General features: G+C 34.7%; 1 protein-coding gene across 1 annotated transcript; it reads right to left on the bottom strand.

Annotated features, from left to right (window-relative positions):
* Nucleotides 1-27984: 27984 nt before the first annotated feature.
* LOC129073986 (peptidyl-prolyl cis-trans isomerase A-like) lies at nt 27985-50021 on the bottom strand. Its single transcript, XM_054577690.1, has 2 exons — nt 49850-50021; nt 27985-28304 (listed from the first exon to the last, which is right to left on the bottom strand). The coding sequence occupies exons 1-2, from the start codon at nt 50019-50021 to the stop codon at nt 27985-27987; spliced, it is 492 nt and encodes a 163-aa protein (XP_054433665.1).
* Nucleotides 50022-72089: the final 22068 nt, after the last annotated feature.

The following is a 72089-nucleotide window of genomic DNA, read 5'->3' as shown; positions in this document are numbered from 1 at the left end:
ATTTTCTAAAGTTGAGAAGAGGTGGATAATTTTCAGGAAAATTTAGATGACAAAAATGGTCACAAGGAAAGACCTGAATGTGTCATTAATCATGGGGAGGGGCATATAGAAGTTGCTCAAATATTTACCTTCCACTTAACACTAGACCCAGATGATTTTATTGATCATTTATATAAAATCCTGAAGAAAATGAGAATATCGAGGCTCTTTATGTTTTTTCAGATCATAGGAAACTGTTGGGGACCACTTTGTGTGGTATTGGGAATTGTAGCTCCTCGCAAGCTAGGCCTTGAAAAAGGGCCTGTAAGTCTTTGCCAGAAAACTGGAAATCCTGGATGGCAGACAGGACCCGATACTGGCACCAAGGGTACTCTGGGAAACCTGGCCTGAAGAAGCTAAAGAAACCTGGCATTCTATTTACTGAAGCCCGCTGTGTTTCACACTGTTCTGATAAGGAAAAATCATGTGTTTAGTTTCAAAGCAGAAAAGATTCCCGAGCCCCTGAACCTTGGCTTAATGATCATCTGACATCAGTATGTCTAACAGACCCTAACCCAAGGCTGATCTATGCATTCCTTTTGTTGTTAGCTATAGCTCTCTGACGTGGATTGATAAACTTTGCATGTATGCTGTATACCCCTGCACATATCATTCTCAATAAAAGCCATTTCAGAGAAGGGCTCGGGGCATTCCCCACTAGAGGGAACCACCACTCCCTTTCCTTATCAGGCAGTTGGTGTCTGGAAAAACTCATTATTTCAACCACGGCGAACCAGGGGACTTCACAGGACAGTGTCCCCCACAGGAGATAATGTAAAACTTAAAACTTCCTGATCTGTAACCTAATTCTAAAATAAAACTAAACTAAAATAACAATCATTTATACATGAAAACATTATTAAATATTAGTAAACTAATTCATGAACATATTGACAAATAATGCATTCCAACCAATTAAGATTTATTTTTACTTTGAAATATGAGGTTGGCTCAAATTTGGGATATCTATTAATGTAAAGTATTTTATTATTATGTTAAAAAATAAAATGAATATGAACCTCAGTGGGGGAAATTATATTTTAGAGATGAGAAAATTGAGACATAAAGTGCTTAAGAAAGCTGTTCAAAATAGAAGATAATATACATGTTACAGCTGTTTAATTGCAAATTGTCCAGACTTTGAAAAACCTTTTGTATTAGATAAAACAATTTAGTTGTTGCCTGGGTCTTAGATAATCCTGGGTGAAATACAAGTTTTCCCAATAAAATAAAAGGTTGAATCATTTACAATATAACAGAAAACCTGGAAAAGAGCTTTTCTCTGTTATCGAGAAGCTACACGTTTTTTTCCCAGAAAACCTCCAGCAAGCATCTTTTTATATCTCATTGACCCTAACTGGCTCAGAGGTACCCTTGTGGCTGCCAAAAGCTACTTTGGAAAATACTTGTAGGAGGCTACCAGAGTATGAGGGGCTGGGATTACGATCAGGAAACCAAATTATGTCTACTTCAGTGGCATTATTTTTTGATGGCTTTTAAGTAACTTCAAACCATTTTCCCCTTCTCCTTGGTGCAATCAGAAAAGCACAGTACATGGTGAGGGAGAGAGAGGAACCACTTGTTCTTTAGGCAATGAGTCACTTATTTCCAGTCATCTCTCTGTTCTGAATTGCTTCCACGAGACACCAACCTCCCTAATGCAGTCATGGATGCCAAAAGAGCTGCTGGTTTGGCAAATGTTTGAGAATAATTTATTTTGCAATGCAATCATTCATTAGAAGCCAAAGACAGTTTTACTGAATTAGATACATAAAATAGTTTATGGTCAGAGGACATTGGAGGGCAAATCACCAATAGTGGTGATTAGTCTCGAGTGATGTGCCTCACATGTCAGAAAATAAAATAATGTGAATATGGGAACAGCTAAAGTGATATATGGATGTTCTAAAGCCATTGTAGGCTACTTTTCTTTGCTTCATTCTAGAATGTCATACACTTAAAATAATATTTTATGGGTATGTGCCATGAAAGGAATGCCTTATGCTATAGGGCCCCTTCTGTACTCCTTCAATAGCTCACATTTGAACTATGTGACCACGGATCAATTTGGAAAATGCTCTCAGCCAAGTCCGTGTGCTCCACTGTCTTTCATCTAAGTGATCATCAAATCATCAGAATTAGCAAAGCCTGTTCCTGCCATTGTTGCATCAGCTGTATTTCAGTTTGCTGTGCCTTCTACTGAAAATAGATTTAGTTCAGGTCTTCTGACTTCATCTCATAACTATTAAACAGTCAGAAGTTGGGAAGCTCCTTTTCTTTCTTTAGCTATATCTTCGAGTTAATTCTGAATTGATCAAGCAGAGTTGACTTAGAGAGCTCCTACTAAATGTGCATTTCAGAGAAGAATGTCTTAGCTTCTTTCTGTAGGGGAGTGAGGGAGGCAGAGATATTAGGGTCTGTGGGGCAGAGAGAAATTTTAGTGGGGTAGTCAGAAGCTTCTTGCCTAATGGTAAATGTGCTGAATTTTTCTTCCTGGACTAATTTAAAACAGTTATTTTGTTACTGTGACTCAATACTGGTGTCATAATTCCAAGAGGGAAAGGGCAGAAAAGTTGAACCGTTTGCTTTTTTTTTTTTTTGACATGACTTAATTTCACTCTCTGTTCTATCATCCTCACACTCTGCTTCTTCACACTGGGGTGCTTCTCATTTCTATTCTGAGGTGACGGTTGTGCTGTGATTTGATAAAGATTTTTCTAACCACATTTTCAGTCTCCGGCAGGTGGTGACTGTCTTGTGGTCATAAGGGACATCAGTCAGAGGGATTGATTCCTTTAGGTAAACCTTCCCTCTTCTGCATCATCAGTTTTTCTCTGTTTTATTATTTTTATCAGAATACCACAATTCTGTAATAATCTGCTATTTAAAAACATCAGCAATGCCTTGGGTCATCACTTCTGACCCCCATGTCGCCAGACATGTCATCAGTTCCATTTCGTCACACCCTGATCAAGGCTCTACTATCATCACAGGAGTTGTATTAGCCTCTATACCCTTTTTACTCTCAACTCTCGACATTCTTGAAATTTATTTTCTACTCAACATTCTTAGTTACCCTTTGATAAATCAGACCCCATCATAAAAAAAATAAACTCCTTTCCCTCTAGAATGATAGCCAACTCCTTACACAGTATATAGAACCTTATATGCTTTGGCCCTTGATTCATTCCCCAGTGCTATCTCAAACCAGGCTGCCTCGCCATCCCTTTCCTCCAATGACAGGCACCTGGCTACATGTAAACTTCACTTGTTACTCTTCCATCCCTGGAATATTTCAAGATATTTCCCACATTAATTTCTTGTTCTTCCTTCTTGGATTGCCTTGTTTTCTGCTTTTTGGGTGCCATACCTCTCCTCATCCTTCCATTGAAACTAAGCTCAGCCATTATCTCCACATAGTAGGTTTACTTCCCCCTACCATATTAGAATTATATCCCTGCTTGATTACAACTACTCTCATGGGGCACATGTGAAATTATTTATGTTGCTCACCGATTTCTTAGTTTATGTTAGCTGCTGTGGCAGTCACAAAATACACACACAAACACATACATGCACACCTCCCACATATGTGAGGCGCCATGGGACAAGCACTTGGTCTGTTTGTTCATTTCCCCATCCCTTTAAACAAAGGAAAATATATAGCATATATTAAATGCCCAATAAATATTTTTTGAAATAAATCTACCTTAAAGTATGGAATTGGATAAAAAGAAGAAAATACTTTCAGAGAGCACTCAGATTAATAAACATACACAAGACACGCATATCATATCTCTCATATAAGATGTCTGTCTGGAAAAAGTCCAGCCATTGTTAATATAACAAGGATGGTTTTCATGACATCAATGTAACTTGGCAGCCAAGGAGAGTGGATTGGAACATGCATGCATGAACAATGACGGCTTCACTGTACTAGTCAGTAGGAGTGGTAGACGCCTTTGAGTGAGCAAGTGTACTGTGTGGCCATCACACTCAAAATGACTGAGCAAGTAAAACCACGAATCTGCATCAAATTTTACATTAAGCTTGAACATTCCTCCATGACAACTATTTGCATGATTCAGAAGGCCGCACCTATGGGAAAGTGGTGATTGGCAGCTTTATCACGACAACATGCCCTCTCATGCACACCGTCTCATGCAGAGGTTTTTAGCAAACCATGAAATCACTCAAGTGACTCAGGCCTTCTACAGCCCAGGTTTGGTGCCCTGTGACTTCTGGCTTTTTCCAAAACAAAAATCACCTTTGAAAGGGAAGAGACTTCAGAGCTTTGATGAGATTCATGAAAATACTATGGGGCAACTCATGGCGATTGAGAGAACTGTGGGAGGTCCCAAGATGCCTACTTAGAAGGGTGCTGAGCTTCATTTTCCTATGTACAATGTTTCTTGTATCTTGTATTTTCTTCAATAAATGTCTTTATTTTTCATAGTGCATGGCTGGATACTTTTTGGACAGTCTATAGCTATAGATACATAGATAAAGAGAGGGTTATAGTTATATGTTGTAAGACATTTTACAATGTCCTAAATACCTTCATGTAATAATACAGATGATCTTCAGAAAAACATTATATTATGGTGCTTCTAGCATCTCTCTTTTACAGAAGGTAGAGCAAGGACAAAAGAGGTCCATAAATCACCAAAGATTAATAATGAATGTGGCTGAAATTCCACATTAGAAAGTCATGAACTCCCCCTTGAATCTTAAGTTACATTCCAGTGCTTCTTTTTGATGGCCCTAGAATGACTGTCTCAAAGAGAAGATGCAGTAACTTCTCTTTTGGAATTTGGGGCATTTGAACATCGCTTAGAGGGTTTAACATGTACCAACACTAGCATTTGTAGGTCACTGGTCCATTGTTCAGTGAGGATAAAGAAATTAAAAGTTTTAAACAATAGTAAAAATAATAAATAAGTTTGCTCTGTCTCAATTTTGCCAACAGTAACTGCTGCAGCCAGTCAGAGGAAAAGGTGTCTAATGTCATTATATGCATTAGCAACTCCTTGGCAGAGATCCATTTTAGATGCAAATGTGGGAAGGAAGAAATAAAACATCTCATATACTTAGGTACAACCCATTCTAATCCATTTAAATTTAGTCCACTCGTCCTAAGCTTAACTCGTTCATCCCATTTTATCTCATTCCATCCCATTCTGTTTAGTTTTATTTATTTAATCACTGCTAAATACTTTCGAGATCCAAGGTTTTGCATTTAATGTTGAAAATAAAGGAACAGAGTAAGGATTGTAAAGGTAAACAAAGTGTAATGCCTATATTCAGGGATGTTAAACTCTAGAAGGGGAGTGATCATGTCTAGGAATCAGAAATCTCTGTATTCCAATCATAACTGTCAGATAGTCAATCTCTTTGAGCCTCAATTTTGTTCTTTAGGACATTAAAATTTGTATATGTATACTTTTATATATAATTATGTTTAATAGTAAGTAAATAAATTTGTTAGTATCCTCAAAGAACCTAACATAGTCAGTTGAAAGCAGGACTTTATTTTCTTCCTCTTCCAAAACTTGTACAATAATATAGCAAGTAATAAGTTATATAGGATGATGATAACAATTTCCAGAGCTTATGTCAGGAACTAAGTTTTTCTTTCAAAAAGTTAATTTGTTAAATATGATTTTACTACATTTTGGACTTCTCACCAAGTTAAATAAATTAGGAAAATCTCACACTTTAGAATGTCTGCACTAATATTAAAAAAAAATGCCAACCCTAAATACGCTACAAAGTAAAATAAATAAATGGAACACAAGGTTTAAATGGAAAAGAGAAGAGGAATTTAGAGGCTCTTTGGTTGGTTGCCAGCATTATACTTAATGAGAACTCTAAGGCTGAGAAAGTAAAAATGAATCGCCAAAAATTACATATTGATTTAACAATTAGTCCAGAAGCTTTATTCTGGTTTTTGTATCTTGCCCTTTGCTGTGTACCCCTTAAATTCCAATAAAACACATTTATTAGTAAGAACAATTTTATTTATTGTATCCTGTATAACAATACAAAATTTAGGAATTACCTATCAAAATTTTTCTAAAACATAGTTTATGTCTCTCAGTCTTCTAATTTCCTTACCTTGATCTTTCCTTGCTTCCTGCTTTTCTTTGCTTAATAAATATCTGTCAAGCACTTACTTTATGACTCTTTTTTCCAAGATGCTAGCTTGTTTTTGACACAGAAAGTTTACTAAGACCAAAACTAATACCACCACACCACGGTGGTGCAATTAATTCCATTATAAACTAACTAAACACATACCCAAAGACACGCACACACACTCCTTTACAAATTCCCTAAGGAACTCAGAAAGGTTTTAAAGCAAAATCTTGGACTTGTGGAATCAGTATTAATTTATTAATAACTAAGCTGAACCACACATGTTTTCAAAATGGAAATGAATGACCATAAAAGTTTCTTTATGGTAATGTTAATATATGCTTATTATAAGCCATTTGGATAGTACTGGAAAACTAAAGGAACAAAATAAATCATCCATAGATTCATTACTGAGGAGCAATAAATTTTAAAATTCCTTAATTTTTTGACATTGGTCATGCTTTCTTGAGAGATGGCTCAAATTACAGTGCATTCACAATTTTATAAACTTTTATAAAATTTAACTTTATGGTGAATCACTTATAAAAATTTTATATACATTTCAAAATAGTATTTTATTACCCAGATGTTCTATTATTTATTTAGCCATGTCCTTAACAAAATCTGGCTTTCACTCTGAACTGCAATTTTTTAACTCTTCAAACACCAATCAAAAAAGCTCTAGCTGGTGTGGTTCAGTGGATTGAGCACTGGCCTGTGAACCAAAAGGTAGCTGGTTCGGTTCCCAGTGTATGGCACATTCGTGGGTTGCAGGCCAAGTCTCCAGTAAGGGGAGTACGAGATGCAACCACACATATTGAAGTTTATCTCCATCTTTTTCTCCCTCCCTTCCCTTCTCTAAAAATAAATAAATAAAATCTTTTTAAAAAAAACACCCAAAATAAATATAAATCAATACTAAGAAACTGGTTATTGACTGTATAGTTTGGAGACATGGAAAAAGAAAAGCAAGAATTGTCATAAATTATGTAAGTTCTGACTCCTGGAATCATTACATCCTTACTCCTAAGCTAAGTCTCTCCATAGTGTTTAGCATCTATCTCTACCTTGGACAGGAAATTTCTACTAGACTTTAATCAAACATTCTAATATTGGTAATTGAGTTACTACTTAGATTCTGCTGTTTTCTCTCTGATCAAAATCCTGTATTAGTAAGTCGTGAAGCTCTTCATTTCTTTTCAGACATGGGTAAGTTCTGCCTTAGTCTCACCAGGCTCCCTTTAGGGGATGTTGATCAAATTTGATTATGCCAACAGTGTCTTGGCAAAACTTTTAATTATCCTTTCATTTACTAATTCATCCAAGCATGAATAAATTCATGCATTTATTCATTTGTACTTAAATGTATGCATTCATGCAGTAATTCTCCTAAAAAATGTCTAAGACACTTTAATGTACCAGTTACTGTGTTAGCTGCTGGGGACACACAGATGAATGAAACGCAATCTTAATCTTGCAAGGAAGAATAATGTCTGATGTGTTTTTGTTTTTGCTAACTTCTGTCCTCATGCTCTAACATCCTGTATCCTGAAAGGAAGTGCTTCACTGCTCTCTCAGTTCATAGGTGGATATGATTATCCCACCAAATTATGCTTTGTTCTTACACCTGCAGCTTTGTCTCTTCCAAAACCTTTCTCAATCTCAAACTCTCTGTGTCAGTCTTATATCATTGAAGGAAGCCTCATTATGCTCAGCCATGGTTTGTACCATGACAAGAGGAATTCAGGATTTTGTGATATTCTTCTTTTACTCCAGTAAGACTTAATTTAAGGGTGTTATCTGAAAAAGGAACCAAGTCTTTACTCCTACTATAGCCAAAAAGTTGCAATTTGCAAAAGCGAGAAAGAAACTATAAGTTTTATAAGCAGTTTTATCTCTTTCTTTTCTGCTGAAAAGCAGAAATGAATTCTCAAGGTTAAGTGGTAAAAAAAAAAAAAAGTTCAATAACTGTTTCTTAAATTTTCACATATGGAGCCTACAAAACTCCTCTGAACGTTCTCTGGTGTTGTGTTGAGAAGAAGCTATGGAGCAATGCCAAACTGCCACTTTCTGTCAAATTAGAATGAAAGGCAACATTATGAGGGGATGAACAGAGGGACATTTCACTAATCCACAGCTGGAAGATGAGGCGTGTTCTGTATGCCAAAGTCATTCTCTACCTGGATTTCTAGAAGTGCACAATTCTTCCTTTAATACAACAGAAGTATGTAGCTATCTCTACAACTAGTTAGAATTAGTGCAATTGTTATGCTATTGTATTACTCAGGATTGTCCGAACAGACAAATAGAAACTAGGAAATACCTAATTATCTGTATCTATCTATATCTGTATATATCATCTATATCTATATGTGTGTTTGTATCTATCTATATATCATCTATCTCTATATATATCTAACCCTATATATACATACATCTATATATATACACACAGGTATATACTTGTGTATATATAGATATAGATATAGATATAGATACAGATACAAATTTGTGTGCATATATATATAGAGTGTGAGTTATCACTGGATATCATCTTATGATGAGTCAGTGTTAAAAATCAACAACAAGAAATTCAAAAACACATGCAGATGTATAATTATCCATGGGAAAGCATTATCTCTGGACAAAAGTGGCTTAAATACTGAAGGTAGAGATTTAGCTAGGTCTTAAATCTCTCAAATGAGAATGATGAGACCAAAATGTTGTGTAGCACTTGCAAGGAAATCAGAGCACATTGGAGTTCTGGAATAAAAGTGTTCTCAAACTAGAGATTAAAAATAGAATTTGAGTCCTGTATAATTGTATATATAGGGCAGGCATGAGATCAGGAATCTGAGTTTAGGAACCTCTGTGTCAGAACAATGGCTTTTATTCATCTGTCTATTCATATATACTCATATATTCAGTCCTTCATTATTCAGTGTTTATTGATACAAAGGTAGATGGTCTTTACAATGTTAAAACTAAGAACATGGGAATGGTATGTAAAAAGTAAACTCACTGTTGAAGGGTTCCATGACACATGATACATGGATATTTAGGGAAAAGTGTTATATGAAGTTTATGACAGTTAGATCATGATATAACAGGGGCTTGGAAGTGGAAATCCATATTAAGATTTCAGGTGAGTTTTTACAGTACTTCATGAATAGTTTATAATCTACATGGGAAGATAATTTAAAATCCCTGGTCTTTGATATTTATTTATTTTTGGACAGGAATATCAAATATTTTATTGTAGTCCTATATATTGATCTATTTTAATTTTTAACTATTTCTTTATCATATGAAATGTCATGCTGTCACTGGTGTTATATAAAGATCAACTTATATTTTCTTTCACTTTACATAAAATTTTTTTTAAGTTTTTTTGTTCTTTACATTTCAAAACAGAAACATAATGCTTAGGGAACTATCAACTCATGTGTGTGCTTCCAGAGATTTTAGTAATTACTTTAAGTAGCTCTTTGTAGGGAAAATTGTCTTTCAGCAAAATAAGGCATATAATTGAGTAGTATATTTGGAAGCTATCTGAGGTATAGGTTTACCTTTTCCACAAATAAAAATCAACATAAGAAACATTAATCAATTATACTGGGCACTTGCAGTCAAAAAGTTTTTCATTATGCCAACCAGAAGAACCCCTTGAGATCTAACACTAATTCAGTTACCGGAAGTGATATGAATGGTCAAGGCTATGTCTGGCTTGGAACAGATGGAGGGAGGATATTCTAGGCAAAAGAAGAAGGAAAAGCATAGAGATATGAAGGTTTCAGGGAACTACAAGGCCTGTATGAACATTCAAATAGAGAATATGTATTTCGAGGATGGAGAAGCTTTAAAAGGGAGCCAGTGCACTAGAAGTTGAAGGTGGAATGAGAAATTGGTGCAATCTCATACAGAAAATAATTTCCACTAGATTATAATTCTTTGAGGGCTAAAATCAATTTTGTGAACTACTGTATCCAGTATGCAAACATACATTGAATCCTTAGCACTGTAGTGCTAACCTCTGTTGTATCATTAACTAATGAATGAGTGAATGGTAAGGCCTTAAAGGTAGAGAGAAAGTGTTTAGGCATTATCCTTAAATGGAGAGAAATAAGCAAAGGCTATTTTTAAATCTTCTGTACTTAAAATCATTAAGCAGTGGACAGTTAGGATCCAAATGTACATAAGAAAGACAACACGGATTGCAGTATAAGAAATGAACTATTAGAAAGGTAAAAAGATAAGGAAAGAAGATGAGGTAAAAAGACCAGTTATAAGTCAATTATAACACTATTGTTGAAGAAATAAAGTACTAGTCCATGAAAGCACAAGGGTATAGGGTATTAGAAAACAAAGATTTGCGAACAAATGGAAAGGAGAAATCAACAGCGTTTAGAAGTTCGGGAATGACGAAGGTGTGGTAGAGGATGGAATGGCTCCAGACACTCTGAGGAATGGTGTTCGCTAAAGAAGAAAATAGAGGAAGAAGACTATTTGTCTTCTTCCACCTTTCCATTGTTTGTATTCTCCCATGGAAATCACTTTTGGGGAGTGAAAAATATCTAAACATTTGTGATTATAGCAAACATCTATATGTATTTATAGCACAATGCCATTCTTTCACTTTAATTAACTTGTATTTAATTTTCATTTAAAAATATAATAGATTTTCAAAGAATATTTTAAAAGAATGCTCTTTTAGCAGCAAAGGTTATCTAACATTGACAGATGTATCTTAATCCTTTCTGCATGCTTAGCACTCTTCGCCTTGCCTGTCATGCAGCAAGTATGCATAGATCCTTTGTGTATGTTTTTAGATATATTCAATCTTAGTATGGTCCTGATGTTTTCTTCTCATTTTCTAAATATTACATTATTAAGTGTCTAATAAGTGCATATAAATCTCTGCTCTTTGACCACTCCTCTTCTATCTATCCCTTTTAGGTAATCATGTAAAAAGGGGCGTCTGAAAACTATCTTCATTCATGTTTGTTATCTAACTACCACTTTATTTGGTCCTTATTTCATTGCTCTGTCCCAGATATTTTATGACTAACCAAGAAGTTAATAAGGATTAAGCATTTTGACTATTGATTTTTGACTGCACATTTTCTTATATTTTATTTTTCCATTAGTTTAAAAACAGCTCAATGTTATGACATTGACAAGTTCTGAATATTTATTTAGAGGTTGGCACTTTTAAACAGAAGTGTAGCTGGAATTACAATAGGATATCCTAGTCCTCATTTTTCCAAATTTATTTAAGAATAATGAACAGTGGAATAATTATGTGGATTTGGAGGTGTCAGATTTGATGCTATTTAAGGTGCATTTCACAGTTTAGCCATCCCTGAAAGTTGTCCAAATGACAGATTTTCTAGCTGAATCAAAATTGCAGAATTTTCTAACCCTAAGAAAAAATAGGTTACTTTTTCTTGAAGATGAATGAATTAAAATGATGATTTTTAATATAAAGCATTAGTGCTTTGCAGGGTATAATGTATTGTATATTATATTATTTGTATAATGTAATGTATTATTATTTTCTTCTTTATGTTACATCCAGTGTATGATATGTAATCTTAGTATTGCTCACACCATTTTCAGTCCCTTGTTTTTACCAGAGAGGGCAGTGCTTGGTCCTCTGGGTCAGTTTCCTTTTCATTAATGTTATTTAAAAAATATATAATAAATACCTACTATTTCTCAGATATCCTGTTGAACACTGGGAACAGCAATGAATAAAACATATGGTTCCTGCCATCTTTGGGATAATGAGTAGTTAAATATTACATGAATAATTGATTAATAAACTTTGGGGAGGGGTATCCTTCTGTCTTAACTTGCTTTCAGACTTCTGGATTGTTTATTTTATTTTACATGTTATATATGTCTATGCATATTAACATATGCATATTTTATTTACATATGCATATTTTATTTTAGGTCATCCTTCAAAATATAGTTTTCTTTTGCATTTTTTTATCTTTGAATAAAAAGAAAGAAAGTCTGAACCATTATTTTATATGAAATTATGGAAATCACAGATGGAATACTCACTATTAACTATGATATAAAATCCATACTCTCTATTGATAATAAAACCAGAGAGAAACCTAGTAATATCCAAAATAACAGGCACATGGCTTATGATGTCCTAAAGAATTCTTGAGACTTGGAAAAACTCCCTTAACTTCATGGAATTTATTCATCTGTAAAAATAAAAATTCTGATATTTCCCAGTTTCCTCTTAGAAGTGTATTGTAAAGAGCTGAAATTGGTGTTCTCTGTTATGCACACTGCACTCGGAGAAAAACCCCAGCAGGGCAATTCTGAGCCTGGTGACTGTAATTCTTTGTTTGAACTCACTTTGCCCTCTAGATCCTACTAGAAGTTTTTATTTATTCAAAAATTATCACTTCATTAGCTTATAAAAATAGTAAATAATCAATATAAAATTTTTGCTAAATTCAGAAAACAAGAAAAAAAGTATCACTTATAAAACCTTTATCACTTGCTTATTTTATATATAATATTTCATTGATTATATTATTACAGTTGTCTCATTTTTTTCTTCCCTTTATTCCTCTCTGCCCTGCAACCCCCTCCCACCAGCATTTCCCACCCCCTTAGTTCACGTCCATGAGTTGTGCATGTAAGTCCTTTGACTTCATTTCCTATTCTTAACCTCCCGCTTCCTTTTTTACCTACTATTTATTCTGCTTATTCTCTGTACATTTTCCCCAATTCTCCTCACTCCCTCTCCCCTCTGATCTCCATTTCTGTGATTCTGTTTCTGTTTTAGTTGTTTGCTTAGTTTTATTTTGTTTTTGTTTTTAGGTTCAGTTGTTGATAGTTGTGAGTTTGTTATCATGTCACTGTTCATAGTTTCTAATCTTCATTTTTTTCTTAGATAAGACCCTTTAACATTTCATATAATATGGGCTTGGTTTTGATGAACTCTAACTTAACCTTATCTGGGAAGCACTTTATCTGCCCTTCCATTCTAAATGATAGCTTTGCTTGATAGAGTGATCTAGGTTGTGTGTCCATGCCTTTCAGGACTTGGAATACTTCTTTCCAGCCCCTTCTTGCCTGCAAGGTTTCTTTTGAGAAATCAGCTCACAGTTTTATGGGAACTCCTTTGCAGGCAAAAGTCTCCTTTCCTCTTGCTGCTTTTAAGATTCACTCCTTATCTTTAATCTTGGGTAATGTAATTATGGTGTGCCTTGGTGTGTCCTTCCTTGGGTCCAATTTCTTTGGGACCCTCTGAGCTTCCTGGATCTCCTGGAAGTCTATTTCCTTGGCCAGATTGGGGAAGTTCTCCTTCATTATTTTTTCCAATAAGTTTTCAATTTCTTGTTCTTCCTCTTCTCCATCTGGCATCCCTATGATTCAGATGTTGGAACATTTCAAGTTGTCCCAGGGGTTCCTAAGCTTCTCCTCATTTTTTTGAATTCTTGTTTCTTCAATCTGTTCTGGTTGAATGTTTATCTCTTCCTTCTGCTCCAAATCTTTGATTTGAGTCCTGGTTTCCTTCCCTTTACTGTTGGTTCCCCGTATATTTTACTTTATTTCATTTTGCATAGCCTTCACTTTTTCCTCCATTTTGCGACCATACTCCACCATTTCTGTGAGCATCCCGATTACCAGTGTTTTGAACTCTGCATCTGATAGGTTGGCTATCTCTTAATTGCTTAGCTCTATTTTTGGAACTTTGATCTGTTCTTTCATTTGGGCCATATTTCTTTGCCTTGGTGTGCCTGTTACATTGGAAGGGGTGGAGCCTTAGGTACTGGCCAGGGCAGTGCAATCCATGTCACTGCATTGTGCCGCTGTGTGTTGGGGAGGGGTCTGGGAGGGAACAATGCCGTTTGCTCAGCTCTTGGCCTGTTTTCAGTCACTTCCCTCACTACCCACAAGCAAATCGGGCCCTTTTGGTGCTGATTCCTGGGTGGGTGGGTTTGTGTAGGTTCTAAGACCCTGTGAGTCTCTCCAACAAACTCTCCTGTGGGGCTGGAATTTTATTCTGCCACCACAACCCCCACAGATTCTTACAGCCAGAGGTTTTGAGGCTTTCTTTTCCCACACTGGCACCCTGAGTTGCTCGGTCTGTCCTGCTCCCCAACTGTTCTTGCCGGTTGATACGCATGCAAATGTGGGACCACCTGATCCTCCAGCCACTGCCTTGGCAAGCCCTCTCTGCTCTTGCTGCCCATTTCCGCACCTCCTACTGGTCTGGGTGAATGTTTCTTCTTTCACTCCTTGTTTGTCAGACTTCCACACAGTTCTATTTTCTGAAAGTTTTCGTTATTTTTTGTTTTTAAATTTGCTGTTGTCCTTTTGGTTGTTCAAGGAGTCACAGTGTATCTACCTATGCCTCCATCTTGGGCATGATTACTACTTGCTTATTTTAAGTTGAATTGAATTAGGCAAAGACAGATTAAGGCAGGATTTAGAGACTGCTGTTGCTCTAACAGTGTTGTCATGTGGCCAAAATCTGATTCATTAGCAATATGATATATATATAAATACCACGTGGTAGCCTAACATTGTAAAAGATTAACCAGGATTAATTATTACCAAGTTTCATGATGCTTGTTTTAACAGCAATAGATGTATGTGCTATCTTAACTTGTAGTGATGGGAAATTATTTAGGCTCATCTTATTTATTTTTTAAAAGTGTTTGTGATTTTTGAAAAATACATTGGATTGAAATTATTTAATTATTACTGAATTGGTCCATGATCAATTATAGCAAATGAAAACATGTGGAGCCATAACAAGTAACATTACCCATTAATGTAGGTTATGGAAGAAGACAACTTGACAGGAGGATTGTCAAGGGAGTCTGTATCAGAATTACTGGTGGAGTTGTTTAAATGCAGTTTCTTAGTTCATATTTGACCTACCAAATAAGAACATTTGGGAATGGTGTATGGGAGTTAATTTTTGTTATATGGTGTAAGGTAACAGTCCAAATTTATATATTTTTATCAAAATCATTTGCTGAAGCCACTATCCTTTCCCCATTGTGTGTTCTTGACACCCTTGTTAAAGATCAGTTGACCATATATATATGAGTTTATTTTGTAACTCTCTAGTTTATTTCATTTGTATATACATACCAATATTGGTATATTGGTATATATATATAACTTGTTTGATAAAGCTACAGTTTATTATGCTTCACAGATTTTATACTTTTTTTCTTTTTACACAAATTAAAGGTGATATCCTCTATCAGCAGAAAAATTATGACTCACTTTATTGTTGTGGTCTGGCATGCAACCCACAATCTCTCCAAGGTGGGCCTGTATATACCTGTATACATATCTGTCTTCATGTAAGTACTATACTGTTTTGATTACTAATCTTGTAATATACAAGGTCCAGCACAAGTAACACCCCGTTTTTATTACAAAATCATAAGCATGTAATTCCATAATATAACAATATCACACTCAAGCATGCCAAATGACATTTTAGGTGAAATGTTCAAATTAAAACTATAAATTATTACACCTGTGTTATTAATCTACCACCCACACTCAAGCAGGTGTTACTTCTGCCAGAACCTGTGTTTATGAAGGTACATTTAAAAAAAAAATTAAACTCCTGAAGAAAAGCTCTGGTAAAATATAATCTTTTACACATGTGATATTATCAGATATGATTTAGTACCCATTGTAAGTTGGTGTTCTAGGCCATTTCACTAGCCCCCCTTTAATTTGGCTAAAATCTATAATGGTTAAATCAGTAAGAATGAAGTGAGATTAGGCCTCAACTAATTGGTCATCCAGAGGGCAGTTCTTGTCTGATAAAACATAGTAACACCTTCTACCCTCCATCTGTGGTTTTGATTTCCAAGGTTTTAATTCTCAATGTCAACCACCAACCAAAAATCTTAAATGGAAAATTCCAGATATAAACAATGTACACGTCTTAAATTGTGCATTGTTCCAAGTAGAGTCATGAAATATCCCACCATCCCATTCCATTCTATCCGGGGCATGAATCATCCTTGTGTCCAGCATCTCCACACTGTATAAGCTCCCCATCCATTAGTCACTTAGTAAATTAGGAACACTTCGCTTATGCGATCACTGCTGGAGTATCACAGGGCTTGTGTCTGAGTGACCCTTATTTTACTTAGTAATGGTCTCAAAACTCAAGAGTAGCAATACTGGAGATTTAAATATGCCAAAGAGAAATCATGAAGTGTTTCCTTTAAGTGAAAAGATAAAAGTTCTTCTCTTAATAAGGCATTTTATTATTTCACATCATCATCATCATCAGATTAGATATTTTGAGACAGAAATACTCCATTTATATACATTTATTACGGTATATTATTATAATTGTTCAATGTTGTTACTAGTTATTGTTAATTTCTTACTGTTACTAATTTATAAATTAAACTGCATCAGAGAGATGTCTGTCTAGAAAAACATTATATATACATGTATATGGGATTCAGTAGTGTCTTCAGTTTCAGACATCTAATAGGGGCCTTAGAATGTATCTCCCACAGATACAGAGGGACTACTGCAGTCATTAATGGTCAGTCCTAGGGAGAGGCCTTAGAAATCATTACATGAAGCAAAGGGCAAGGTCTAAGCATAGCTGGTAATTCTCCAGGTATCAAATACAAACTTAGTGATACAGGTCTCAGAGAGCTCTTATGGATTTTGTTGGAAACTCATTTGCTTTCTGCCAGCTTTTATTGGTCTTGCCCTGGGTGCTATAGCTTCTATTCCAAAGCATGATAAAATAGCCCTGTAATTTTTGATATGTCTTCGAGGAAAGAATATTTTCAGTAAATAGTAAAGTGCCTTCCAGGTATCAGAGATTTAAAAGAAATCTACTGATTTCCTGAAAAACTCAGCACACAAAGTGCATATCTTACTAATCTTATTTATTTATTAATGAAATATACATTAAGTGCCTATCCATATCAATCTCTGTGTGAATGCTAGATAAATAAAAAGTAATGCACTGCTCCTTCTGTTAAGAGGCTTATAGTTTAAAAGGATAGCAGGCAAATTATAAAAAATTCCACAACAGTACAATTAGGGCTACGATATACACCAGCAGAGGGCCTAAGGAGGACACATGAGAAGGAGAACAAACCCAGTTACAGGGGCAACACAGTGTTTCTCCCCAAATATTCCCGATAAATATGACACCATCTGAATGAAGGAAATGCCAAGGAATTTGTTTTTTCTGAACTTATCCATGAGGTTAATTTATTGTCTTCCATTTTAAATCTTTCCTGTGAAAGCAAAATCTAAGAAACAAAATAGGAATGGAGAAGCCTAGTTATGGAATCTAGATCCTGAACGGTGTAGGACATAAAGCAGGATGTTTCTGCATACTGACAAGATCACGTTTCTCTGGCAGAATTTCAGCATTGGGCAGACAGGATAGACGAAAAAAGTTCAAAGGCACAGGACCCTGAGTCCTCTTTCTGCTTCGGTGATAGTGGCTATGTTCAGCTATTTATTACAGTAACATCTGATCTCAAATTTCAATTAAAGAAAGGGGTGTCTGTGGTAAAAAATAAATTTTAAAAGCTCTAATGTAAACTAAGCAGAGCAAAATCCTACTGCTACGACTTTTTTCTACTTAACATTTCTGTTGAAGTTCCTTAGCCTGCATTTCATGGTCTTGTACAACTTGTCTCATATCTGCTCTTTCTGGATCGTCACTCACCCTTTTACCTGACGTCATCTCTTACACCAAACACTTGAGAGCCCATTACATCTTTTTACTTTTATATGTCTACATATTATGGATTTTCATATTTTAAAGTTTTTAGCCCTGTTCAAATACCTAGAGGCTGTTTAATGTTTATATTAATTCAGTCATATTTTATTCTGCTTATTTTTCACATAAATTATATTTAAAATCATCTGATTTGATGTAAAACGGTGGCATCTAACATTTCACATAAGTCAGAGTCAGCACTTCACAGAAAGCTATCCTCCTTTCTATTCATAAGATTTAGAATTTAAGGTTAGCTTTTGCCTCACCAAATGATACCGAAATGCTATTACCAGTGTGTCAAAATTCTTGAGGTCAGCATACAGAGAATTTTCTGCATTGAGGCTCACAACACTAGAGGAAAGGACGACTATTAATTATTATATTTGATTGTTTGTTCCAGTCAAGTAGTGCATGAACTGCGGAGGAAGGGCAGCAGGCCAGGTTAGCATTGCATTTTTCTCTCTCCAAAAAGTATCCTGGTAGAGAGCACTACACACAATTTTTAATGTAGTTTATGTATTTTAAATTAAAATGCAAAAGCTAAAAAGAAATAGATTTTCTTCAGTATTACCTGCCTCAAAGTAAAAAAGTGAAAGTCATAAAGAAAGCCAAATTTAAAGGATATAAATGAGAAATGTTAGCATGTAATTTGCCATTTTATCAAAGTTCAGTATGATATAATTGAGAAATTAATCAGGACATGAATATTGCTAGGAAATAAGAGAGCAAATTGATAATTCTCTTAAATAAATTGTTATCAAGAAGCACTTAAGCAACATTATTCACAATAGATAAGATATGGAAGTAACCCAAATGGACAAAAGTTTTTTAAAAAATTCCTACTGTTTGTGACAATATATATGGGCCTGAATTACATTATGCTAAATGAAATGTTCATCATAGAAGGACAAATAACAAATGATCTTACTTGTATGTGGAATCTAAAATAATCAAACTCTTAGAAGGAGTTTGCCAGGAGATGAGGAGAGGGAGAAATGGGTAATTTTTCAATGGGCATAACATTGTAGTTACACTAGATGAATAAGTTCTAGAAAATTTCTATAGAATGTAGTGGCTATAGCTAACAATAGAGTGTTTTTTACTTAAAAGTTTTTTAGAGGGTAGATCTAATCATAAGGGTTTTTATAATACTCCCTAGACAGGAGCAAGAGGATACAAGAAATGTTTTAGAGGTGATAGGTATGTTTAATACCTTGATAGGGGCAATGCTATTACAAGGTATGCATATGCCCAAACTCATCAATGTGTATACATTGAACATGTACAGTTTTGGTTTTTTTTTGGTATATCAATTATATTTCAATAAGGCTGAAAAGGAAGTAGGACTCCCATTTCTGAAATGGCAGCATGAGTTGCTCCACAGAACTGCTTCTCAGTAAAACAACCTGCAGTGGGTTAATTAGTATAATCCTAAAGTTCATACCCATTCAAAACATCAAAATGTGGCCTCCTTTGAAAATAGTGTCTTTGTAGATATAATCAAGGTAAGAATTTTGAGATGGAATCATCCCGGAGTTAGGGTGAGCCAAAGTCTAATGTTTGGTGTCCTTATTAGAGGAAGAGTGGACACAAACAGAGACAGAGAAGATGGCAAAGGCAAGACAGGGGCAACAACTGCAGTTATGCTGACAAGCCAGGGATGCCAAGAGCCACCAGACGCAGGAAGAGACAAGGAAGAGTTCTTCCCCTAGAGCCTTCAGAGAGATCATAGCCCATTTGACACCTTAATTCCATAATTATGGCCTCCAAAACTGTGAAAGAATAAGTTTCTGTTGTTTTATGCCTCCCAGTTTGTGGTTATTTGTTATGATAGCCCTTCAAAACTAATGTACAACCATAAATAACTGGGAAAACTATTTTAAAATTTAAAATCTCTGGAAATTGTACTAAGGATAAAAAATGAAGAAATATTTATTTTTTAAAAGTTACTGAATGTAAGTAATAAAGGAAGTTTCTGTAGCACTTGAGCTACGACCCATCCTACTGCTGCTATCTGCTGCTACTCCCATCCCTAGGTCTTTTCTTTTACGTAATTCATTTTTTAACTTCAGTGTAGATGGTATACAATCTTATATTGACTATATTACTTTAATATGCACAATACAGTGATTCGACATCTTTATACCTTACAATGTGATCACTCTACTAATTTTAGTGAACATCGGTCACCGTGTAAACTTATCACAATATTATTGACTACATTCCCCTTTGTCTTTTCACCCATTTGCCCACCCTTTCCCTTCCAGTAACCATTCCTTTGGTCTTTGTTTCACTGAGTCTGTTATTTTTTTTTAAATTATGTTTGTTTGTTTTACATTCCACATATAAATGAGACCATATGGTATTTGTCTTTCTCTGCTTGATTTGTTTGACTTAGCATAACATTGCCTAGATCCATCCATGTTGTTATAAATGGCAAGTTTCATTCTTAGGTCTTTTTGATTGAAACTCCACTTTGGGAGTTTGTGGCCAAGAGGCTGTGGCTCCCAATCTTTTCAGCCGTCAGTCAAGAGATATAGACAAGGGTTTTATGGTACAGACTCTGATAAATCTACCACTCACATTAAATCAACTACCATGTATATATTACCTTCAAAACCTATGTACATGTTACAAGTAAAAATAGCTATTTAGTACAGAAAAAAGTGGGCAATTATTTTGACTATCGGATTTTTCAGAAAAGGTGATGAGAAATGAAAGAGATGAGAACATTTAAGAGATGACGTGACCTATCTAAAAATTTAACAAGTAACAAGTGCTGGTTGTTATACTCAGATATTGCTTTTGGAAGTATCAAATTTTTATTGAGATTACTATTATTTATTTGAATAGTTAGTGTTCTCGGACTTTCCTTATTAAACTAGTGGCACCCTCAAGAAAGAAATGAGTTTATATAATTTAAAATACAATCCAAAAGTGCTGCAAAACTAATGTTACACTCTATATAATCTCACTTTAAGTGCTTCTTTTAAGTATTCTATACTAATTCCTTCATTACGTGCCAAATTACAATTGATTTTTAAAGTGATAAGCTTTTTTGTTTTTCCCAATTTGTAGTTTATTCTACCTATAAAGTACAATATAAAAACCATTTCCTTTTATTACTATCATTTGTCAAAAAGCCAAGTCTAGGATACAAAGGGACAAAATAATAGAAAATTACACTATTATAGAGAAAAGAAATGGAGAGGGTACACTGAGGGCATTGTGGCCAACGTTGGCCAGTTGAAAGCAGCAAAACCAATGTGGATACCTTAAGGGGAAAAGGGAAGGAATTCTCAGAAGAGTATTAAGACACAGATAGGAACAAAGTGAAAATACCTTCAAAGAAATTATTTTTTTATATTTTATTGATTATGCTATTACAGTTGTCCTGATTTTTCCCCTTTTGCCCCTCCCCGCCCAGAATTCCCTACTTGCTCAGGAAACACCCCCACCATCGTTCATGTCCATGGGTCATGCATATAAGTTCTTTGACCACTCCATTTCTTATATTGTACTTTACATCCCATGTCTGTTCTGTACCAGCTACCCCCATGACTGTTAGGTACAAACTATCTATTTGTATTTAATTCCCTCACCTCTTCACCCATTCTCTCAAACACCCCTCCCACCTGGCAACCATCAAAATGCTCTCTTTATCCATGATTCTCTGTTCTCTGTTCTTCTTGTTGGCTTAATTTATTTTTTAGATCCAATAGTAGGTGCATTTGTATTTTTTTTTGCCATTGTATTCTTTGTAGTATTGATCGTCTTCTTTTTCTTAAATAAGTCCCTTTAACATTTCATATAATAATGGTTTGCTGATGATGAACTCCTTTAGTTTTTTCTTGTCTGGGAAGTTCTTCATTTGCCCTTCAATTCTAAATGATAGCTTTGTTGGGTAGAGCAATCTCAGCTGTAAGTCCCTGTTTTACATGACTTTGAATATTACTTGCCAATCCCTTCTATCCTGAAAAGTTTCTGTTGAGAAATCAGCTGACAGTCTTATGGGAACTAATCTGTAGGTACCTAACTTCTTTTCTCTTATGCTTTTAAGATTCTCTCTTTATCTTTGGCATTTTAATTATGATGTGTCTTGTAGTGGGCCTCTTTGCATCCATCTTGTTTGGGACTCTCTGCTTCCTGAACTTACATGTCTATTTCCTTCACCAAATTATGGAGGTTTTCATTCATTATTTTTTTCAAGTAGATTTCTAATTTCTTGCTCTTTCTCTTCCCTTTCTGATACCCCTATGATGCAAATATTGGACCTCTCGAAGTTCTTCCAGAGGCTGCTAATACTATCCTCATGTTTTTGGATTCTTTTTTCTTCTTGTTTTTCTGATTGGTTGTTTTTTGCTTCCTTATGTTCCATATCATTGATTTGATTCTTGGCCTCACTCACTCTACTATTGTTCCCCTGTAAATTGTTATTTATTTCAATTAGTGTAAACTTCATTTCTGATTGGATCTTTTTTATGCTGTTGAGGTCCTCACTAAGTTCCATGAGCATCCTAATAACTAGTGTTTTGAACTCTGCATCTGATAGATTAACTATCTCCGTTTCCTTTAGCTCTTTTTCTGGAGTTTTGATCTGTTTTTTCATTTGGGCCATGTTTCTTTGTCTCCTCATTTTGGTATCTCCCTGTGTTTGTTTCTATACATTAGGTAGAGCTGCTTTGACATTAACCCATTATCTGATACATGGTTTGCAAATATTTCTCCCATTCCTTATGTTTTCTTTATAGTGTGTATTGATTGTTTACTTCTCTGTGCAGGACTTTTTTGTTGTTTGATGTTCACTTGCTTTTGTTTTTTGTGCTTCTCATGTCATATCAATGAAATCATAGCCAAGTCCAATGTTATGAAGCTTTGCTCCTATGTTTTCTTCCAGAAGTTTTGAAAGTTCAGGTCTTTTGTTCAAATCTTTATCCATTTTGAGTTAATTTTTGTTATATGGTGTAAGACAACAGTCCAATTTAATTCCATTTTTATCAAAATCATTTGTTGAAGATACTATCCTTTCCCGGTTGTGTATTCTTGACACTCTTGCTAAAGATCAGTTGACCATATATGTATGAATTTATTTTGGGACTCTCTATTTTGTTTCAGTGGTTTATACAGACACACTTTGTTTTACTGAGCTACACTTTATTATGTTTCACAGATTTTGTACTTTTTTTTCTTTTTTTTTACAAGTTGAAGGCAATATCCTCAACCAGCAGAAAGATTATGCTGTACTTTATTGTGGTGGTCTGACACACAACCCACAATATCTCCCTGGTGTGCCTGTACGTCTGTCTTTATGTAAGTACTGTACTGTTTTGGTTACTGTATCTTGTTATTTATTTTGAAGTTGGGAAACATGATGTCTCTAGTAGATCTCATGTGGTGTTCTTATTACTATAAAATAATAATAATAAAGATGAATAAACTGAAAAAAGGGTAAATTTTTATTTAATTTAGAGTAAAACTTTGTGATGATTGATAGTTCAGAAAGAAAAGGTTGTGATAAAATTGAGAATATATGTGGTAATATTTTTATAAATAGTTTATGAAGTCCAGACATGATGAACTAGGAAAAGTAGCTGAGAGGAATTGGATAGAGTGAGCCATTACAACTGGAAGACTCAAAATAAATGAAACCAATGTAAATAAATAAAAGAGTGGAAAGCATGACAAAAAGGAGGATAAAAATCAAAAAGCAGAATTTTTAAATTTTTAAATTTCTTAACAGACTTCTAATATCATTTTTTCCACTTAAGACAAAGAGAGTAAGATAGAGTGTATAAATTAAGTGGAATAAATATTTTTAAAGCTATTAATCAAATAATTATGAGTTTTAGAACTAAGAAAAATCACAGTATTCTGGGTGAAACATTTCTGTTCAATTATGCAGTATATATATTATATGAATATATATATCATAACATATATGTATTATATCTACATATATATATATATACTATGCTATGTGTTTAATATTGTTATTAAGACAGAACCATTAAAATAAATAATTTGGGACATATAAAATATAAATGTAATAATATATTATATTTTTATATAAATATAAGAATTGATACACAAAAACATGTTTTTCTCCAGCCCCTCTAAGGAATACAAAGAAGTTGCATGCTGAATAATTATACAAATGACAAACATATATATGAATAAAGCATCATTTTTTATACATGCTTTGCGGGTGACCATAAGAAAGCTGTTTAATATCACAAAGAGAATGTTGGAGTTGGAGGAAGAATACCGGGGTTTAAATTTCAAGTTTTCTAGTGTAGTAAAGTCACCTGTCTATGTGAACCTTGTTTCAAATGCTTAAAATAAATATGGTTGTCTTGGCCAGATATCTCAGTTGGTTACAGTGTTGTCTTCTTCATCAAAATGTTGCAAGTTCAATTCCCTGTTAGGGCACATTCCTAAATTGTGGATTTGGTCCTCCATTGGGGCATGTGCAAGAGGCAGCTGATCCATGTTTTTCATATAGCTGTTTCTCTCTCTCTCTTTCCTTCTCTCTAAAATCAATAAGAACATATTTATCCTTGGGTGAGGATTAAAATACATACATATATACATAAATGAAATGAGTATGGTAAACTAGAATGTTTTATGATAAAACTTTGCATTGTTTTGTGTTATCATTTCAGTAACTGCCACTGTATACAATATAAATTTAAAATTTTTTGAAATTAGTATATAGCTGTTAAATTTGTATTGACCACTATCTGTTATAGGTGAAAATTAGAAAAAAAGGCAATACAGGTATTTTCTACATTCATGTAAATTTGATATTCATAAATACACACACACAAAAAACATACATTAGAAGTCCTCTATTTAAATTACTTCAAAATAAAATTATTTTCAAAATATTACAATTTGGGAGATATTTTAAGTATTCAATGTAAATAATAAATCTATTTTGTTGGCACCAGATTTATGTAATCTGACCTTACCGTTTTTGTGTGGCCGAAGCACAGTGTTAGATCACTTTATTTTTCAATCGGTGTACATTATAGTCAGTTTCTCGCATTTACTTCAATTCTGACTCTCAGGCCATTTCAGATTCTCTCACTATACCCCACAGGCATTTTTGTTGTGTGTGTGTGTGTGTGTGTGTGTGTGTGTGTGTGTGTGTGTGTGTGTTTTGTCAATCCTTATTTTTTCTAAAAAAGTAAGTATGATGTCGGGGTTAGCTTTCAATAATGGAGTAAATATTTATATTTTCCCACTACTTGATAATTAAAAAAGAAGAAACTCTTACCATTTGCAAGAGTGTGGATGGACCTAGAGATTATTATGCTAAGTGAAATAAGCCAGTCAGAGGAAGACAAATGCCATATGATCTTTCTTATATGTGGAATCTAATGAAAAAATTAAACCGACGAACAAGATAGAAATAGAAGCATAGATACATGGGACAGACTTGCATCTGTCAGAAAAGAGGAGGATGGGGGACTTGATGAAAGAAGGTGAAGGGATTACCCAAAGAACATATATGCATAACCCACCGACACAGACAACAGGGTGGTGATGGCCAGAAGTAAGGGTGGGTGAGGGCTGGGCGGAGGGGAGCAAACGGGGGGTGGGGATGGGAACATCTGTAATAGTGTCAACTATTACAAAAGAAGGTAAGAAATTTAAAAAATATATAAATAAAAAACACAAGTCAATTCAAAAGCTAAAATTTCAGTGACTTCTAAAATTCTCATCAAAGTAATTTATTCAAAGAAAACAAATCAAAAGGATTTTGTCAATATAGCTATATCAAACATGCCTGTGCTTGATGCATATTTGTAACCCCTAGATGATACCTAGCTTTATTCTAAGTATCTGTTTTCTGAACAAATTGAATCATTCAGGCAGAAAAAATTAGATGCAGCAGGTGAATATGAACAGGTAAGGGAGGGGCCAGGACCACGCTGATGCTGCCGTGCATACCATGCTGATCTTATAGTCAGTAGATTCTGTCTCAGGCAGTCGGGCATGTATCCTCTTTGACTAATATCTTGTGTTACAGTGAAGAAAAAGAGAGAAGAGCCAGCTAACTTTGCAGAAAAAAATCCACAACAGTTGTAACTGTTTAAGTTTTCTAGTGGTGAGGGGAAAGAGTAAGAAGCTAATGGGAAAAAAATGTACTACAACAAAATAAATAGACGTGGTACTAAATAAAAAATTTATTTACAAACCTTTATTTTTCCCCAAATAGGAGCATTGTTGGGGAGAGTATAAAAATCTACCATTTGTTTCCCATCCAACTAATTTTTACTATTAATGTCATTAATGCATAGAAAATTTTAGTAAAACAATGAATAATGATATGCTGACATGAGACATGGCTGCTATAAATTTGGTGTGAAGGCAGATAAAGGTACTTTTCTTAAATTTCTCTTAATTGCAGATGTGGTTCATATTGAAAATGAGAACAATGTTAATAAAATTCACAAACTGCCAAGAAATATTTTACATAGGATAGGTTTGGCTTCATGCGTAAAAATTTTAATCATTAGAATTACCTATTGATATTCCATTACTGTTGTTTAGGTTAGTTGACCAGAAACTATTATTCACCTGGCATCTTGTGTTCACAAAAAAATAAAAGGAAGAAGACAGGCAGGGAAAAGGGAGGGAGAGCAAGAGAGACAAGGAGCAGGGCAAGAACTGTTGAGGTATATCACATGTACTCATTATTTTATTTTACCATTGTTTCCTTTTTGTGAAAGAACAGTTAATGCAATAATCCCTTAGTTTGGGTGCTTTTCAATGTATTAAATATGGTTAACAAAAATGAGATTAAAATAAAAGATATGTTGGGGAGGGACCACTTTGTGTGGTAACGGGAATTGAAGCCTTGTGTGAGCAGGCCCCTGTCTGTAAGCTTAGGCTAGAAAGCCAGGAATGCTGGTAGGTACATGGACCAGTACTAACATCAAGGGTCCTCTGGGAAATCTGGCCTAAAATATACAACATAATTATTGAACCTTGCTCTGCTTTGTACCACCCTGAGAAGGAAGAAACCAGTTGTTTTACTTCACAACAAGCAGATAATTTCTGAGCCCCGAAAACTGTGCCTTAATGAGCACATGGTGCCAACTTGTCTGACAGACCTTGATTTAAGATAAACCTCTGTATTTCTTCAACTTATTATCTATAGCCTTTTGATGTAGATTGATAGTCTTTGTATACATGCTGTATACCCCTGTACATATCGTTCTCTATAAAAGCCATTTCGAGGGAAAGGCTCAGGGCATTCTCCACTAAAGAGAACTGCCATCCCTTCTTTTGACAGGAAAATTGTGTCTGGTACAGTTTCTTTCCTCATCAGCGGTGACCCAGAGAAGCTCTGTGGGACAGAGCCCTCCCTCAAAGATATAAGTAAAACAAGGTCTTTTAGATAATAAACTTTGCTTTCTTCTTTTTTATGTGCCTCAAATATATTCCCAAATAATAGTGTTTAAAGAAATTGTGTATCTGAGAAGCAGGTTAGAATATTTAGCTGAATTATTAAATATAAAAATAGTATATATAAGATGCAGATTTAAAAATTGAGTCGAAAGAATAGTCATTTAGAATCAGTTTATGCTTTTATGCAGTCACATAAATTTTATACATCATCTTAAATGTTTTAAAAATATGGTCCCTCATAATAGTTTTACATTATATCTTATGATCTATAAATGCTGATGTTCTTTCAAGGACATTGTCTTCTCTTTTCAGTTATTTGAAGTACTTTTTTTAAAAGAGCCACTTTACATTTTATAGTTCCATTCAATCTCATAATGCTTGTAATGTTCCATTTTTTGTTGTTTAGTTTTCATTTCATAATAATAAACTTAGCTCTACCATCCAGCTAGACTTGGAGGAGATAACAAAAATGTGGAACTCAATGTTAACTTGAGGGAGAGCAACAAAGATTATAGAAAATCCAGCACAGATAGGGGTGACTAAGTACTCTCCTGAGCTACAGAAACCATGGTCTGGTGGTTAAGATAGAACACAAGTAAAATTTATTAGAGTTGTCCACAGTCAGCAGTAGTGATTTTCTTGCTGGTCTTGCTGTTACTGGACCCAAAGCAGTCCATGGCTACCCCAATATCCATGCTGCCTTTTACCTTTCCAAAGACTGCATGTTTGCCGTCCAACCAGTCATTCTTGGCAGTGGACATGAAAAACTGGAAACTGTTGGTGTTGGGTGCAGCATTTGCCCTGGACAAAATGCCAAGACCTGTATGCTTCAGGATGAAATTCTCATCATCTAAGTTCTCCCCATAGAAGAACTTGCCACCTGTATAATTATGGCCTGTGAAGTGGCCACCCTGGCATATAAATCCTGGAACAATTCAGTGAAAGCAGGAACTTTTGTAACCAAGTCCTTTCTCCCCAGTGCTCAGAACATGAAAGGTTTTTGTTGCTTAGAACTTTGTCTGCAAACAGCTGAAAAGAGGCATGGCCCAAAGGAAAACACAGTGAGGCTGACCACAGTTGGCATGTATTTTCCAGTTCCTAAAGAAGTTGAAGTGAAATGTCATAACATAGTGGCTAGAAGTTATTATTATTATTACTTAAAGTGCTTTGACAGTTCAATATTCAATGTAGTTTTAGCATACTTTTATTATTTTGTTTTAGAAATAAAAATAACTAGTAGCATGGAAATGTTAATATTGTAATCATTTTGTCTACTAACAAAATTTTTTGAAAAGGCAGAGAGTGATGGAAAACAAGGATTTTTAGCAAAAAATTGACTCCAAGTTTGACAATGAGCAGGTAGAGAACAAGGAGAATGCTTATCAACACAGCAATGGCTCACATTTAATAAGATGACTGGGGAACCTCAGTGCCAGGCCTTTTATCATCATAAACAGAAGTCACTTCAAGTAATTATTATCTATTTTTTCTCCTGTGTTAACTATTCATTGGGGTTATTTTTTAAGTAAAATAATGCAACTGCTTTTCTTTTTAAAAGAACTGTTTAGTCTTTTTTCTCTTTTATTGAATAATTAAAAGTGAAATATTTTAAATAGGGTTACAGTTTGGAATTATGATCTTATTTACAAAAGATCCAGGTTTTCAGACACATAAAAAATATGAACAGACAGGCATATATATCTGGATAAAGTTACCCCATCTGTATCATAGCTGAGATGACTCAAATCTGTAATGTTTATATATAATAATATATAAATATAATATTTATATATATAAACATTACAGATATATATACACACTATATATGTTTTCTATTATTTTAGCATTTTTATGGTGCCACATTTGTATCACATACATTAATTAAATGAGTACATGTTCACAACATTTTTCGTTAATCAAAATTTTAAACAAAAGTAGAAAAATAATGAAAATATGGTCATTTATTTTAGAAATCAATATTTTTTAGGAATATTTATAAAATGCTTACTATTGTTACTAGAGCCTTGACTATTAGCCCTATAAAATTAATAAGGAAAAGGAGAGTCAATTCTAAACAAATAGAAAAATCCAATAAAGTCTATGTATATCAGAATAATAAGAAAATCTATATTCCTAAAATAGAATATATTACAGTTTGGGCGGTTATAGTTTTTCTTGAATATATTTATACTATTTTGAATAAGCACACATAAACAAATGTTGTATATGTACTCCATGTTTATAGTAGAAGGAAAAATGGCAGAGTAAATTTAACTGAGAAGAAAAAAACAAAAGAACACTATTGAAATAGTCCCCCACTTTTTCAGGTAACAATGGTTTATTTACTGACATTTATTTATTTGTTTAATTTCAGAGATGGAGAGAGAGGGGGGAGGATCAACATGAGAGAAACATTGATTAGTTGCCTCCCACACACACTCCAATGGGGCACTAAACCACAATGTGCCCTGATTGGAAACTGAGCCCATGAACTTTTGCTTTACTGGAGGGTGCCCAACCAACTGCGCGACATTGGCCAGGGCACCAATATTTATTATTAATCACAAGTTTCTTCAGTTGTGTATATAGATAAATTGGAGAAGAAAAAAAAAACTCCTTTGTATTTAATAGAAAATCTTACATGAGCTTTGTTTATAGATGAGCAAAAGCATTTCAGTTTTAAGAAAACTGATTTCAGCTATGCCTTTGCCAATATGAATAACATATTTCCAGAGGAGCTGAAAAAAGGTGATCTGAACGTTTTACTGGAAGTTAGATTGTAACTGGTTGGACCATTTTATCTTTGAAGGTTGAGTCAGTAGTGAAGGTTAAATACGCTGACTTTACCTGCTATCTCAATGGTTGTGCCCAACTTAGGTATGAAAATCTAAAGATCCATGGAGAGGCTGGATCTTCTAGAAACAACAATCAGAGCAATCCTGTTTTTGGAATGTGGTCTTTGGAAAATCTTACTACCTTTATAAAGGTCTCCTCTATTAGAGAATGTTTCACCATAAATCCATTTTGGATTAGATCCACTGGGCTACAGAAGTTTGGGAGTAGTTACACTGGGAGGAGTTTGTTGCATCTTCTGTGTTTCTCATTCTATTTCAGATGTTACCTCTATTCCCAGACTCATATTGTTGTAGAATAACTTCTCTGTGCCCACAGACATCTGGATTTTTTAAAAAATCATGCATTTTTATTTACAATATTATAAGTATTTAATAATTTTGACATACTTTAAAAATAAAATCAGATGATGTGAGAGATGGAGAGTAGACAGAGGAAGAGAAAGGAAAGAAGGAAAGGGGAGAAGAGAGTAGGTAGAATGGAGAGAGAATAGAGTGTAAGGGAAGGAAAAAAATGAATAAACAAAGGAACCAATGGGAAATTTAAGTAGGAGGAATAAAAACAAAATTAACATTCATTGACTTTCGTACTTTATAGTCACTGTAGTAAAGAGCTTTACTTATACATAAAATTCAATCTTTGTAACTTCCTTGTGTGATAACTATTTTCCATGTAATAAAACTGAAATTCTCTACCTGGTTAGAATCTGAATACTTTTATACTGAATAATCCAACACAGGAAGTGAGCCATCTTCATTGTGAAAACTACACAGCAAGCCTTTTTTTTTTCTTGGTTAAAGTTTTCCACTGCCCTAACTATATGATATATAGTCACATGCTTGGCAATTACAAGGCTGATATTTTCTCTCCACCATTTATATTGCCCTTATGTCATTTCTAGGTGTAACTTGTATAATACCAGGTCAAAATTTGAAGAATCTATGTGGTGTCTTAAATGAGTAATTTCACTTGTCTAATCAATATTCCAATCCTGCTAGTATTTAACAATGAGGCACAGAAGACAACAAAATTGATATGCAGCCTTCCTTCCTAGACAGATTTTCTGTCTAAACTATGCCCAATAACGCTGAAAGGAAGATGGGGAGAAATTATACATTGTGTGATCAGGAGAACAATAGAAAAATCAAATCTCTCCTCTGGGAGAGAACCAGCTCAAAATTCTGTAAACCTGCCTTTAAGAAGAACACAATGCATTCTGCTGCACTGTTTCAGGACAGAGAGCTCTGATTAGTTCCTAGAGAAGTCTGAGGAAAAACAAAATGATTATTAACTTTACTGTTAAAAACATCGGAAAATAAATCAAATTTGTGAGATGCAGAAAATTCATCAACAGTGTGGTAATTGTGGGGGGAGGGGGTATAAGGGGACTAATGGTAATTAAAATACAATTAAAACATTAAGTAAAACATAAAAAAGTTATTGAAAAAATAAAGAAAAAATAAGAAAACAAAAACTTTAAAACAATGATTTGTTTCATAATGGGAAATTAACAATGGATTAATTCCACCACCCACACACAGCCATATCACTGCATCCAATTTATTATGCTTGCAAATGTCAATAAGGAAGGAAAAATAAAAATGTGTGTGAACAATAAAAAGTGAATTTAAAAGGATATTTTTTGTCAAAATCAACAATGTGTTCCGTATTTGCTTCAATTGACATAATTGGGTGCTTACTCCGTCTAGAAACATTTTCCTGTGGTTTTGAAATCCTCCTAACTTTACTGCTACTTAATTGGTTGTTTCTTTTCAGTGTTCCTAGCTGTTTCCTCTTGATCTACTCAACCCTAAACATTGATGTGCTTCAAAGTTCGGAAGCAGCGTCCCATAAACTTTTTTTTCTCTGTCTATACACAGTCATCAGCTGAGTTTATCTACTGTCATGCCTTTAATTTAAACAGTATCTTAAAGATAATGATTTGCAAACTTATATCTCCAACCAAAACATTTTTCTTTAACTTTAGTTTTATAAATCTAGTGACTACTCGATATATCCACCTGGATGTCTAATTGGCATCTCAAAGCTCATTTGTCTAAAACTGGACCACTGATACCTCTTCCTCACATTGAATCAATTTTACCCAAAACCTTCTACTTATTAAGTGGTACTCCAGCTTTCCATTTTCTCAGGTTTAAAATTCACCGTTGACATCTTTATTTATCTTAAAACCCAGATCTAATCCATCAGTAAGTTCTGTTTGTGTTATCTTCAAATTATATCCACAATCCTACAACTTTTTAGCGCCTCAAACAAACCATCACCACCTTTTACGTGGATTGCTGATAAATCCGGCTAGTGTTTGTGCTTCCACTCTTTGTCCCTAACAAGCTATTCTCCATGGAACACTGGTGACCCCTAAAAAATGTAAGCTATGGGTCTGCTACATACGACTGGGTAAACTGTGCAGTTGTGGGGAACAACATTTGCATGTTACCCATTGTGAAATTGTATATCTATTATGACAATATTATCACAGAGAGTAAACTGTCTTAAGAAGGTAATATGTTTTATTTTTATTTATTATTGTATTTTTTCTATTGTCACTTGCTATAACCACTTCCACTTCCACCTTACCCCCTTGCCCTGGCAACCTCCATGCTGTTGTCCATGTCTATGAGTTCTTCTTTTAATGATTGACACAACGGAGACATCTGATCCAGCAAGCAGTACCTGAGGTCATTAACTGTTCTCACTGTCATACAGTGACTATCTGATCAGTCAGGACGAAAATCCAGCAAGCCTTTATATAATCTGGCCACTGATTTTGTTCATCTCCTAATTTTGTCTAGTTTAGTGCTTCTAAAAAATTTACCTCCATAGGAATCACGTAGGGGTTTTGTCAAAACGCAGACCCGATTCAGTAGGTCTGAGCCTTAGCTTCTTATTTCCAATAAACTCTGAGGTGATACTGATGGGTGGTTCTGGTCTGGGGACCCTGTTTCATCCCATCTGTTTCTTTGCTCATGCTGTCCTTATTCGTGCCTACTTGTTGCTTTTTTTACTTGAAATGCTCTTTCTCCTAGTAGCCTCAAGATTTATTCTCTCACCTATTTCTGTTACTGCTTTTTATTTCCCCTTCAATGAAGCCTTCCTGCCTATCTTGTTTAAATTTTAATACTCTCTCTCTCTCCACAATCTAATTTTTAGTCTTTTGATAGAAAACTTGCCTACTCTTTTTGTTTTCTTTTTCTGTAGTATTTTAGTAAATGTTATATAGCCTTATATAACATTTATATATATAATTATATATATATAATTTTCTGTAGTATTTTAGTAAATGTTATATATATTTATATATAATATATAAATGTTATAAATATATATATTTAGTAAATGTTATATATATATATATAATTTTTCTGTAGTATTTTAGTAAATGTTATATAGCCTTATATAACATTTATATATACAATTTATATATATATACAATTATATATATATAATTGTATTCAATTATCCTGCCTAGAATTTTAGTTCCTGAATCTGAGAATTATTGTCTTTTATAAAATTTAGAAACATCTTGATCATTATGTCTTAAATAATATGATTTCCCATCTTTCCTGAACTATGTTAGGATGTATATTAATGTAGATTTTCTCACATGATTTTACATTTACATTTGTATTGATTATTAGTCTTTCCTTCACACTTTCTAATGGTTATTCTGTACTTTTTTTTGAATGATTTATCTAGGTCTTTTCCTCACTAATTAATTTTAGTTCTGGTTAGTCTTTATCAGTTTAAAGAGAGAGAGAGAGAGAGTGTGTCTGTGTGTGTGTGTGTGTAATTTCTAGGCTTTCAATTTGGCTATTGAAAATGTTTACATTTTGCCTTGGCTGCTGTGGTTCAGTTGGTTGGGCATTGTCTGTAAACAGAAGGGTCTTAGGTTTGATTCCCCATCAGGGCATATACATGGATTGTGGGTTCAGTCCCCAGCTGGGGTGTGTACAAGAAGCAAAACCAATCAATGTTTCTCTGTCACATCAATGTTTCTCCTCCCATTCCTCTCTAGAATGAATAAAAATAAAAATTAAATTAAATAAATCTACCATTCATTATCAATAATGTCTTTTATTCCTCAGCAAATTCTTATATAAATATTATGTGATAAGAAATACATTTATTTTATAATTGTATATGCAAAACATTTAAATCTACAAATAGTATGAGCAGTTGTTATATTGACTAACTCATAAGGGCTTGTTTCCTTAGGTGTTCTATTTTTTGTTTGTTTGTTATTTAATGTGATATTTTATTTTGTAAAAATTCTCCTGTGATGACTTTTTAGCTGTTTAGTTAAACACTCTCAAGGGAAAAATTTGCATTTGCTAATTGCAGACTCCTAGGAGAACCAACCAATTAATACCACTAATATTGACTTCAGTGTGGATGATGGCAACAATAATTATTTTAGGATACCGAAGTAATGTAAATTCTGGATCAATACATTTTTTAATGACTTGCATTAAGTGACAGAATCAAGACTTCAGTCTAGGATCAGTGGACAAAAACGATAATGGTAACAATCCCTCATATTTATTCAGCTTTAGACTCTTGGGTTCACATTTCATGTTTATGATGCTTTAAATGTGCAAAATAAGCCCTGGCTGGTGTGGCTTAGTGGACTGAGCACTGATCTGTGAAGCAAAGGTTTGCTGGTTCAATTTCCAGTCAGGGCACATGCCTGGGTTGTGGGCCGGGTCCCTCGTAGGGGGTGTGCAAGAGGCAACCACATGTTAATGTTTCTCTCCCTCTCTGTCTCCCTCCCTTCCTCTCTCTAAAAAATAAACAAATTCTTTTAATAAATAAATAAATAAATAAATGTGCACAATAAACTTGTGAGGTAGGCACAGAAGCATTTTTAGGGCCATATTATAGTTGAGAAAAACGGAAGATGAGAAGTAAAATTTATTCAAGGACTATGAAACAACCTTAAGTTTTCTAAATTAAAGTTAATTAAACTTCTACCTATATTACAGTATAGTGCATTAGATATTTAAAAATATGATACTTAATCTATTATTCTGTCCTGAAAGTTTGATCATGTTATAAATCTGGCAGTATTTCACAATTCTTCCAAGCATTTTCTAGTTCTAAAATTCTCTCTCTCTCTCCTTTTTACCTTTTCTTAGATAAACTTAACTATTTGACCACTTAATGTCTTGAGGTGGTTATACACCTACCTGTGATTCCTAGACCTGACTGAGTTCTATGAACACAAATACGTTTAAATTTCTAACTATAATCTAAATTATAATTCTATTAATTAAGAACAACATAGACAGATTTAATTAAAGCATGAGTGAGCCCTGCATCATTTGTCAAAGGTTTCAGAAACATATGTCCACCTTTGAACCCTTAAGAAGAGCTTTGAGAGAAATTAACAGGAAATCGTTACTGATTAAAGAAACAAAAAAAAACCCCCCAAAAAACGAGTTCTTAACCAGGTTGTGGGCAGAATTCTAGGAAACGTAATAGGAAAAATCAGAACTTATTACTTGTCTGGTGCCAGTTGTGAGAACCAGGACTCTCAGAAGTTAAATAGTGATATCACAAGATGTTGTTAAGGCTATATAGAGCAGGAAATCAAAAGAACTCAGTTCAAGGTGATATTTTTTAATCTTAGTGATTTTTTTTCCTTTTTTTCTTTATTTTGGCTCCCATTTGTAGGATGGAGACAATCATATTTATCTTAATAACCAGAATGCAAGATACTAAGCTAATCACTTTATCTGGATATTACATTTAATTTTCACACTGACTCTATGAAGTGAGTAGGTGTCATTATGATTCCTATTTATGAATAAGCAACTGAAGCATAGGCAGTTAGATTCGAGGGTCCAACTTGCTGATAATAATTATTCCAGAGCTACATTGTAAGGATATACATACCATATTTAGGAAAGGATGTGTTCCTGAAATGCAGTTGGTGGTTTATAAACATAAAGCATTTTGTCCTGAGCTTGGGCTTTAGAAATAAATATGGAAACCAAAACTAAGTAAGAATAGTAGACCTTCTGGCTAAGATAGAATTAATCTGCCCAACCAATTAGATAAAATATGCCTGGTCTACGTCCTTTGAAAATTTGCTGAAGTTCAAAACAGTGTTTTTATGTTTATTTTTGATGGGACCATTCAGTGTATGTGGCATATAATAAATGTCTAATAAATATTTATTATATTAACACACTATTGGGCCCCTTGCTCATCTCCAAGCATGATAAGCATGACTTTAATATTGCAATAACATTGACCTGAGCTAGCAACAATGTTTTCATGGAGTTCCAGTTCTATTATGTGGTTGTAGTTACTACAGAAATATTTTGAATCACAAATATAGTTTCTATCCTCTTTGTACAATCAATGTTAGAGTGTATTTTTATTTGCATTATTTTTCCCTCACAGAAGCCCCCTTAGTAACCATTATGAGTTCACTTATTTTACTGATAAGAAGGCACAGAACTTTACCCATGCCACATTACAAAAGGGATTTTAAGTATTGATTTAAACCCCAATCTTCTCTAAGGGCATTTTATCATTTAAAGATCATTCCTTCTAAGGGCAATTTTGTGGCCATGGCTGGCAGAGTTTCCAATGCTGGGGATGAAACCTTTCTTCCTTTCTGAAAGTTGCAACACACGCGCGACATGGACCAATAAAAGAGTTCAGACAATTTTGATGAGTAGCAACTGAAAAATAAGGGTGAAAAAACTTACCATAATGTCATAAATAGGATCCAATACATTTATTAGGTGCAATGCTAGGTGGCACTGTAGTGGGCGTCATGAAGTAACTGGGCAAGTCTGCCCACCTCTCCAGCTTAGATACCTGGGCCCAAGAGTAGATCATGTTAAAACTTGATTTGCATTATCATAGAGTGCATTATTTACCCCTTTTACTTTAAACTGTTTGAAGACAGGTTTTGTATCTTGTTCTTTCCTGTCATTACACATACACACATACACACAAGGTAGGACAAAATTAGGTTTAAAGTTGTCATAAGGAAAATAATACAATAATTAATAAATAATAATATAAGAATAAACTCTGTTGCACATACTCACCACTGTAAGCCTATTTTTGACCCACCCTGTATGTGTGTATATACATACATATATACATATATATGTGTATATGTCTGTGTGTTTAAATATATATAAAATATATATACTGCATTCCCATGTACCAGGAAGTATGCCATATATATATCCTCTTGTCTATGTCCTTTTCAACCCTAGTTGGCTTAAGTGGCCCATATCCAATGCTGTCAACTCAGCTTGAAACCCCTCAACAGCCGCTCTGGGGGGCTCCCGTTGCTGTCTTCAGTGAGGGGACTTTTCCGAGCTCTCATGGCCTGCAGTTCTCCTTCCTGCCATCAGCGCCTGAGAAGCAGGATGAGGGGTGCTGGCACAGTCCCTCCAAGAGCTTTGTCCAGACTGGTCTGATGAGGCCCCTATGGTCACCTTGCCTTTTCTTTCTGTCTTCTCTGATTCGTTTCCCCCGAAACAGTTCTGGAGAATTAATTGCCACACTGGCTTATCCAAAATGTGTGGGTGGGACACACTTCTGCAGCACACCTCTGTCTGGAGACTGGGAGAGCAGGAAACCCAGCCAAAGAAGGCAGGAACTCAGAGGCGGGTCCTCTTCAGAAGGAGCTTGGGGTCCACCGGTGTTAGAGAGCTTTTGCTGATGCTCCTGCGTCATTAGAGAGCCTGTTGACCAAGGCGGGCCAGCCCCTCCTCCTCTTAGCTACACTCCTGTTGCTCAGAATTCATTTCAAATAAAATATTTTCTTGTGAATAATAAAAATTATAACCTATAATCATATATATATATATTTAATGTCTCTTATTAACCTTTGAAATAGTTTCTCTGTTTTGTTGTTAAGTATGTAATTATTCCTGACTCTATCATTGTTTTTTTATGTTCTTCCTGATCTTGGCACTTTCTGGTATTATTTACATGTTAATTTATTATCTGTCTCCTCTCCCCCAGTACAGTCTTCAACATGCAAGTAAGCAAGTTTCAAGTGAGTAGTATTTTGCCTATTTTGTGCATTGCTGCATCTACACTTAAAAAGTAACACCTAGACCATTTTAGGAGATTAAACATATTATTGCATGAATGAATAAATGTATGAATGTTGCTGAAAAAAGTACAGAGAATAGTGTTCCCAATGAACAAAAACATTAGAGGAGGCCGAAGACAGATGAAAAGAACTTCTTCTCAGTTCAAAGGATGGGATTTGAACATGGATAAACATAACCTAGAAAAATGCAGAGGAAATCAAGATTTGGAACCTGACCAATTCACCAAATCATAAAATATTAAATCTGGAAATAGGCTTGCTTGAGGTTTAAAGTTTGTTTGTAAACTAGAGGATCTTGCTTTTAGCCTGATAGGAACTTTATATTACACAATAAACCATATGGAGACATCAATCATCAATGATAATATTTACCAAATTGGCTCAGCACGCTTTAGCAGAGAAATACTAAGCCCCTGTCATGATGAAAAGGAAATTGAAGGAGGTCAAGTGTTATTTTTCTTTTGTACATCAATCCAGTGATGAAGGTTTTGGATGATTTGCTGTAAATTAATTTTTCCACATCATCGTTTCTTAAGATTTGGATTATTCGTTAGCTGAGGCTTATAATTTAAAGGACGTAAAAGAAAGTTCTTTTGCAAAAGGAACTTATTAAAGAAACAAAAAAGCTAGGTATGTTGTTAAAATATTTGGAGTTGAATAATAGCTTTAAAAATGCCACATTATGGTAGATAATGTGCAATAGAAGCATATAGGATAATGGTTTTCTCTAATGGTTTATGAACATTTGTTTGTAGTAAGTACAATTAGGAAAATCCTGAAAATATAATAAACAGTGATACAATATTAATTTTTATACTCAAGACTTTAATAAGGCTGTAGTGAAGGGATCATTTGATGAATGCTGAAGTTTTTAGATTCCCTCAAGTTTATAGAAAGAAACAAAATGCCATTGGCCATTTTTACGATAAGTAACAGTGCAAAATACTTTATACCACAGTCCAGTTTTGTTACTCTTTAATGCCATTTTCACAAAAAATTGCTTATGTTGCTTCATTAATATTTTATTTTTATAATCAGATATTGTATGTGTCTGTCTAGATACAATTATAAATTAAAAAAACAAATTTATGAGCCATATGTGATATCTAAAATAACCATTATTTTTCCTAAAATGTTTCCAAAATAATTTTCAGTAATTATTGATATTTTTATATATTGAGAAAATCTGGAAATATATTTGAAGTATTTTCTCCAGTATTATTGAAAAATAATTGATATACATTACTATATAAAATTTAAGGTGTAGAGCTTGATAATTTAATTTATATACTGTGAAATGATTATTACAAAAAGTTCAGCTAACATTTACCTTCTCATACAGATTCAATAAAACAAGGAAGGAAAAAATAAAGGGAAAACAATTTTTCTTGTGATTAGAACTCTTAGGATATATTTTTCAAAGTTTCTTACATGCCCTACCACAGCGTTAGCTATAGTGATCATGTTGTATTTTATATCTCTCATACTTATTTATCTTATAACTGGAAATTTTTACCTTTCAATAACCTTCCTCTAATTTCCCCTCTCCCCACCCTCTACCTCAGATAGCCACATATCTGATCTCTTTCTCTATGAGTTCAGTTATTTTCGGTTTATTTATTATTTTTTAAAGATTGTACATATGAGATCTTACAATATTTGTTTTTCTCTCTCTCACTCATTTCACTTAGCATAATGCTTCAGGTTTCATCCATGTTGTTGTAAATGGTAGGATTTTCTCATTTTTTTATGGCTGGTAATTATACAAGGTCTGTCCATAAAGTATCCAGCCGAGTAATATAAAAAATAGATACATTAATTGAAGAAGACACAAGATACAGGAAACATTGTACGTAGGACAATGACACCTCAGTCCCTTTCAAAGTAGGCACCTTGGGGCCTTACATTCCATTCACCATCAGTTGCCCCATCATATTTTTCTGAATCTCCTTGAGGGTGTGAAATCTCTTCCTTTTCAAAGGTAATTTTAGTTTTGGAAAAAGCCAGAAGTTGCAGGGCACCAAATCTGGGCTGTGGTGGGGCTGAGTCACCTGGGTAATTTGCTGTTTTGCCAAAAATCTTTTCAGGAGGCCTGAGGCATGAGCAGGCACATTGTCATGATGAAATTGCCAATCACCAATTGAGTACAGCTGTGACAATTTTTATCCTATTGCATCTCTCAACTGATGAAGAACATGGAGGTAGAACACAGTATTGTTTGGCACGGAGAGGTGAACTCATGATGGACAAAACCTTCCCAATTAAAAAACACAGTTAACATTGTCTTGAGCTTGCCGTGCCTTCTTTGGGTGTGGACACCAGGCAACTTCCACTGGGATGACTGGGCCTTCGTTTCTGGATCATAGCTCTAGACCCACAATTCATCTTCAGTTATGATCTTCTTGAGGAAATCTAGTTCAGTACTATCAGTTTAAATCAAGTCATTTAGCTAACTGCAGCATGGTGTTCCTTCTGCTCTGGTAGAAGAAGCCACAGAACAAATTTTGCAATGACATGTTTCATGCCTAGATCCTGCATCAAAATTTCAGACACAGTAGTTTTTGGGATCCCCAGATCAGCTTCTAGTTTTTGGACTGCCAGTCATCGACCGTTGTTGATTGAAGCCCGTACACATTCAACATTCTCAGGTGTTCCCCTTATTGCAGGCCTTCCAGAACCGGGGTCACTCTCAACAGATTCTCCAACATTTTGAAGCTTTTGTGCTACACTTTTATTTGTGTCACACTCATTGCATCATCTCTGAAAGCCTTCTGAATCATCTGAATAGTTTCTGCAGAGGAGTGTTGAAGCTCAATGCAAAATTTGATACAGATTTGTTGTTCTACTCGCTCATTTTGAATGTGATGGCCACACAGTACACATGCTCACTCAACAGCATCTACTGCCCCTACTGACTAATAAAGTTGATGTCATCATTGTTCATGCATGTGCATCCCAGTCCACTCTCCTTGGCTGCCACGTTACATTGATGTTGAGCAAACCTTTCTCATTATATTAACAATGGCTTGACTTTTTCTGGACAGACCTCGTATATCACAAATTCTTTATTTCTCAATTGATGGACACTTAAGTTGTTTCTAAGTCTTGGGTTATTGCAAATAATACTGGTTAACATGGAGGTATCTTTCTGAATTAGTCTTTTGTTACTTTGTTGTATATTCCCAGAATTGAAATTGATGAATCATGTGGTAGTTCTATTTTTAATTTTCTGATGATCTTCCACACTGTTTTCCATAATGACGGTACCAAATTACAATCTCACTAACAACCAACAATGCTCAAGACTTCTCTTTTCCTTACATTCATGACAGTATTTATTTGTTATCTCTTATCTTTTTAATGATAGCCATTTGAACAGGCACTGTGTGATATCTCATTGAGGTTTTCATAATATTTCCCTACTAAGTAGTGATCTGGAGCATCTTCTCATGCACTTGTTAATGTTTCATATATCTTCTCTGGAGAAATATTTACTCAGCTCCTTTGTCCAATTTTCAATTGAGTTATTTGTTTTTTTGCTATTGAGTTATATTAATTTTTATATGTTTTGAATAAACTCCTTATCAAATATATGGTTTGTAAATATTTTTCCATGTTTAGGTTGACTTTTCATTTTTTTAAGATTTACTTTACTGTACATAATTTTTAGTTTTATGTACTCTCACATTTTTGTTTATTTTTTTGTTATCCATGTTTTAGATGTTATATCCAAAATGTCATAAAAAGACCCCTTCTAATAAGCTTTTTCCCTGTGCTTTTTTTCTGGTAGTGTCATAGTTTCAGTTGTTATACTTAAATCTTTAATCTATTTCAAGTTAATGTTTTTTGAGTAGTGTAAGTTATGGGTTCAGTTTCATTCTGTTACATATAAATATCCAATTATGCTAGCAGCAACATTTATTGAAGAAACTGTGTTTTTTCCATTGAGTATTGTTGGCTTCTTTGTCAAATATTAGTTGATCATATATGCTTGGGTTTATTTCTGGTCTCTCAGTTGTATTCCATTGGTCTGTGTCAGTTTTTATGCCAGTTCCATACCGTTCTGATGACTATAGCTTTATAGTATAGCTTAAAATCAAGAAGTGTGATATCTCCTTCTTTGCTTTTCTTTTTCAGGATTTCTTCATTTACTTGGAGTCTCTTGTGGTCTCATAAAATTTAAGGTGTTTTTTTCTCTAGTTTTGTAAAGGTTACACTGGAATTTTGATAAGAATTGCATTGAATCTGGAGATGGCTATTAGTTATATTGAAATTTTAATAATATTAATTCTGCCTTGATTGATGTGGCTCAGTTGGGTGGGCATCATTCATCAAAACGAAAGGACATTGGTTTGGTTCCTGGTCAGGACACATGCTTAGGTTGCAGGTTTGGTTCCTGGTTGGGATGTGCGAGAGATACCCAATCACTGTTTCTCTCACATCAATGTTTCTCTCCTTCTCTTTCTCTCTTTCCCTTTCTCTAAAAATAAAATATTTAAAAAATAATAATATTAATTCTTCCAATCCATGAATACAGAATGCCTTTCAATTTATTTGTGTCTTTTTAAATTTGTTTTATCAATATCCTTTAGTTTTCAGTGTAAATATTTTTCACTTCTTGGGTCAATTTATTTCTAAGTATTTTATTGTTTTTGTTGCTATTATAAAAGAGATCAATTCTTTATTTTCTTTTTCTGAAATTTTCTGTATAGTGTATAGAAATGCTAACAGATTTTTGCATGTAAATTTTGCATCCTAAAACTTTACTGAATCATTGATTAAATGTAACAGATTTTTTTGGTTAAGGCTTTACAGTTTCTATGTATAAAATGATGTCATCTGCAAATAGAGACATTCTTACTTCCTCCTTTTTGATTCTGCTTTTAGTTTATTTTCTTGCCTGATGGCTTTAGCTAGGACATCCAGTACTATGTTGAATGGAAATTGTGAGAGTGGACAACCTTGTTTTTGTTCCTTACCTTGGAAGAAAAGCTTTTATCATGTCACCATCAGATCTGATATTAGCTGTGGGCTTGTCATGTATGGTTTTTATTATGTTGAGATATGCTCTTTCTATGCCTAATTTTTTAATACCCTCACACAAGGATATGTTTTTATTAATTTTAGAGAGAAAGAAAGAAGAGAGAGGAGGCAGGGGGAGAGAGAGGAGAGAAAGAGAAGAGAAAAACATTGATGTGAAAGAAAAACATCGATTGGTTGCCTCTTGCATGTACCCTGACCAGGAATCAAACCCGTGACCTTTTGGTGCATAGGAGAATGCTCCAACTTGATGAACCACCTGGCCAGGGCAATGCCTAATTTTTTGAGTTATTATCATGAATGAATGTTGAATTTTGTTAAAGGCTTTTTCTATGTCTATTGAGATTATAATATGATTATTTTCTTTCATTCTGTTGATATGCTGTATCACACTAGTTGATTGGTGTATGTTGAACCATCCTTGCATCCCAGGGCTAAATCCCACACTTAATCATAGTGAATGATCCTTTTAATGTTTTGCTAGTATTTTATTGAGAAAATTTGCATCTATATTCAGCAGGGATATTGGCCTATAGTTGTCTTTACCAGTAGCATCCTTTTATGGTTTTAATATTAAGATAATGCTGGTGACATAAAATTAGGTTGGGAATATTCCCTTGTCCATGATATTTTGAAAGGATTTAAGAAAGATTGGTGTTAATTCTTTTTTAAAATGCTTGGTAAAATTCACCAGTGAAGCTATCCTGTACTGATCTTCACTGGGAAATACTTGATTACTGATCCAATCTTCTTACTAGTAACTGATCTGTTAAGATCTTTTATTTCTTCCTGATTCAGTCTTGGTAAGTTGTATTTTTAAGAATTTTTCCATTTTTTTCTAGTTGTCTAGTTATCAGCATATTATCGTATATAGTAGCTTCTTATGATCTTTTAAATTTCTGCAATATTGGTTTTAATGTCTCCTTTTTCATTCATAACTTTGTTGATTTCGGTCCCTTCTCCCCTACCTTGGTAAGTCAAGCTAATGGTGTGTTAATTTTGTTTATGTTTTTGAAGAAACAAGTCTTAGTTTGGTTAATTTTTGGTTTTTTCATTCTTTATTTCATTTTTTTCTACTTTAATTTTTATTATTTTTTTTCTGCTAACTTTGAGGTAAGTTTGTCCTTGTTTTTTTAGTACCTTCAGGAATAGAGTTATGCATTTTTATTTTGGACCTTGCTTGCTTCCTAATGTAGGTTTTTATTGCTATAAGCTTTCCTCTTAGATCTACTTTTGTAGCATCTCAAAAGTTCTGGTATATTATTTTTTTTGATTTTCATTTGTCTCAGTAAACTTTTCTTGTCTTTTAATTTCTTCTTTGATTCATTGGTTGTTCAGAAGAGTATTTATTAATTTCCACATGTTTATATATTTTCCACTTTCACTCTTGTTATTGATTTCTAGTTTTATGTGGTTGTGACAAGAGAAGATCCTTGATATCATTTCAGTCTTCTTAAATCTCCTAAGACTTGTTTGATGATATGGTTTATTCTAGAAATGTTCCATCTATGCTTGAGTAGAATGTATATCTGCTGTTGTTGGACAGAATGTTTTGTGTATGTTTGTTAGCCTCATTTTGTCTAGTGTTGTTTAAATCGACTGTTTTCTTACTGATTCTCTGTCTGGATGGTCTATCCATTGTTAAGAGTGATAGATTAAAGTGCTCAATTATTATTGCAATGCTGTTATTTTTGTTTTTAGTTCTGTTAATTTTTGCTTTATATACTTAGTTGCTCCAATAATGGGCACATAAATATTTACAATTGTAACATCTTCTTGATGTATTGACTTCTTTATGACTATATAATAAGACTTTTAATTTCTTTTTCTATTTTTACCTTAAAGTCTATTTTGTCTGATGTAAGTATAGTAATGTTGCTTTTTTTTACCATTTGCTTGAAATAATTTTTTTTTAAATTCTTTCACTTTCAGGCTATGTGTGTATTTAAAGATGATGTGAGTATCTTGCAGGCAGTATATTGTTGGATCTTGTTTATTTTTATTTTTTTAATTGTTTACCATTCAGCTAATTTGTGTTTTGATTGAGATTTCATTCTACTTTAAAATAATGATTGATTGGTAAGGATTTTACATTGATGCTATAGGCTTTTTTTCCTGGTTGTTTTGTTCATCCATTGTTCCTTGTTCCTTATGCAGCAGTCCTTTTTGGGTGTTTTGATGTCTTTTGCTAACAGTACGCTTTGGCTTCTTTATTATATTTCATTTTGTAATTACTACAGAGTTTCCATTGTTGTTATCATTAAGTTTACATAAAATATCTTAAACTTATAACATCCTGTTTTAAATTGATAATAACTTCTACAACATTAGTGTACTTATCATGTATTTCTCCTCTGTCTCCTCATATTTTAGGTTCTTTCTATTAAAATTTACAAGATTTTTATATGTATAACTAAAAAATTATTATATTTATTATGGTGACTCTTGCTATATTCATTTAAAAATTTTTTAAACTAGAGTTATGAGTTATACTCCACTATTATCATATTGTATAATTTAACTATAACTATATATTTACCATTAACAGTGAGATTTACACTTCTGTTTTATGATTTTATGATGTTAATTAACATTTTTTATCTTCCACTCAAATAACTCCCTTTACCATTTCATGTAAGACAAGTCAGGTAGCAATGAACTCCCTCAGCTTTTGTTAAGAAGAAAGTCTTTATTCTTTTTTTTTTTCATTTTTAAAGCTCAGCTTCACTGGCTATAGAATTCTTGGCTGACAGTTATTTTCTTTTAATATTTTGAACATGTTATCTCATCCTTTTTTGGCCTGAAAAGTTTCTGTTGAGAAATTTGCCACTAATCTTATGGGGGTTCTCTTGAATCTAACTTCTTTCTTTTCTCTTTCTGCTATTAAAATTCTTTGTCTTTGACATTTGATTATTTAATTATAATATGTCTCAGTGTAGCCCTATTTGGGTTTAACCTGTTTTCAGATGCTTTGAGCCTCATGGATTTGGGTGTCCATTTCTTTCCTCAAGTTCAAGAAATTTTCGGCCATGAATTGTTTTAAATAAAATATATTTTCTGTCCCTTTCTCTTTCTTTTCTCCTTCTGGAAATCTCAGAATGCAAATTTTATTTATTTTTATTGTATCCCATAATTCCTGTATGCTTTCCTTATTCTCATTTCTTTATCTTTTTGCTCCTCTAAATGGGTAATTTTCAAGGCCTTATCCTCCAGATTTCTGACTCTTTCTTCTGCATTGTCAAGTCTGTTTTTGAAAGTATAGCTTGAATTCTTCAGTGCAGTTATTGTAATTATCATCCTAGAGTTGTTTGTTTTTCTTAGTGATTGGAATTTTCTCAGCAAACTTCTCATTTTGTTTATGTATTGTTTTCTTAGTTATTTGTGTTTCTTGTATTTTACTAAAATTACCTTAAGAAGACTATTCTGAATTCTTTGTCTTAGAGTTCATAGATCTTCATTTCTTTAGGGACAGTTATTGAACTTTACTAGTTTTATTGATGGTGTCATATTTTGTCATATTTTCATGATTTATCCTAATTCCTGATTTCTTACATTGATATTTACACATCTTCCTATTCTAGACTTTACAAGTTTGCTTTGGTGGAGACAGTTCTTCATTAGTCAGCTCAGTTTGAGTTTCTGGGTGTGTCTTCTGGTAATGTCTTTGGGCAGGTGGAGTCTGCTGTTATGGTCTCTTTATAGATGGGGCAACTATTCAAAGTCTGAGGACAAGAATGGGGGATGTGTGTCACTGGCTGAGAAAAGTGTAAGACTGTCAGCTTCATTCCCTACCCAAGTGAGGATGTAGAATGGGCTCCATGATTGCCTGAATACTCTGGTCAGGGTTACTAAATGATCAAGACTGGGTAATATATTCAGTAGTAGAGCAGTGAATTAGCTCTCTCATCATGGAAGAAGGCAGAACAGGACCCAGGTCTTGTCTACACAAGTCTTGTTATTTACACAGGTCTTGTTATTGTTTGTGGACCTGAATCAGGCCTGAATATGCACTGAATTCCTTGGTCAGGTGAAGCCACTGGCTGCTGTGCATACAAGAGAAGCTATGATCTATACTTTCTGTTCAAGGACCACTGTCCCTAAGACTGTTGAAGGGAATAAGTAGTTTCCCATGTACTCCAGTTAGGTTCTGTGACTGGACAGTCGGAAGGCTGTGTTTAGCTAAAGATGGCTGCAAATCAGATTCTCTGCCCAGGCACAGTGTGAGTAGCTGCCCTAAAACCAGGAAAGCTTGTTGTTGTTTCCTCAAGCCAACCCACATCTCAGGTTCCCTGGATGAACAGGGCCACTGGCTTTGCTCTGCAAACCATCAGCTCTGTTTACCCTTCTCTCAACTCAAGCTCTACTAGGCTGCTCATTTCTCAGATGTGTTTAGCCAGCCCTTCTAGCTTCTAGTCAGATGGAACTGGAAGACATTCTCCACAGAAAGCAGAGTTATGAAGTTATGCCTCAAACACTTCCTGGGTGGCTGGGGGAGGGGCTGCTTCAGGCTACTCTCATTTTCCCAAATCTGCTGTCTGATTGGGAGGGGCTGGGAGCTTCCCGCAGTCTTGGTTATGAAATAATCCTTCTGCTTGTGCATAGCCTGGGAAGCCTTCATGCCTAACACTGGCTTTGCTTTGGGAGTGATCAGCTTTCCCTGCCCTCCTCTAGGCTCACACAGTGCAGGGCTCTACCACTTCCAGGAGCTGCCACCTCCTCTTCTGGTCAGATGGGGCTAGAAGGCACTATACTCAGCAGGTTGGTCTCTGACTCATCATCTTCCTTGAGGGTGAGCAAACTGAGCTATACGACTGGCAAAACTTCTTTTAGAATCTGAGTCATGGAATTTTAGGTAGCTTAGGTGGCTGAGAAAGGACCCAGAGCCAGAACAATCCAATTAAGGGCTTTTATTCTAGGCAGGACACTGCAATCAGGCGGGCTGGGTCCTAATGGATGGCAGCCCCAAGGGAAAGGGTAGAATGGCTTTTAAGGTGTGTGGCAGACCCGGGGGGGAGTGGGGGAGGGTGAGTCACCCTGCAGATCTGCTCCAGGTGTCCTGGGTATCTGATCTGGGAGGACTGATTCTGTAGAAAGCTCGAGGGAGAGGAGAAGGGGCAGTGAGGATTCAACCAGTTTCCAGCAGGATGCCAGTGGCTGTGTCTCAGTTGCTTCTGATATGGGGAATCTAGTGGTCAGGTATTTAGCTGGTGATGTACACCTTCTTTGCTCCAGCATAGGCGGTGCTGTTACCAAACGTGGACCCATTGCATGGGGAGCCCCAGATGCTATTACCAGAACAATGACCGCCTTTTCCCCTGGGTCCCTCTGCTGTAGGTTCGTTTGCCCACCACCCTTAAAAATTATGTCTTTTGATGGCAGAATTTGGTGAAAAGGAAAGGAAGTATTTATTCAAAAGTTTTATAGGTTTTGATTAATGGCTAAATGTCACCGTTAAATCTCAAAATCCCTTTAGAACACCCACCAACACATACAGTCCTACCTTTCCCCTTTTGCCCACTCGGGCCAGTCAGGCCAGTCAGGGGTACCATCCTTCAGAAGAAGAAGAACAGAAGTCCAGAGCTCAGCTACACAGGCCTCTCATTCCCAGAACCATCAACTGCATTGCTCTGATCTCCAGTTCTTAATTCAGAACCATGTGGCACCTTCTCATGGCCCACTATCAAGAGTCCTTTCTTCCCTTTCCTTCCCGCATGGTCTTTGCATTGTTCCCTTGAGGCAGGGAACAAACCATCTCTAAGTTCTCATGCATACACTCTGTAACCAGGAGTAGCCACCTGCATGGCTTCTACATCTTGCTTTCCTAAGCCACGTGGTCAAGGGAGCCCCCACTCTGTTCCTTGCCCAGTTATATCGTGGGTTCATGTTATACAATCCTTCTTGGTTAGCCTTGTTGATATGCAGAATAACCATCTTTTCATGTGAAGTATGGAGCCGTCCTGCTGTTATTGACATGCAAAATGACTCTCAATGGCTCTGCTCCAGGGCAGTAGGAAGCTGGCCTGTTGTTGATATTAAAAGTAACTCTCAATTGTCCTGGCCTGTTATTGACATGCAAAATGATTTTCAGTGGCCCTGCTCCTTGTCTCTCTTCCTCCCTGACAGCTTGCCTTGGTTGGGGTGAGAATATCCTATATTTTTCTTGGACACCCCAAATTCTGGACCCCATTACAAATCCCCTTTGCAGGGGGGCCTAGCTGCACCCTGTTACAGTGGCTTAGGTCCATGTCCCAGTACTTTCTAACATGGAGATCTGCACCCTGCTGCTTCCATGGTCAGAGTGTACCCCTGACTTGCTTCTGCAGATGAACCAAACACCCAGTTGGCATTGCTACGTGGACATAATAGATATGAATTCAGTTTGCCAAGATCTGTCTGCCAATTGTTGCAAGCCCCACCCCACTTTTTCTGTCACAAATTCCTAGGAGCTGGGCCCTACAAATTACCCTGCAGTCTTAACAGTGTGAGACCAGAGTACGATTTCCCACACAGTGACCCATAATGCAGGGCGATGGTCGTTGTCCCCACTTGCCTCTCTTTTTCCAATGGAGGAACTGGAGGTTTAGCTTGGTGCAGTGCTGTCCTGGGGGAGAGGCAATGCATTTGAATTATAGCCATAGCTCTTAAAGATGAGTTAAATAGGAACATCAGGCAATGGCTTTATAAAGCTCATTTTTAAAATTGGTACTTAGAGGCCGAAAATATGAAAAGATGCAAAACAAATGAACCCTAATTATATATTGCTCATTAAAACTGGACCCTGGAGAATTACTATTTAGTGACACTTCTCTTACTTCAGTTTTATTTAATTTGCATACATGAGGGAGTGAGAATTACATTTTCAAACACATATACTTAAATCTATTCTATGAATTCAAATTAACTCAAAGGAGGCTCCTCTGACTACTACAGTTTCCCAGTAATATGGCCCCTATTCAAATCATATAGATAAAGATGTTAGCATAGGCAGCTAATTACTTATAAACAAAGGGAGCAAATGGAATCAGGCATTAAGCTAGATTAACTAGGAAGGGGTAGCTTCACAGCTTCACAGATATCCGAATATCTGAATAGGCAATAAAGACTGGCTTTTTAATCTCCCTAGGAAACAACTTGCTCTTTCCCATAGATTAAATGGGGGTGCCAAGGGTAAATAGTAAGAAAGAAATTCCTCTGCTGAGATATGTACAGTAGAAACAAAAATCATATAGGGAGAAGTCTTTTTACCATGAAGCATGTGCAGTAGGAGCAAAGGGGAGGAGAAATACCTAGGAGAGGGATTGAATATAGGGAGGCACCAGCACAGCTCCAGTAGATCAACATAATAGAACACAAAATACCCTGCATCTTAACTGCGGCAAGATAGTGATGCAGCACCCAACCCCCAACCTCTTAAAAAAAAAACACAACAAAACTTTGCAGCATTGTCTTGTTAAAAGAAAAAATTCAACCCAGTGCATTTAAAGGTGTAATTGGCTTTATTAAGTAATTTATGAGTCCATCAGCAACCCACCTAGCAACTAGAAGGGCGCTTCAATGAGATTCACAAATTGGATATTTTTTGTAAGAAGGAAGGGGCAGGGGAGTTACTAACAAAAGAAAAGAAAGGGTTATTTTCATAATAGGACTTTAGAGGAAGGAAACAGCAAGGGGTGTATGTGTGTGTGTGTGTGTGTGTGTGTGTGTGTGTGTGTGTGTTTTAATCATGTGAATTGCCTCGTCTTTCTATAGGGGTTGGAGAGAGTCGACCCCTATAATTACAAATTATTTCATTGATGTTGACCCCCAAACTACAGACTGGCTGATTAAGATTGTATTTCCAGGAGGTTAAAACAGCAATTAGGTAAGGTATTAAAACCAGGTTTGGTATCACAGGCTTAAGCGATGCCCTTTGGGGCCTGTGGTTTCTCTTTAACAGTTTCCTTGGAATTCAACATTTGTCATCCAGAGCACAAATAGGGACAGAATGAGCAACGGGCTCTTTGGTAGCCACTGTGCAAGTCCAATTTTCTGCTTCTTTCTAGACTGCAAAGAGAGCTTAGGTAAGGGTTTGATGACTTTGACAAAAATGGGAGAAAATTCTGGAAATATATACAGCTGCCAAATATCTTGTACCAAGAGTAGAGAAAAACAATGAAAGGAGATAGTAAATAAAATATGATGAGATTCTGATGGCTATGTTGTACTGGAAAGAGAATATAACCTATAGACTATGAGATTACATGTTAGGAAGTGAGTTTCATAGGTGACCATAAAATATATCATCAAAACTGGGACATTAATCTGAGTGAAAAGGGATATTATTAATAATTTCTTTGGCATCTCAAATACAGAAGTTCACTTCTATGTTTGCCTACGATAGTAAAGGAGACTGTATGCTAGGATGGGACTGCTGACTAGGGGAGAGAAAACCCAGAATTCTTATAAAATGGTAGATATGATAATTTTTGCAAATATTATTTTCTGATATCTACTTATGTGGGGTCATTCTTACAGAAATATATATATATATATGCATATATTCTAAAAACTGGGAATTAAAATGAGGCTTACAGTTTCTTCTGGTTTAAGCTGAATGTGCAAAACATGAATAAATATAGAGTTTTTATTCCATTGATTCAAGCTCAGACAGAAGAGCTTGAGTGTTCATTTACTAAACCCAATTTTGACATCTAAACTATTTTCAGATGGAAGAGATACTTATTTTATAACAGATATAAATAAAACATGTATAAAAAACATTATCATATGGAAGACAATTCTGCCAAGATGAAGGAAGTCTTCAAATGGCTTCACGGAATTTTCCCATCTCTTTTTCTTTTGCAATATAACTCAGTTAATTTTCCTTTTGCAAGTCAAATTTATATTTTATACACAACCCCAAAATACATAAATCAATTTCCCCCAGTTCTATGTGATATTTAGTTCCTAGGTGACTTGAAATATCGCACCATTGGGTATTATGGCACCTAAAATTTCTATGTAGAAATGATATTCAAAATGTAAAAGCCAAGTATTACCTCTGAACTTCTGATTTTTTCTGATGTTAGTAAGGTGGACATATAAATCTTATAAATATGGATTATGATAAAACATGAAATACCTATATACATAGAATACTGTAAGAAGATATGTCATATACCAGATGAATCAAGTTAAATAGAGAAACTTTCAACCATGAGTTAGAACACTAAGGAAGTGTTTCACATACTTGAACTTTGTCACTATGATGGTCCTTAATATTGTCACCAACTTCACATTGTGACTATATTCATTTCTGTAAATTGAAATTAAATATTACTGAGGACATCTGTATCCAGCAGTATGCTGGGCATTAAGGATAAAAGACACAGTTCATGACCTAGTCAGGAGATGGCAAGCAACCAATGACAATGCAATGAAAAATACGGATCTCAATTTGCCTTTGTCAATCCAAGGAAAAAGCAAGGCAGGAGCCAGTGGGTCTATGATATATTTTATTTTATTTTGTTTACATCATTTCTCAGACTGTTACTCATAACCAGCATCTCCCTTCTCTTTTTTGTCTTCTTCATCCAGAAAAAAAAAATTTATATAACTGTAAATACTACTGATTCCCAGTTTACTGTGCTTCCACAAAACTAGATAATAGATCTTTAGGAATTTCCCTTTCAAATACATTAACTTTCTTTCTTCCTCCTCCCTTCCTTTTCTCCCTCCCTCTTACCACTAACCTTCCCTACCTTCTTTCCTTCTTCCCTCCCTCCCTCCCTTTTCTTTCACTATTTAGATTCAGAGTATCTTTATAATGCAATTAAATACATGTACAAAGCTTCATGGGATTGAAAAGCTAGTTGAGGTTCTGTCTTAAGGAAGGAGAAAGCACAGGAATGGTGGTAGAAACTAGAAGCAAGAAGCCTAACCAGAGATTCTGCTCTCAGGGGGAGTCTTCAGTGCAGTCCTTGGACAACCTTAAGGAAATTGTCTTCTGGGAATGGGAGGAGGTTATAGAATAGAGAGAGCCATAGAAAGTAAACTTGCTGGTAATATCTACATCTATCGTCCCTCATTTTTGTGTCTACCTTCCATAGAATTAGAAAGGTGTCTAATAATACACAGTGAGACAGTAAACAATAGAAATGGCTTGACATATTTGAGACCTTCCTGAGCACTTACAGGCTTAAGTTAATAACTTAGAGGATAATAAACTGAACCTGCTTAAATTTCCCCAACTCAGTCATCCCTCAGTTCTCATACGCTGTCTCCTTTCGTGAACTTTTGATAAGCTTTCTCTCTCTTACCCAATCTCAATGTAGCTAATTAAACCCTGTGTGAACTCTATGTGCATCACTGAATATATTGCTCTGTTTTGTATTTGTTTTTTGTGACAGAGATCTCAGGCTCTTTAGAAAAATATCTGTGTCTTTCTGCAAGCATTCCCAAATGGCTCTTTCATAGAGTAACACTATTGCCATTCCTTGAGGACCTGGTTTTCATGGGTCCTTGAAAAAAATATGAAGATATACTGCATCATGCCATCTAATTTAAGGAATAAATGGTAGTCACAGAGGCAGTCATTTCCTTTAAGAGAATTCTATAAGAAAATATGACTTTCTAGTAGGTCATTTTCTTAGAATATTACAAGTGTTGTTTAACTTACTCTTCTGAAGTGCTGAGAAAATGTGAAAGAGAACAAGAGTGATTTGATTACATGTAGATTTCAGAGAGGCATTCAGGAAAGGGTTAACTTTTACTGAGGAATGCATGAATTTTGAGGAAAATAAAGGTATTTATTTTACCTGTTTCCCTTGAAAGAGCCAGATGGTATGTATGAGTCCAGGGAACAGAGGATCCGTGCGGGGACAATGAGAATCAGAGTTGATTTTAGTGCCAATCATAGTGTTACTCAAACTCTTTATAAAATCACATTGTATGATACCCCCAACCTGCTTTAACTCACTGAAGTAAAAGCTTTTCAGGCAATTCTGAGTAATAGACATGGTTACAATCACTAAGATTGACACTTTTACATTTTATTTGTTACACTGACAAATAAAACTATTCAGATGCAGGAGGCAGTTCCTTTCTAGGAAGTGTCATTACCTTGGAGTTTACTAAACACCTTAGGACATTGAATCCATAAAAGATACTGAACAGGGATTTGTTGCTAGCCATTTAATCTAGCAAAAGTGGCCACAGGGGAAGGGAAAGGTAGAGTTCCTCCTGAAGCCTAAACCCAGGGACAGAACATTCAAATAGGCTGTCATTTCTTGATCTAACAAATGGTCTAATGTAGTTTATTTAGCAGTAGTACCGCCATAAAGAAGGAGCAGAACCAGATGTATAGAGTTTGAAAATTTCCTAGTGAGTTTACATTTTTATTTCCAGTCCTGTCTCCACTTTCCCTAGTTAAAGATAAAGGTGTAAAAATGTCCATCACAAGATCATATGTTATTGCTTACTGTTTCAATATGGTGGGAGAAAATTTCATATACTTGTTTCTCATTCTTTTTTTCAAGATGGAGTGTCTCATCTATTGTTTTTCTTTGTAAATCTGTTAGGTATATTTCAAGATTTGGTTTAGAAGGCAGCAAAATCTTAAAACAAAATACTATTTGATATATTTAATGGACTCAAATAATTTTAATAGAAATAACCAAAAATTAAATTAACACCTGTGAGAGATAAAAGAAATTGCCCTTCTAAAATTATTATTTTGGGCCATTCAAAACAAATATTTTTATTGTGGTAAAATGTACATAACATAAAATTTCTCATTTTGCCATTTTTTAGTGTCCAAATCAATGGCATTTGGTATTTCTCAGTATCGTGCAGCCGCAACTATCTTGTTCCAAAATATTTTTATTACCCTCAAGGAAAACCCTGTTCCCATGAAGAAGCTACTCTCATTCCCTCCTCCTCACTGTGCCTGACAAACACTAATCTGATTACTGTGTCTTTGGATTTGCAACTTCTTGGCAGTCATATACATGGAATCTGGGAGTGGCGGTCTTTTGTGTTTGGCTTCCTTTCCTTAGCGTGTGATAGTATTGTACTTCATTCCTTTTTTATTGTTGAATAATATTCCATTGCATGTTATACTACATTTTGTTTATCTATTCATCAATTGATTGACATATTGGTGTTTTTTTTGCCTTTTGTCTACTGTGAATATTGCTACCACAAGCACTCAAGTGCAAGCTTTGTTTAAAAACCAGATTCCAATTCTTCAGAGTATATAACTAAGACTAGAGCTGATGGATCATATGGTAACACTGTATGTTTAATTTTTTGAGGAACTTCCAAACTGTATTACATAGTGGCTACACTATTTTAAATTCCCACCAATATCTGACATCTTTAAATTTTTTAAATTAATTTTTTTAAAAAAAAACTATATTCACTGCAATGAAGATGTTTACCTATGCCTCCATCTTGACTGGAAGTCCTTGAATAATTTTTATATGGTCCATTTTAGTGCCCTTTTAGTACTGAGGTATAAGATATATATATTCTGGATACTATACCTTCATTAAATATATTGATTTGCAAATATTTTGTCCCATGTTTTAGGTTGTCTTTTTTTTCCCTTTTGATAGTGTTCTTTGATGATCAAAGTTTTGAATTTTGTTATATATATTTTTGTGTGTGTGTGTGGTTCAAACTTTTTTCCCCCTTTTTATTTAATCATTGGGGTAATACTAGTTAACAAAATTATACAGGTGTACAAATCTACATTTTATCTGTACATTGTATTGTGTGTTCACTACCCCATGTCAAGTCTCTGTCCATCACCATTAACGCGCCTCCCCAGGCCCCTTCTCCCCAAAAATTACCACACTGTTGTCCATATCCATCAGTTTTTTCTTTTTTTTGTTTAATCCCTCCACGTCCTCACCCAGCACCCCTCCTTTTCCCCAACTGCAGTCAACCTGCTCTCTATATATGAGTCTGTCTCTATTTTGCTTGATAGTTCATTTTGTTCATTAGATTCCACATATGAGTGAAATCATATGGTATTTGCCTTTCTCCCACTGACTTATTTCACTCAACATAATGCTGTCCAGGTCCATCCATGCTGTCACAGAAGGTAAGATTTCCTTCTTTACTGTGGCTGAGTAGTATTCCACTACGTAGATGTACCACACCTTTTTAATCCAATCAATAGGACACTTGAGCTGCTTCTAAACCTTGGCTATTATAAATAACAGTTCAGTGAACATAAGGGTGCATATATTATTTCAAATTAGTGTTTTGGGTTTCTTTGGATAAATTCCCAGAAGTGGAATCATTGGGTCATGAGGCAGTTCCATTTTTAATTTTTTGAAGGAACTCCATACAGCTTTCTGCAGTGGCTGTGCCAATCAGTATCCCCAAAGACAGTGCATAAGGGTTCTCTTTTCTCCGCATTCTCACCAATATTTGTTGTTTGTTGATTTACTGATGACAGCCATTCTGACAGGTATGAGGTGGTATCTTATTGTGGTTTTAATTTGCATTTCTCTGATGATTAGTAATGCTAAGCAACTTTTCACATGCCTGTTGGCCATCTGTATGTCTTCTTTGGAGAATTGTTTATTCAGGTCTCTTGCCCATTTTTTAATTGTATTGTTTGCTTGTTTTGGGTTTTAGTTGTATAAATTCTTTATAAATTTTGGATATTTTTAAAAAGATTTTATTTATTTATTTTTTAGAGAGAGGGGAAGGGAGGGAAAAAGAGAGGGAGGGAAACATCCATGTGTGGTTGCCTCTTACACACCCCCCACTGGGGACCTGCCCTTGAAACCCAGGCATGTGCCCTAACTGGGAATCAAACCAGTGACCCTTTCATTACCAGGTCAGCACTCAACCCAATGAACCACACCAGCCAGAGCAAATTTTGGATATTAAGCCCTTATCAAATGTGTAGGTAAATATGTTCTCCCATTCAGTGGGTTATCTTTTTATTTTGTTGATGGTTTCCTTTGCTCTGCAAAAGTTTTTAAATTTGATGTAGTCCCATTTGTTTATTTTTTTATTTTGTTTTTCTTGCTTCAGAAGATATATTTGAAAAAATTATTTCTATGAAAAATATTGAGATTTACTACTTATGTTTTCTTCTAGGATTTTTATGGTTTTCGGTCTAACAGTAGATGGCTTGTGATTTCTAAGAATCCATCGTCAAATCCAACATCATAAAAATATATTCTTATTTTTTCTGAGACTTTTATAGTTTAAGTTTACATATTTAGATTTTGACCCACTTAGAGTTAATATTTATATATGAAGCTTGGAAGTAAGGTTTGGTGTTGGGTGAGGTTTCCCAACTTTTTTTTTCAAGTGTTTTGAAGCTTTGAGGTCTCTTGTGATTACATATGAATTTTAGGATCAGATCTAGGATCATGGGGATTGTTATAGAAATTGCATTGAATCTCAACAATTTGAGAAGCCTTTAATATCAACTTTTCCAATCTATTGAAGTGTTCCATTTAATTAGGTCTGCTTTAATTTCTTCAAGCAATGTTTTGTAGTTTTCAGTGAGTAATGCTTGTACCTCCTTAGTTAGGTTTATTTCTAAGTATTACATTATTTTGATACTATTGTAAATGAAATCATTTTGTTAATTTCCTCTTCAGATTGTTTATTGTTGGTATATTGAGGAACAGCTGGTTTTGTGTTTTGCTCCTATAATCTGTAATTCTGTTGAATTCATTTCTTTTTAGCTCCAGCGGTTTATTTTTGTGAATACATTCTTTAGGATTTTGTGCATGTAGCATGTCATTTGCACATATAGTTTTACTTCTTTCTTTTCAATTTTCAAAAAGATACTCTTTTCCCCTTTATTATAACTTTCATTTTGGTTAATTTATCTGGCTAGAGCTTCTAGTACAATAATGAATAGAAGTGAAATAAGTGGGCATTCACATTGTGGGCCTTATCCTGACTACTAGGGGAAAGCTTTCAATCTTTTAACATTGGATATGGTGTTAGCTTGAGGTTGTGCTTTGTTTGTTTTTAATAAATATTCTTTATCATGCTGAAGAAGTTTCCCTCTATTCATAGAACGTTCCGTGTTTTGTTTTTATTATGAAAAGACATTGATTTTTTTCAAATGCTTTTTCTGCACCCATTAAAATAATCATGTGGATTTTTTTTTCTTATATTGCATTAGATTGATCTATTTTCATATACTGTAACATTCTTGTATGCCCGGGACAAATCCCATTTGGTTACACTGTGCAATTATTTTAATACTGGATTCACTTTGCTAGTATTTTATTGTATATTTTTAATCAATATTCAAAAAGAAATTTGTAAATTTTTTAGGAAGTTTCTATAGGACTCTTGGTATCAGGATAATACTGGCCTTATAAAATGAGTTAAGAAGTATTCCTTCCTCTTCATTTAAAAAAAAAGAGTTTGTAAAGGATTGATGCTTATTCTTTATATGCTTTGTAATATTTGCCAGTGAAGACATCTGGTCCTGAACTTTTTTTGTTTGCTTTTGTTTTGAGGAGGAGGAGGGAAGGTTTTGATCACCAAATTAGTTTCTTTACTTCTTGTAAATCTATTTGGTTTTTCTCTTTATTCTTTGGTTAGTTTGTTGGTTTGTATGTTTCAGGAGTTTTTGCATTTCATTAGTTTGCTGACATATAGTTGTTCATAGCCTTCTCATATTTTTTTTTTTTTTTGCATTTTTGTAAGGTTAGTAGCAATAGCTCAACTTTCATTTCTGATTCTAGAAATTTGAGTCTTTTTTTTCTTAGTCTAACTAAAGGTTTGTCAATATTGTTTATTTTTCCTATGAGCTCATTTTTGGCTTTGTCCATTTTCCTGTGAGCTAATTTTTGGCTTTGTCCTTATTTCCTTTATCTCTACCTTAACCTTTATTATGGCCTTTATTCTGTCAACTTTGGTTTTACCCTGTTCTTTTTTGCACTAGGTCCTTCAGGTATGAAGATAGGTTATTAATTCGAGAATCTTTTTTTTTTCTTTTTTAACGTAGGCTTTTATAGTCATCAGTTTTCCTCTGAGCATTGCCTTTGCTGCATTCCACATGTTTTTCTTTTGTTCTGTTTTGTTTTGTTTTCATTTACCTAAAAGTATGTTATAAATTTTCTTGTTATATTTTTTCTGACCCATTTGTTTAATTGTTTAATTTTCACATACTTGTGAGTTTTACTGTTTTTTCTTCTGCCAATACTTTCTAGTTTCATCCCATAATTGTTGACAGAGTACTTTGAATGGTTTCATTCTTTATCAACTTATTGATAATTATTTCATTGTGAAGAATTATTTCATTCTTCACAATGAAATAATTATTGGTCTATCGTGAAGAATGGGCCATGTACACTTGAGAAGAATTTACATTATTCTGTTTTTGCTTAAAGTATTATGCAGCTAGCTGTCTCTTTCGTCTGGGGATTTATAGTGTTGTCCATATCTTCTGTTTTTGTACTGATCCTCTGTTAGAAGGCAAAAGTATAATGCTAAAAATGTTATATACCAAAAATATAATAATACTGTTTTTTAAATATTTACTTATCTTTATCAGTCTTTTATTTCTTTTCATGGCTTACAGTTTCTGTTTAGTGTCATTCATTTCATCCTGAAGGACATCTTTTAGCATTCTTGTATGACAGATCTACTAGTAACAAATTCCCTCTGCTTTTGTTTACCCCAAAATATCCTAATTTATTCTTCATTTTAAAAGGTGGAATATTTATGTAATCTGAAGATAAACCAGAGTATTCTCCTTTGTTTTTAAAGAATAATTTTGACAGCTATATAACATGGTACTTCCTGACCTTTATGTTTTCTGATCAGAAATTTACTATTGATCTTATTGAAGATCACATGTGTATGATGATTCATGTCTCTCTGGCTGCTTTCAAGATTCTCTTCCACTTTTAACCATTTGATTAGACTGTGTCTTGTGGATCTCTGAGTTTATTCTTCTAGTTCATTGAGCTTCTTTATTATATATATTTTGTCTTCCATCAAGTCGGAAAGTTTTCAGCCAATAATTTTTAAATATTCTCTCCTCCTTCCTTTTTATTCTGTCCTCTAGGATACTCATTATGTATGCTATGGTACTTTGGATAGCGTCTTACAAATTTCTTAGGTTCTGTTCATTTCTTTGTTGTTTTTTATTTCTGTTCTTCAGGTTAGATAATGTCAACTAACCTATCCTCAACTTCGCAACTTATTCCTTGTGCCTGTTCAGATCTGCTTTTGAACCTTTTAGTGAATTTTTTATTTCCATTATTATATTTTCAGCTCTAGGATTTCTACCTTGTAATTTTTTTTTACAGTTTTTCTTTATTGGAACTCTATTTCTTTGAGGTACTATTTTCCTGGTTTCCTTTTGTTCTTTACCCATGACTTATTTTAGATATTTACACATATTTAAAATTGTTGTTTTAAAGTACTTGTGCTGTAATTGCAATGTTTACATTTCTCAGGAGCTGCTTTTGTTAATTCTTTTGTGAATAAGCCATATTTTTTGTTTAATTTTATACAGTAAATATTTTTTGTTGAAAACTGGACATTTTGAATATGAGAACTTTGGTGTAACTCTGGGAATCAGGTCATTACTCTCTCAAGGCTATGTTGTTGCTGCTTGTTTCAAGTTGGCATTGTTTGTTCTTTATTCACTGATATTTCTAAATAATTTTTACAAAAATTATATTCACTATTGTATGTAGTCTCTAACAGATTTGTTTCATGACCTAGTAGCCAAATAATGATTTGAGAGATATTTCCTGAAAATCCTGAGGGTGGGGAGGAAAAAGAAACAAGCAAAAACACCTCTCCTGGTCTTTGCAGACTGGCTCTGTGTTGTGGTGCCCCAGCCATGCTTCCCAAGGCCGTTTAGAAGTCTGATTTAACATTCACTCCTGGTTTGGGGAGAACCTAAGTTAAGCTAAGGGTGAAATCTCAGAGTCTTTTCATGTTCTTTCTGAGCATGTGTCCAGCCCTGTGCTTCCATATGGATTTCTAGATCTCTCAGGATATGCAAGAGAGCTTTTTAAAGACTTTATTGTCCCCATTTATCTTTTCTCTCTATTAAGCACATCTTTGACTGTTGTGAATTATCTATTAGATTCCAAAGTTTTAAAAAAGTAGATTTTTACAGTTTATAACAGCTTAATCATTGTGAACTCTAGTATCTTAGATCACAATTAATTTGAGAAAGGTTGATCAAGAAGTAGAAACTTTAACAAAGTGTAATGATGAAGCTTGAAATTAAAGAAAATTATTAAAAACCATGAATAATAATCGCTTTAAAACTGGTATTCTGTTTTTTAAGTTTTATTGAGATATAATTGACAGATCACATTGCATAAGATTAGGCGTTGATTTGATACACATGTTGAAAAATGATTTACCACCATAAGTTTTATAACACCTCCATCATGTCACATAGTTACCATTTCTTTTTTGTGATGAGAATATCTAAGATTTACTCCTTAGCAACTTTCAAGTATATAATACTGTATTTTTAATAGTAATCACCATGCTGTACATTAGATTCCCAGAATTTACTCCTCTTCTAACTAAAAGTGTGTACCCTTGACCAACATATCCCCACTTCCCTACCCCTCACCAGCCTTTTGTAACTACCATTCTATTATTTGTTCCTATGAGTTTGGCTTTTGCAAATTACAATATAAGTGAGATACAAATACAAATACAAAAAACAAATGCGGTATTTGTCTTTCTCTACCTGATTTATTTCACATATCATAATGACCTCGAAGTCCATTCTTCGTTAACAAAGGCAACATTTCTTTCTTTCATATGGCAGAATAACATGCCATTATATATGTATCCATTCATCCGCTGAACACTTTGGTTATTTGAATGTTTTAACTATTGCGAATAATGCTGCAACAAAAAGGAGGCTTGTTTTCTGCATGTGCCCTCTAGCTGCGTGTTGAGGCCCACTCTGACTGCAGCCCTCGGGAGCACACCCAGGGTGCTGACCACAGTGTGGCGAACTGTGCATGAGGCACATGCAGCAGTGGGGATACCTCCGTACCAGTTGGACAGATTGATGGGTGAGGCTTTCCCAACAGCTCTTGGGCAGGTTGTCTGATAGGAATACACACTGCAGTAAACAAGAACTACATGCTTCTAATGCCCTTAAAGAATCCTAGCTACTGCCTCCTCACTTCCCTCCCCGAGTCATGGAGCTCCTGATTTAGTACTCTGGAGGTTGGAAGAGAAGAATGAATCCTTTTGGCTGTGTCCCACACAGCCAGAGGGGCCAGCTGCTCACTCACTTGCTCCTTCTTTTTCTCCCAGGAGAAACCACAGGCCAGAGTCTTCTTCAGCCATAAGCTTTGCTGACTTCAGGGAGGGATGATATGGGCAAAGTCAAACTGCTCCTCTTGACCCTCTCCAGTGCATATAAACTCATATTTTTTTTGCTCCAACATAGTGCTGGAAATTCTTCTCTGGAAACTTGGACTTCCATCTGGCTCTCATTTGTAGGTGACTGCCCACGTGAGGGTTCTCCAAATGCTCCAGGGCCATGGCTGAGAGAGGCTGGAACTGTTTTACAGGCTCCTGCAGGATCCACAGCTGGTACCAAGGCCTGTCTGCCTATCACCCGCTGCACAGGTGGGCGTGACTCCTCCCAGGTCCTTGCTGCATGGTGCTGGATCTCACAGCTCCCCCAGAGGCACTTCTGTTTGTGGGTGGAGGCTGATTTTTGGTTGAAGAGGGAGACAGCGCAATGAGCATCTTATGCTGTTCTGATGCTGCTGTCACTCTGAATGTAAAACTGTGGTTTTCAAATTGTGGCATGATGATTAACAGGAGTCACTGGGGGTTAGCTCTACTTATGATAAATATTAAGGAAAAATATTTATAGTGCCCAACCCCAGACTTAAAGTATACCAGTAAGCATTATACAAATGTGTGTGTGTGTGTGTGTGTGTGTGTGTATGCACAAGAGTGGTCCCTCAGGGATTATGGGATAGAAGATACTGTAGGAAATGCATCTCCTCATCTTATCCATCCCTGGCACATATGAGGACATTAAGATCTCTGAGCCATCTTTCATGATTTTAACACTGTATTTACACTAGCATTTCTCAAACTCGTTTTATTATTCATTGATACTTCTTTTTGCATGCAACAACTTCTAACCTGCATATTATACTTTCAAAAACTCAGTATTAGATGATTAATCTCTTTAAGCCCGTAGCATGGAGAGAAAATAACTATCTTTCCATCCACATGCAGTAAAAAGTTAGTAATATGAGACTTCATTATGAATTATAATATTTATAAAATACATTGACTGTTATGTTCATGAATAATTATTTTTAAAACATTACATGTCCTATTCACTCTTTGTGGAGGCAGAATAGTGAAGTTGGCAGAGGGTTCAGCCTTTGTTTCAGAGGTGTTTCAGCCTAGACAATTAAACACTTTACCCAAAACCTCACAGTTGCAGGAAGCTAAACTGAAATGATAAATCAGATCTCCTGACACTTGTAACAGAATACCACTTATTTTTCTGCTCTGCCTCCATATGGTCACATGTCAAACCACTTGCTTGTACACAGAAATGCCAGGGTAAGAGGTCTAGAAACTTTGTATCCAGCTCTGTACAATATTAAATTGGAGGAAATTAAGAAAGACTCATAATTAAAAATTTAATTTAAATATCTGCCTGTAAGGTATTATAATCAGAGATAAAGGTAACATATTTTTAGTGTTTTTTATCCCAAGTAATTTAATAGAAAATAATATGTAAATAAATGAACCACAGTTCTTTAAAAACTTGTGTAGCCTGATACATTCAATGATGAATCTAGATTAATGAGATGTTTTTAGAGGTGCCTAAACTACTGTAACTGCTGTTTAGATCTCAACACTGATCACCAGTAATTGCTGTTAATATATAATTTAAAAAAAGTGTTCTACCCATCCCCCGTTCTCTATCATTTTTTTATCTTGTTTCTTTTTATTATATTTTTCCTTCAACTTCCATGTTTTATTTCTTTTGTTGTTCAAGGCGACTTTTCTTGAAGCAAATCTTGGTGAGAAGAATAAGAGTTTGGCTAAAACAAAAACGGCACTGACAGGCGCTTCTGCTCTAGTCTTGAATGTGTGCAAAGTGATCATTTTAAAGTGACATGAGAGACCTTTAAGGTACAGATACAGGCTGATGGAAAAAAGATGGCATTGGGGAGGCTAAAAATGCTGGTATTTTTGTAAGTCAAACAATATTGTCATGGATTCTTCTCAAAATCTGAAACTCTTTCCGAAATGGACAAATCAGTCAAAGGAGCTTCAGGGACCCAGCACAGTGTCAAACTCAGAGAAAGAACCAAAGGACCTGATGTTGAAAATCTCCTCCTCATTCCTTGGCTGATGTTTCATTTTTCAAGGGGCATAGTTATCTATATAAATGAAAAATATTCTAAAATAAGACAATGATTTCTACACTACAAACCAAGGTTGAAAAATAAAAACCATTTTATTTTCATTACTGTTATTTATGAAAATTTGGTCATACTTACAGGTATTTCAGTATTTTGTGAGGAAAGAAAACATAATGCTTAAAAGCAGGATTGGTGTAGAAAATTCAGAACATTTCTCTAAGTGTGTGGACACCAGTGTGGTATCATGAACGACTTTACCCCGTGAGTCTAGGATTTAAAGGTGAAATGACATGTGTTCCTGTACCTAATACATCAGATATGAATTTTTAAAAACAGACAGTGATGAGAGGGGAAGAGAGAGAGGGATAACAGGGGAAAGACGGTGAAGGGGCAAAGGAAGAGAAATAAAGGACTCGGGCACAGGCAATGGCGGGGGATTGACTGTGGGGGGCGGAGTGGGGTGAGCAGTGGGGAAAACACACAGGACAACTATAACTTCACAACAATGCATTTTAAAAAAGAAAAAAGTACGAATAAAAAATATCATTCCTTATCACAGTAAAAATGTGTGGTTTGGTCATAAGTAGGATTTCTTCAGGAGCCCTGTTGACCACAAAATAGAGAAGTACTTTCTGTAGGAAATAGGGAAACTGCTCCATGCTGGGAAGTTGTTTTATGAAGAGGTACTTGATTCATGTATTTGTTCCTTGTTCCTTCATCTCCAGTGTCTTTACCCTCAAGGGTGAGCCCATGGGCAGCTTCCTAGATGGGCTCAGCGGCTGTGAAACATCAGCACCTGCACCTAACTTTATTTAAACTAAATCTCATTAAAAAGTAAAGTTGAGGGTTTAGTCATTAACTTATTGGCCCAGGAATCTGGGCCAGATTGGACTAGATTTCTGGGCTGTTTCTAGAGAACAGTAATGATGATAATAATAATGGCTAATAATATTATTGGCTACTGTAGAGCCCTACTCAGTAAGCAATTTATATTCATTAGAAGAGTATAAAGCCAGAATGAATTTTTTGAAATATTTGGCTCATATTTGGTTTAGGAAAGGAAAAGGAGTCTGGAATACTTCTTTTCAATAAAGCCAAGTAATATGAGCAAGTGTTAATCCTAGGAAAAGGACCTGAGTAAATGAAACAACTGATTTATGTGTTCCCTAATTGTCCCTGGTATACCCTATGTTCATTATTACACTAATGGACTTTGTCTGGGCTTCTATTCAATTTTCTCTTTAGCTCACTGACAACCTGCTTGATTTCCTGACTTTCTCTATGCCCTCTTGCAGGCACTTTGAATAGCCCCTTCATCATTACCTTTTCCATTCCCACCCTCACTTTTACTGATTCCTTTCATTTGTCTCCTTGAGAAAACCAAGAAGAAGCTCCCTGTTCTACTGTTTTCCATTGAATCAACACAGACCATTCTTCCGGGAGCAATTACAAAATCCTGTGTTACACAATGGTGTCTTCTTGTAATATCGGACGTTTTTTAAACAGTTCAGATTACAGTCCACACTTGTCTGATGGGGAGTTGAAGTTAAGTGTCTTTCAAACAGCTTCCAGCACCTAAATATTACTTGTCATTCTGAAGGTCTTTTAAGAAAGTCACTAAATAAGAAACCTCTCTTGGAAAGTTTTTCACAGATACTTTTAAAAGCATACTTTTTAGATCAAGGTTTAAAAATAATCCTATATTCCAGGTTCAAAGTGTTTCATCACAGAAAAGCTGCCTAAAACACCCATTGGTTTATTAAGTCTTTCTTGTTTACTGTGTCCATGGTTAGGTGAGAAGCTCATACCTGATTTACTTCTGTGGTTCAAGGGGAAAGCGTACTTACCGTAGGGTTTCTCACAAAAGCCATGCACTGTAGGTTCCCAGACTCTAGCAGCTGAATATAGGGAACAACAGTACATTTTGAACATTTGCTCCAGGATATTTTAGTGTAGTATACAATATTTGGACCACTGGTAGATGTATGGTTCTAAGAACAAAATCCTTTCTTGATTTAACTTCAATAAATTGTATGCATCAATTAATTTAAACAGCAAATTTAACATTTGTTTAATACACTGTATGATGTGACTGTGGATGCGTTGCATATTATTGTCACTCTCTGATACAAAGTAAGCTTGATGACATGTGCATGAACAAGAAGTGGATTCATTTCTCCCCCACTGTCTGCTATGGGCTTCAGTTCATTAAGCGTCTCTAGCAAACAAAGCAAGAAAATGGACCTCCTCTTGGACAGTATATGCTTTCTGAGACGGCTGAAGTCCGGTATCCTGGCTAACATCTTTTTTCTCTCTTCATACTCTTTTCCCTGAATCCGTCTAGTTTCCTTAAAATAATCTCTGTAGAACTTAGTGAGGAGCTGAGTGAAATGACAGTGGGAGGGTTAGGCTACCGAGAGTGACCACAAGCATAACTCATGAACCAAGTTGAGACCAAAGAGCAGCAATGCCTGTGGACTATACTTTTACCATACTGGGCCGATATATTAGAGCTTCCCATTCTGGGCATCCAGCTAGAAATTGTGTACATCCATCCACCTATGCAGTAAAATAAGCTGATGAAGGTACTGATGCTGACAAGGATGTCATGAAATGGCCCTTCTAGTTCATTTGTATACACAATAATAAAATGCTACAGATCCAATCACCCTTTTCTTAAAAACCTGTGCATAAATATATACTGTAGTTCATTTTTTTCAGATGTTAAAAAGCCAAGACAATTTTCAGAACCCATAATAGACACTTTATAATTTCTGCAGTAAAATCTATGGGTATTTCATAAACTAGAACAAAAATAATAGCTTCTGACATAATAAAGCAAAAGCAGTCTCTCACCTCAGAAGCTGCCGTGCATCCACAGCTAGACCATGTTATTCTCCTGCATAAGCAATCTCACAGAATGCCAACCTCAGACAAGGTTACTGTGATTTCATGTAAAGGGAGATAAAACATGGCTGCTTCCTAATTTTGTCTAGGCATACATAAACACAATGCCAAACATTCACTTTCTGAGGTAAACTGAATGACTGCTTATTGGCAAAACTTGATTCTCACTCTAGTCTCCTTTTGTTCTATATTCCATAATATTTATTGAAATACCTAACCAAAGAATTGTCCCAGCTTTCTGACAACATCTAATCTAGAGCTAACCTCACTTCCTTAGGCTCTTCCAAACACCACCCAAGCAAAGCCCTAAGTTATAATAGTTCTTTCTAATATCCACCCACCAAGATAATTCCTGGGTTCCTTATGATGTGCATTCTACAGAGTAATAAGCCCAACTAGTTCAACTGCAGGTGTGTTTCTGGTAGTTTTGAATGGAAGACATTGACACCTCACATCATATCACTTCAGGTCAGCTTTTGACAGTTAATGAATTAAGGTAAGTAAGGTTTTGTCATTAAATGAGTTATTAAAAGACTTTTAGGTATCAGGGCATTTTAAATTTTAAAATTCCAGATATAGTTTTGTACACTTTGTAATATTTTTGGAAACCATTTGGCAATATGTATCAATAGATTTAAAAGTGTATACATGTATGACAAATCCTCAGCTAATATAATATTCAATGACATAAAACTAAAAGCTTTTTTTCTAAGATCAGGAGCAAGGCAAAGATGCCCACTCTTACCACTGTTATTCAATATAGTACTGGAAGTCCTAAGCAGGGCAATCAAGCAAGATTAAAAAAAAAAGCATCTAAATTAGGAATGAAGAGGTACATGATTATATATAGAGAAAATTCTAAAGACTCCACCAAAAGACTATTAGAAATAGTCAACAAGTAAAGTTGCAGAATACAAAATCAATGTCCAAAAATTCATTCCATTTCTGTATACTTACAATGAAATATCGAAAAATATGAATGAATAAAACAATTCTTTTTGGAAGTGCAGCAAAATAATAAAATACTTAAGAATAAACTTAACAAAGGAAGTGAAGGATTTATATACTTAAGACTACATGACATTGTTGAAAGAAATCAAAGAAGACACAAAGAAATGGAAAAATATTTTGTGTTAATAGATTGGAAGACTCAATGTGGTTAAAATGGCCATATCACCTAAAGCAGTGATTAGATTTAATGCAGTCTCCATCAAAATCCAGAAACAATGCTGAGATAAAAGAACAAAGCCAGAAAGATGACACTCCTTGTCTTCAAAGCGCACTACAAAGCTAAATAATCAAAAGAGTATAGGCAGAAAAAATAGACACACTGATCAATGGAACAGAATTGAGACTCCATAAATATATGGGCAAATACTTTTCAACAAAAAAGCCAAAAACATACAATGGAGAAAGGAAAACCTCTTCAATAAATGGTGCTGGGAAAATTGGTAGGCCATATGGAAAAGCATGAAACTAAGTTCCTACAGAACACCATAAACAAAAATTAACTCAAAATAAATGAAAGACTTAATTATAAGACCTGAAACAATAAAATATATAAAAGAAATTACAGGTTCTAAACTTATGGACCTTGGTCTCAGATGGTTTTTGTGAACTTGAACAGAAAGGCAAAAGAAGTTAAAACAAAAAGGAATGTGACTACATTAAACTAAAAAGCATCTGCACAGCAAAAGAAACCATCAACAAAACAAAAAGGCAACCAACTGAATTGAAGAAGGTTTTCCAAATGATATGTCCAATAAGGGGATAATATACAAAATATATTAAAAACTCATATAACTAAACAACAACAACAAAATAAAAAACAACAAACAATCTAATTGGAAAATGAGAAGAGGTCCTGAACAGACACTTTTTTTCAAGAAGACATACAAATGGTCAACAGATATATGAAGAGATGCTTAACTTGACCAGCTATAAAGGAAATGCAAATTAAAACCACGATGAGATACCACCTTATACCTTTTAGAATGGCTATTATCAATAAGACAGGAAAAAACAAGTGCTGGAGAGGATGTGGAAAAAGAGAAAACCTCATTCACTGCTGGTAGGTATTAAATTGGTACAGTCACTATGGAAAAGCAGTATGGAGGTTCCTCAAAATGTTAAGAATAAAGCTAGTATATGACCCAGAAATTCCTCTTCTGGGTATCTATCCAAAATTTTTGAAAATATTTGTAAATATATATGTACCTCTATATTCATTGCATCATTATCCATAGTAGTCAAGACATGGAAATAACCTCAATGTCCTTCACTGGATGATTGGATAAAGAGGATGTGGAATACTACTAGCCATAAAAAGGATAAAATTTGCCATTTGTTACAACATGGATGGATCTTGAGAGTATCATTTTAAGTGATATAAGTCAGATGGAAAAAGGGAAGAACCATATGCTTTTATACATATGTGAGCATAAAGCAGAATGCAACAAAGGAACCAACAAAACAAGCTCATAGACAAAGACATCAGTGTCTGGTTACTGGAGGGGTAGGGGAAGGGGGAAGAAGGAGAGGGTAAACGAGGTCAAATATATGGTGACAGAAGAACATTAAACTTTGGGTGGTAAATACAACCCAACATATAGATGATGTATTATAGAACTGTACACTTGAAGCTTCAATCAATATAACGTTACTGACCAATGTTACCCAAATTTATTTTTAAAAAATGTACACATGTTGATCATATAATATTTTAATGGTAAATCTCAAATTTAGATATCTCTTCTGGCATTTATGAGAGCAGAAATTTAAAAATAAAAAGTTGATATGCAAAAATATGATGATACATACATTAAATGAACTATGATATAGCCATAAAATGATTTTTGCAAGTTTTGATGAAATGCTTATGATATGAGACTGAGTTAAACCACTAGATAAAATTGCATATGCAACATGATCTCATGGAAATTTACCAAACTACAACAATGGTCAATTTGTCTGATTTGTATATAATTTTGTACTCTTTCAATGTTCTCTTCTAGAGTTTTATATATTTTTTCTTAGATCACAGTAAGCATAAATTATTCATTTGAAAAAGCAAGCATTGTTCATGTCTATTTAGTAACCAATTAATTTGCATGTAATCTTTTTGGAAGCAAATTAGGAATAGAATTTAATCATTCCTAAGAGGTTAACAGAGTAATAAATGTATTATGAAACAATTACATGTAAAATAGCCATTTAGCATTGCAATGACATATATGATGGTTAAATGTGAAGCAACCAGGAGGGGGTAGTTTGAGGCAAATATATAAATATAAATATACATATAAACATATAAAATCTTGCTTACCTTGGAGAGAAGTGATGTGGTTTATAGGTATAAAATTAAATTTGATCTTGCTTGCATTATTTTAATATACTGAATAAATCAACCTAATAGAAAGTATAATTTTCCATTTTTTCTCTTGTGAACAAATGACTTTGACATGAGGAAAACAATATTTTTAAAAAGAAGCTGTATTTACAAAGGTTAAATACTTCAACTTGTCTACAGCGTTTCTTCCAAAATATATTTGAAGTAGTGAAATCTTTAAGTGATTTACACTTTGGGGTGAGCATCTCTCTTTGGCATTTTATTCTCTGTAGTAATTCCATTAAAAGAGCACAATTTATTGCAATCTGTCTTTGTAGATTTTATCAATGCTGAAACCTTTTAAACCAAGAATGAGATTAAATAAACCCCATTTACCAATGTGGTAAAATATAATAGACATCCAGCCCATTAAATGGCCTGCTAAATCAATATATCCACTTGGCAGCAATTTCCAGAAGATAAGGTGAAAACCTTCTGTTCTATTTGATAGATGAGTAAACTTAAAGGGAAGAATTTACAGTAGACTCAGCATATACCTTGAAGCAATATTCATTATTCTCAAATTACCTTTTCATGTCAGCAGATTTGTGGTTAGTAAACAGAGCGACCATTTGTACTCCTCCTCCCGTGTGGCTATAGAGGTTGCGCTGAAGCGAGTAACTGATTTGGAAGGCAGAGTGTCTGAAACTATCCAATGAACCTGAGATTGCAGCTGTGATTAAAAAATGTTTATATATTTTAATTGATAAATATATTTGAGATTTCCTATTAAGGTGTTATAGGATCAACATGTACACATTTTTAAAAAATTAAATTTACTCTGGTAACAGTTAATAACATATGAATTATAAAAAGGTACTTATAATTATAATTTTAAAATTATAAATTTTTATTTAATTTAACATGTACTGTTTAAAATCACTTCAAATATTATGGCTTTGCATATTAGAGTGAAGAGCAGAGAATGTGAAAGACACAGGAAGCCAAAGAAGAATAATAATAACATAATATGCTCATAATGTGTCAGGCACTGTTTTATGTATTTATTAATTTACTAGGAATAAATTA

Source organism: Pteronotus mesoamericanus, unplaced genomic scaffold (genome assembly GCF_021234165.1).
Source record: "Pteronotus mesoamericanus isolate MK-2021 breed Mesoamerican mustached bat unplaced genomic scaffold, CSHL_Meso_final contig_44, whole genome shotgun sequence".
In the NCBI taxonomy this organism is placed as follows: Eukaryota; Metazoa; Chordata; class Mammalia; order Chiroptera; family Mormoopidae; genus Pteronotus; species Pteronotus mesoamericanus.
The sequence above is the reverse complement of the archived record's forward strand: the minus strand, read 5'-3'. Positions and strand labels throughout refer to the sequence as shown.

Coding starts and splice junctions, on each gene's coding strand:
- LOC129073986 (XM_054577690.1), bottom strand. CDS start 50,021: ATGGCTATAATTCAAATGCATTGCCTCTCCCCCAGGACAGCACTGCAC. Junction 28,305..49,849: donor CACACTGTTAAGACTGCAGG/GTAATTTGTAGG, acceptor GAATTGTTCCAG/GATTTATATGCCAGGGTGGC.